Source organism: Protopterus annectens, chromosome 7.part0, assembly GCF_019279795.1.
Source record: "Protopterus annectens isolate FY-2018-M chromosome 7.part0, PAN1.0, whole genome shotgun sequence".
Classification (NCBI taxonomy): domain Eukaryota; kingdom Metazoa; phylum Chordata; order Ceratodontiformes; family Protopteridae; genus Protopterus; species Protopterus annectens.
The window spans coordinates 1,419,271,804-1,419,343,892 of NC_056739.1; positions in this window are offsets into that span (position 1 = coordinate 1,419,271,804).

Sequence of the window (72,089 nt, forward strand, 5' to 3'; positions counted from 1 at the left end):
TGCTTTGGCTGCATCTACCTGACTGTATTTCCTGTCATCTTCTTATTAAAGAAGGAAGAAATTCCTAGCTCAACATGGACCTGAATCTCTCCTTAACCTCAAGCTCTATTGTGACCTTGTGGCCCGACCAAACTGCTTTGGCTGCATCTACCTGACTGTATTTCCTGTCATCTTCTAATTAAAGAAGGAAGAAAGTAGGTTATTTGAATCATACCTATTGTGCTGTAGGCCTCTAATTTTCTGCCCTACCAGTGTCCAAAGGCTACCCGGGGACTGAGTTTCAGCAGCTTTCCCCCACCCTCCACCTCCTCCTCCTCCTCCTCCTTTTCTAGCTTCCACATAATACCTGCACCTCTTATTCTGTCTGACCTGACTCATTCCCACTGGATTTTCCAGAGCTCCTGACTAGCGGATTCTTTCCTACACCTTCCCCTATTTTCCCCTATACCACCATTGTCCAGTAGGTGGCGCTCCTATCCCTCTCCATTATTCTTTTCTCTACATTCACTCTATCTCTGTCTAACCTCTACATTTTATTATCTCTCTTTTTTCCCTTCAGTCTATCCCTCTCAGCACTTCACCACCCCCCTCCAGATTCTTCCCCTGATACTTTACAGCACTTTCCTATTTCTGGATATCCTCCATCCTACCAAACCCTCCCTCCTACTGCTCTTACATACTTACCTAAAACTACCTGCATCTCTGATTGTCTCCTCTCAACTCCTCATTCACTTGTGTCTGCCCGCTCCGCTTCCCTACCCTACCCCCAAATCCCACCCACCCCCAGTGGTCCTACCTTTATACACACTAAGCCACACCCCTTCCCCATCCCACCTACTTGGTAACCACTCCACATCCTCCACTTAACCACACCTTCCTCCCACACCTCTGTCACTACTACTCTCTACTACTGTTTACTTCACCCCCAACCAGCTTTGACTCCTTTCTTCCTATAGTTCTTCCTGCTTTTCCTAACTGACCCTCTTATTCCCTTTTCCAACCACACAACAGAAGTATCATACTGCCATTCTTCTAAGCATGCATACTATATCCAAAGTCCCCACTCTAAATTTCTCTCTTATATCTATCTTCTTACCCATCCTTACCTCTGCCTACCTCCTCACCCATTATGAGAAACCCAATCTATTCCTCACTAACCTCCCACCAAAACACATTACCACACCAAATATAGTTTACTCCCACAAACACATAAATATCATTTCCTCTCCTTGTTATTTGTCACCACAATACCATCGATGTATCCATATAAAGCTTCTGAACCTGAACACAAAGAAATGGAAACTTCTCACAAACATCTCACATAACCCTATATCCTCATCCATAAAGCATCTCTTAAAGGATGGGGACATACACCCTAATCCAGGCCCTACCATAGCAGCTTCACTAAATAACCACCACACATCTGACCAAAATCCCACTAGTCTAAATAAACTTACTAACTCCCTACTAATAGCACCTAAATACTCGCAGTATAAATAACAAAATTGCCCACATTCATGCTCTACTTGAAACTCACTCAATTGACATTTTCTGCCTTACAGAAACATGGTTAAAGCCAGGAATCAAGGATAATGAAATAATTCCTCCTGGCTACAACATTCTCTTGCAGGACCGCCTAAAGCGTAAGGGAGGAGGAGTTGCACTCCTTTACAAAAATGGACTCCAGATCTCCTCTATTAATGACATCCCACCCTTGCAAAATAAAGCTGAAATCCTCATCTCTAAACTGCAGATTAACCCTAAAATCCTCTATATAATTTGTCTCTACTTACCCCCTGGTAATAACAACATAATTATTGAAGAAATCCTTGGATGGCTGTCTACAAATTACCCACAGGAAACAATAGTACTAGGTGACTTTAATTATGACTGGAAAACCATTAATACCATTAACCCCTCCACTCACATTAATCTCCATGGTTTTACTCAAACAATCAACCTAACAACCAGAATTAACAAACCTACAAACAAAGAGAGTACCTTAGACTGGATACTCACAAATAAAGACCCAACTACTTACAAGGTAGGTACCTTACCAGACGATCTTAGTGATCACATGCTTACCTACATAATAAGACAAAAAAATGATATCTTCATCACCCCAACCTATAGAACAATTCAGTCTAAGAAACATTTCAACCCTGAACTCTTCCAAAACGAACTTAGAGCTTGTGATTGGAAACCTGTTAAAAACCTTCCACTCAATGAAGCTGTCACATATTTTAACTCTCAATTTCTTGCTATCCTAGATAGGCATGCACCCCAATGATCTATTAGAATGAAATTCAAACCAGCCCCATGGCTATCACTTGAAACTAAGAATAAAATACTACAAAGAAATAAAGCTCGGCATAATTGGAGAAATAACAGAACCTCCCCTGATAGACAAATCTTTAGACAATTTAGAAATATGACAAAAAAGGCCATACTATCTGACAAAAAGAACTACTATAGCAAGCTTCAACAAACTCACCAAAAGCAACCTCAGAAATTCTGGGCAAGCATCAATAGTCTCCTTAAACCTGGTCACTGTAGTACACCATCTCCTCATGATGCTGACCAAAACACCCCACTCCAAACTGCGAACAATTTCAACACCTACTTTACAGAGACCATCCAGTCCTTAGCAAACCAGCTTTCTTCTGAAAATATGAAGCAACTTTCCCATAGTTCTATACCTCTACCAACTTTCAGATTTCACCCCATCTCTACTAACTCTATCTACAAAATCCTCCTAAAGCTTAAGCATTCTTCCCCCTCAGCAAACCAATTACCTGCTGAGTATCTGCAAATAGCAGCAAAATCCATTACCTTTCCCATATCCATCCTACTAAATAGAACCATTAATGAAGGTATCATCCCTGAAATTTGGAAGGTCTCCCATATCATCCCACTTCATAAAGGTGGTAAATCCACTGACTATTCTAACTACAGACCAATACCTCTTCTTTCACCCTTAGCTAAAGTCATGGAAAAATGTATTCACCATCAGTTACTTAACCACTTAATGAAACACAATATTTTGGCTACTTGCCAACATGGCTTTAGGCCATTTCACAGCACCACCACCGCCCTTCTATCCTTCACTGATACCATCAATAAAAACCATAATAACAACACCCTCTCTTCTGCTCTTTTCATCGACCTGTCAAAGGCTTTTGATATGGTCAACCATCCCCCACTGATAAATACTCTTGAACTTCTAGCTCTCGACCCCCCCAGCTATTCAATGGTTCAAATCTTACCTTAACAATAGGCAACAAGCAGTTGTCTGGCAAAATAAACTATCATCCCTTCTACCAGTCTCCATAGGAGTCCCCCAGGGCTCAATTCTGGGACCCCTTCTTTTTTCACTATTTATCAATGATCTTCACATTGCAGTCCCTGAAGCCACCTGTATTCAATATGCCGATGATTCCACACTTATATGCTCTGCTAACTCCACCTCTGACCTCCACTACATAACCCAAAAAGTATTTAACATGGTTGAAGAATGGTTCCTAAAACGTTGCCTTCTTTTGAATGCCAAAAACCTAAACTGCTACTATTTCCACCTACCAATAGGTCCCCTCCTATTGATCTCTCTATTGTATCTAGCAAAGGCACCCTGATAACACCTGAACAATCTACCAAACTTCTAGGAGTGACAATCGACAACAACCTCACCTATGATATACACATTAACAACACCATACAAGCAGTGAACAGAAAAACTGGTTCCTTATACAGAATCAAACCTTTCCTTACTCCTCAGGCCACCATTGCCCACTCTCACGTATACTCTACACTTCTCTATGCTTCATCAATTTATACTAATCTAAAAAGAACTAACCTCCAAAAAATTTCTCATGCCTATAACAATATCGCCAGGTTTGCTACCAGCAATCCATACAAGATACACCATTGTCTTAATCTTAAGCAGCTCAACTGGCTTGAATTACCTAGCTTACTAACATTTTCCCAACTCATCATTGCTCACAAAATCTTTTATCAACCTAAAAATACACCTATTCTTACTAACCTTATCACCCCATATACGAATCTAACTTCACTACGCTCCTCTACTAGATTACTTGTTTGTACTACAAAGTCTAATAACTTGTCAGGTGATAGCATTTTCTCAAACACTGTTGGCAAATGCTGGAACCTTCTACCAACAGACCTAACTCTAATACCATCCCTTTCTCTCTTTAAACTAAGACTCAAACTTCACCTAAAATCACACTGGTTGTGCCCCTGCACAAACCCTGACCAATTGCTTCCTCTTTCACTTCTATCTTCCTACTCCCTAGGGTCCACTTTCACCCTTTTACCCCGCTTATGTATATTACTGATCTCCTTTTTTATTGCTCTCTGACTTTTCCTTTCTTCAACCTACTTCCTCTTCAACCTTCCTATAATTCTCCTGTATACAAAGGTTTGCATATAATTACAATGTTTACAAGTATATTATACCTTTTTTTACAAACTACCCTTAAACAATTTTCATTATGCCACACTTACTAAGAGTAGTTCATCCTCAAAAAAAAAAAAAAATTTGATCAATTTCTTTTTTTCCCTCTATTCTTATTTGGTTTCAACGTTTTTATGTTACAATTACTACTGTTTATAATTGTTAATGTAATTCCACTATTAATCTTTAATGTTTATAATGTTTATCTGGAGCTTTTCTCCCCGGGCCTCTACTGAAAATGGACATGTATCCAGTTAGACTAGCCCGGTCAACAAATGTAAAATAAATAAATAATAATAAATAAATCTATGTGTGTGTGGGAAATGCCCCTATTAGCAACTGTGACAGTACACTACAGGATGCAGATTCCCCTTTTGAAACACTGATGATGTCAGCACTCTATAACTATATTACCTGAATTAAAGCTCCCCAGTAATTTGTATAGCAGGCTCTGCTAATGCATCTTTCTGTAGTGCATAACATAGTTAGGTAGGGGTTTGAATCCTGCAAAGGGAATGTATGTGAGTTAGGGTGGGTAGGGTTTGTGTGTATGCATAATGCTGTAAGGGAAAAGTGCCTTTTACCAACTGGGAGAACACACTACAGGGTGCACATCCCTCTTCCTAAACACAGATGATGTCAGCACCCTCTAAGTACAGCATTAGAAAGGATTTCTCCCACTAATGCAAATAGCGCACTCTGCTAATGTGTCGGTTTCTAGTGTCATAACACAGGTAGGTAGGGGTTTGAATCTTGCAAATGGAAAGTACGTGTTTTAGTGTGAGTGGGGTTAGTGTGTGTGCACAATGCTGGGGGTGGGATGTGGCTTTTGCCAAATGGGGCTATGCACTGCAGGGTGCACATTTCCCTTAACAAACAGTGATGTTGACAGCACCCTATACAAACAACATGACAACAGACAACTGCCAGTACTCAGTATAGTGCTACATGCTACTGTAACACGCACATGTACCAGAACATACCTAGATAGTGTTTTGAAACCTGAATGTGGCAAGTGTGTGGATGTGGGATGTTTCTGTGTATGCATTTCCATATGGAAAACATGTTGGATGTGGCAATCAGGGAACCACAGTACCTGATGCACATTACACTTTTAAACTAAACAGCCACAGACTTCACCTGTCAGGTCATCCAGATCAGTGTCTGTGGGCACGGACACGGTACCTGTGCCTGGCAGCGGTGCTACGGACCGTATCCGGTACTAACCCAGACTGGGTACTGTCATCGGAAGCGGGTGTGTGTTGACTGGACACAGTTCCCTGCTGGGACTGTCCAGAGCCAAGTGCACGTGGTCTCCTGGGGCATCCTCATGACAGAACTAACCCAGCATTGCTGGGGCTGCTGCTGGCACTTGAAGTGCATGAGTGGGCCTGTTGTCGTCCGCAGCGACTGCCAGCTGGTGCTGTTGCCGGCATACAGCCACGTCAATGCCGCAAACGCACACCATCGCCCTGGCCCATGGACATCTGGTTGTGGAGCAGCTGTTGTATGTCCCCACAACGTCTGTCAACGACATCTGTGAAATTACAAATAGCATTCGCAATGTCACGCATGCCATCTGTCATGGCTGTGCGACATGCTGTCAGCTCCCTCAGACCCTGTCTGGTGTACCTTTCCATACGCGCCTGTGCCTGCATAACAGTCCAAAACATAGTGGAGGTTGACATACCTCCTTGGGCACGTCAGCCAGAGGCAGTACGCCACGGATGCCCCCACGAGAACCCATGGGCGACTGTCTGCGTGGTACCATTGGAGGACCCTGCTCATGGCTGCTTTGTGGGGATGCATGTACCACAGGTACCACATTACCCTGATCTATGCCCAATGCATACTGTCCATCACCTAGGGACAATGGTGACAAAGGATGTAATGGCAGGATGACTGTGCGCATTGAAGGGGTTGACAGCTGTGTACTGTCAATTGGCTGAACAATGGTGGACCCAGACACATCTTCCTGCACCATTATAAACATTTCTTCATCATCAGTACCTGGGGCACAAGATTCAGGTTCCCTGCTGCAGGTCACCAGAGCAGCACCAGAACCTATGGGAGGAAAACAGGGAATACAGATTACAGTCTCAAGACATATTTTATGGTGATGCACTTCAATACAAATGCACACATTCAGAAATAGACACATGCACTCATGGACACACACACACATGCACACATGGGCACAGGCACATTTGCACACATGCACACCCCACAGTACACACACACATCAGTACTGAGTTACACTACTCTTACTAGTAGTAACCTGAGCATTGCAGGTATTATTAAACACTCACCAGCATGTATACTACTGAGTTACACTACTCTTACTAGTATTATAAATAGTTTTTCAGGTAATGATAAACACACTCACCAGCATGTATGGCCTGCCTCATTGCTAGATGGGAGGGACCTGGAAATATGAGGAAAGTAATGTCAGTGGGCACAAGTGTGCCATTGTTTTTGCATATGATACAGTACAGTAGTACACCAGTTCCCTTATACACATCAGCTACTCATAATGCCAATATCACACATGCACAATTACATATCATGATGACAGATACATACCATGTGCACACCTTATGCATGCATGAAGTAACAGTGTACAGAACAGTCATATGTACATATGGCATCTTACCTGCACGCTCAGTGTCTTGCTGCTGTGTGGATCCAACCTCTATCAGGATGCAAGTCTGATGCTGTTGTTGTTCTGGGGCTGGATCCACGACACTTAGCAGTAGCCCCTCCTGTCTGGTGACGGGGGGATGTGTGGCCATCCCCCCACCTGTGGCAACCTGTTGCCTGCAGATATCTGCAGCACGCTGGCGGACATTTCTAATCAAATCACTGCAGTGATGTCTCACTTGCTCATATGTCCTATAATGCATGCCAACATCATTTATCCTGCTGACAAGGTTTTGCCACAGTGCAGACTTCTCCTGCTGATTCTGGGTGGTGCGTGAAAACAGGATGGCATAGTCATGCACCAGGCTCTGGTGGATCACTTTGTCCTCTGCAGCAGAGTATGCAGGGTTCCTTTTTGGAGCCATATCCCCCTGGAAAAGTACATGAAACAGGATATCAGCAGAGTATGTCAGCAATATATGGTACACAGTCTATACATGAAGTATTAAATTGTAGTTATTACTGCTTGGTTGTAACTTGATTAAAGTATAGCTATCATTCTAAGTCTTTTGGTTTAAGCACTTGGCCTTCAGACCAGTTGTTTTACATTAGGAAGGTTTGTGGCAAGCACTGTGGTGGCAGGACAGGTAGCTTTCATCCTTTTAAGTTGGGAACTGCTGATTGAGAGCCCAGTGCCCAAGTGTGTTAGTTCTGGTATAAGCAGTAGTTCTTCAGGCCAGTTATTTAACATTAACAAGGTTTGTGGTCTGCACTCTTGTGTGAGAATAGGCTGTACTCTGCCATTCATAGCTGGGAACTTCTGGTTTAAGGTCTATAGTGCCTGCATATTTGAACTGTATCTTACTGACATTGGTAGACCTTGTTTGTTGTAGCATACACTACATCCAAGCCTCCTGAATCTAGCTTTGTTTATGTGCTTGTTATTTGTTAGCTTGTTATTTCACTGGTACACTAATTCCACATAATACACAGCTTCTCAGTACTTCTGTGAATCACTACTGATATCTGCATTGCTTACTGTACTTATTTCCTTGTTACACTTGAAAGAAAGTGACTGCTTGTCATTTTTGCATTTAGTTAATTGTAACACATTGCACTTAAGTTACCTGGCACTTGCTCAATGAAGCTATTATATCAGTCAGCAGTAGAAATTAATATCAGTACACCCTCAATCCCCACTGGACCTTGTTTTCAATTATTACGGAATTCACAATAGTATTCTAGCATGTCCAAAGGTCAGTTGTCAATCTCCTCTCCAGTCCAGCTGGTGAGTGTGGTAATCCAGAGGCAATGTTATAACAGCCTCATGTACACAGACAACCCCCTCCTCCTAACAACAAATTCAAACACATGTGAGTGATGCAACCATATACCAAACTGGAGGCTAGGCTCTCTCTACTCAATACTGCCATAACCAGTCAGGAGGAGAAGGAAACCACACTCACTACAATTTCAGTCTCACATAGACCTACCACGACAGCAAAAAAAACACATAATCACACAAAAACATACTCGGAGGCTCAAAATAAAGATCTGCCTAAGCAGCAGAGACCTCCAAAGCAGACACCCAAGCAACCGCTACCCCAAAACAAAACACGTGCAACACATATCTCACAAAGCCAATGTGCTGAACACTCACAGCCCTTAACAGTGAACAACACACCTCATACACATGTAATAGGTGACTCTATCATCAGGCACACTGACGTCATATTCACCAGGCTGAATGAGGAGAGGGTCACAGTGAGCAGCCTGTCGGGCACTACGACCTGCCACATAACACAAGCACTCAAGTCACTCCAAGGCAAGTACAAATATGACTCACTCTTTGCCCATGCTGGTGTGAATGACCTGACACATACCTCCCTGGACTACATGAAAGGAGACAGAAAGGAGCTCTCTGAGCATGTAGCCCAAGACAGTATGACCCTGACCTTGAGTAGCATCTTACCCTCACCTAGAATGATGCCACAATATCAAGGCAAGATGATCACTTTCAACAATTGACTGAAGTACTGGTGTCATTCAAAGGTGATCCAATGCCTGTCAGCTTGGGATGATATGCTGTACAAGCCACGATGCTTTGCTAGGGACAGCTTGCACCTGTCACCCCTGGGCTTTTGGATTTTGGCAAAGGCTCTTGCTACACCCATAGTGCCTTTATTAGGCAAGGCTCATAAGGCAAACCCACATCCATAGGTATCACAAAGGATGAGGAACTAAGAGTAATGCTACTCAACGCCAGAAGTCTAAACCTCAAGATACACGCACTCAAAACTCTACTTAGCATTATGGACATCGATATCTGTGCAGTAACAGAAACCTGGTTCAGGTTTCCCAAGAGCACACCAGCACTACCAGGTTATACCTGTTACCATTCTTGTTGGCCCCAACACTTGGACCAAACAACAAAAGGAGGGGGAGTATCAATATTCATCAAAGATACCCACACCTCCTCATTGGTGGCAAAGTACCACATAGGTGTTAAGCCATTAAGTACAGAAGAAGTAATTGGGGACCTGGGGAACAAACTTGATAGCAATCTGTCATTTGACAACCACGTGGCCAAAGTGGATTGAAAAACATGTTATATAGCCCAGCTAATCATGAAGGGATTCACATGTACATCAGGGGAGGTCATGGTGCCTCTTTACTCATCCATCATTAGGCCAATAATTGAGTACAATGCCCCTTTTGGGATGTACCTAACCAGACACCTACAGCAACTGGAAAAACCCCAACAGTACCTCATCAAGAGGATCAAAGGGCTCAAACAGATGCCATATGCTGCCCGGTTAAAGAAAATCCAGCTGGACTCAGTGGCATACTGCCTGTTCAGAGGCAATCTGTGCCTGACGTATACAGCCATGTCCAACCCAGAAGTAATGGACATGCTGCACCTCAGGAAATCAAAATCCCATACAGCCACACACTCAAGAGACCTGAACCTTAGCACTGAAATAAATAGGACATACTGGAGGGACAGATTCATAACCCAGAGGCTCCCTTCACTCTGTAATGAACTCACAGTGCAGGTTAGGCAGAGTCCCTCATTGACTCTCTTCCATAGGAATCTGGATCAGTGGATGGGAGATCATAGTTGTACCCCGGGTATCACTTCTATGTCACTGTTAAACAGAGGCACAGTATACTAACCTCAGAAAAGAGCATAGCAAAATAAATTTTAATTGGGTGGCAAAAGACAAACACATTCTGGCTAGGCTTATCAATGCCCTAGGGCAGATAGCCTAGTATGAACCTATGAACCTATGTGTACTGCTATACTACTTCTGCCATATGTTGCATGTGTGTGTGTTGTGGGGGATGCGCAGGTAATGGCCAGATATTTCTGCACAGTCAACACTTCTGAAACACTCTGGGTGTTCATTCCAACATACTGTATGTGTGTTGCCATCCAACACTGTGATGTGGACACACATTACTCAGCCTGGATATACATATCCCAACAACACCACAAGTACAGTACACTACCTTGCTATGTATGTATGTAATTACACAGTTATTCACTAGTTAGGACTGTGATGCTATCCATGCAGCCCACTGGGACAGTAGAAGCCACAACACACACTGCTGGCCCCTTTGCAAAAGCTTACCACAGACATCCCACATAGTGCATGTAATGTGCACACACATATCTAACCCAGACCGTATGCACACCACTTATTTATCCTGTCCAGTGGACTACAGATATAGGCACATTGTATAACAATAGCAGGAGGCTACTGGAGCACAGAGCAGATTCACATGAAGGCAATGCATCTGTGGTCAGCAGTGGTAAGATGCTTCACATTCACCAAATGCACAGATATTGGCAACATTGTTGCAGACAGTTTAGGTGCAGGTATCCCCCCCCATTCTCCTACACATGTGGAATTAGTTATCACAGATGAATGTAACCTCCCTATCATCTCACATGTCCAGGTGAGGGCCACCCTCAACATTGCAGAACACACAGCATCACTGTTACAAAATGGTATCCCTGGATGTGTGATACATTTACCCCTAGAGGACATAGCACCACATTACAGACTGATATTAAACCCTGGCCATACTACAGGATATGTACCTGAACAGTGCCATACATACACAGTGGTCCCACACCAATGAGGAGGAACCTCTATTGACCCTGGGAACTACTGTATCATATGCATAACTGGCCTCATGTTATAAGCCATGGAAGTTTTAAGTATGGAAGACATGTACAGCAATATTACATATGTATATATATCAGGACTATGTACACACAACCTATCTCATGGACATACCTATAGATAGTGAACTATGATACATTTGGAGGTTTCACAGTAAACACAGTATTAACCTGCTACTTTGCATTACCTGTGTTTGTGTCAGCTGTTGCTGTGTCACTGCTGCTAATTGCTGCTGCTGGTTTTGTTGCTGTGATGATGCAGTTTTTTTTATCACTGCCTTTATTGCTTTCTTTCTTTCTTTCTTTCTTTCTTTCTTTCTTTCTTTCTTTCTTTCTTTCTCTCTCTCTCTCTTTCTCCGACAGTTTGGTGCAATGAATGTATTGCATGTGTGGAGTGTTAGTACTGGATGCTTTTGTAGGTATCTGCATAGGTCCATGTGATGGCCTCTGCACCAATTGTAAAGCAGCATTTGCTAATTGCATGCAGCCAGTTGTGTACTGATTGCATGTCTCACTGTGATTTCAGGACAGTGCTATAAAAGGGTATGTGAGATAGGCGTTGCCCTTTCAGATTGTAAGGGCGTGGACCATGCTGGTATGCTGTCGACAGTGTTCTGTGAGTGTGAAGGTTAGTAAGTCTCTCATGATTCATGCTGTGTTGTAAAGTCAGGTTGCTGCATTTCTCTCACCTGTTCCCTGTAGTGAGTGTGTATGCATAATATATATATATATATATATATATATATATATATATATATATATATATATATATATATTTATATGTGTGTGTACATATACATACTTTCATATATGTACATTAGCTTACATTATTAAGTACAAGCTAACAATTAGCAGGGCTGTTTCTGCTAACACTAAACTAGTATGGGAATCCAGTAATTAGGACAGTAAAAGTCTACCTGACATGCTTTGGGTAGTACACATCCTATATTGCCTTTATCTTCATTCCTACTATTACATGTTATACTTATTTTAGCACTATATTCCTGTATGAGAGTCATGGCTTAGTGGTAGGTCATACAGACTAGTGTTACAATGGTCTTGTGGTAGGGCCTAATAGTATGCTTTTATTTTGCTTTCAAATTGAGTACAGGGCCTGTCAATCAAAGTGCTGAAGGCACCTTTAAGCAGTTAAAAGGGTTAGTAAGTCTCACAGGAGTCAGGCTGTGTTGTAGATTCTGGTTGCTGCATTTATCTTCACTGTTTCCTGTAGTGAGTGTGTATGAATACTGACACCTACCACTATATTTCATATGTATTAATATATATATATATATATATATATATATATATATATATATATATATATATATATATATGTGTGTGTGTGTGTGTACATATACATACTTTCATATATGTACATTACCTTACATTATTATTTACAAGCTAACAATTAGCAGGGCTGTTTCTGTTAACACTAAACTAGTATGGCAATCCAGTAATTCGGGCATTAAAAATCTACCTGACATGCTTTGGGTAGTACACATCCTATATTGCCTTTATCTTCATTCCTACTATTACATGTTCTACTTATTTTAGCACTATATTCCTGTATGAGAGTCATGGCTTAGTGGTAGGTCATACAGACTAGTGTTACAATGGTCTTGTGATAGGGCCTAATAGTATGCTTTTATTTTGCTTTCAAATTGAGTACAGGGCCTGTCAATCAAAGTGCTGAAGGCACCTTTAAGCAGTTAAAAGGGTTAGTAAGTCTCACAGGAGTCAGGCTGTGTTGTAGATTTTGGTTGCTGCATTTATCTTCACTGTTTCCTGTAGTGAGTGTGTATGAATACTGACACCTACCACTATATTTCATATGTATTAATATATATATATATATATATATATATATATATATATATATATATATATATGTGTGTGTGTGTGTGTACATATACATACTTTCATATATGTACATTACCTTACATTATTATGTACAAGCTAACAATTAGCAGGGCTGTTTCTGTTAACACTAAACTAGTATGGGAATCCAGTAATTTGGGCATTAAAAATCTACCTGACATGCTTTGGGTAGTACACATCCTATATTGCCTTTATATTGATTCCTACTATTACATGTTATATTTATTTTAGCACTATGTTCTTGTATGAGAGTCATGGCTTAGTGGTAGGTCATACAGACTAGTGTTACCAAGGTCCTGGGTTTGAGACTGGCAGTGGGAATTTATTTTTATTTCGAAATGAGTACAGGACCTGTCAATCAAAAGTGCCAAAGGCACTTTTAAGCACTTAAAACCAGGTCTGCGCTCATTTGCGGAGCTCACGATGCACTGGCGGTTAGCTCCGTGCACACAAGCGCACACCCGCGCTATTTTCTTTGAAAGAAAAGAAAAAGGGGTGACAGGAAAGTGGTGAAAAAGGGGTCACAAAGAGGGTAAGACAGTAGGGAAACAAGCTTGGGATTTAGAGGAAGGATGTAGGTGAGGCCCATAGCTGCCCATGTCTTTCTCAGCAACAGCTGTGCATTTGTATGTAATTTGGTGTGACATTTGAAACCTTCCACCCCTGAGAGAGGTGTCAGGACAACATTAATACCTGTTGTACAGCCAATTGTAATTAACAGTTTCAATGTCCAGCGGACATGTGTGCAACATGGACAACTATGTATGGGGCATAATTTTTTTGTTGGTACAGAGTGCCCTTTTTTTTTTTTTTTATCAGGTGAGAGTGGTATGTCAGGTGAAGGTAGTTGGTATAGCTGGGGAGGCAGGTTGGGTAGGTTAACAGACAAGACCAACAAGATGCATACAGGGGCGGTGTATGACACATGTGGGGGAGTTACACAATTGACGGGGATGGAGGTTGGGATATCCATTGCACATGAGCCCACAGATGGCAACAGTGGAAATGATATCCCCACCCATAGGCAGTTGCCACTGTTCCTTCACAGCAAAGGATGGGGCTGTGCTGGGGGCTGTGCAGGCGGGACAATGGGCATGCCCGTAAGCTGTGCCACCCAGACCTCAAGCTGGTGTAGGGGCCCAAGAACAGAGTCTTGAATCTCCCTTCGCACCACAGACTGAAAACCTTGGAGGGTGAGTGGACGGGCTCCTCCGGCCATGCTTGCAGAGGGGGGACAGGCCCCATCCCCTGCAGCGCTTCCACCCGAAGGTGGCACAGGGCCACCAGAGGAGGGTCCAGCCTGGGCACTAGTGCCAGGTGCAATCGCCAGATGAGGTGGGAGAGGTGGGTCCGCTGGGACCCGCCTTCCCAAGCGTTCTATGTTTGTGGGTATGTTATGTTAGTTTGGGTTAGTAGCATATTATTCCATTCAAATTAGTTGTAACAGCATGCATTGGTATTCCCATTAAACAAACACCCAGATATTAACACCATTGAACAACAGGCATATCAATATCACATGCATTATTTGAACAGAAATACACAATCAAACAACATGCAGGGTGGATTAATGGCAACAGGCCATCAGGTTTGCAGGTATGAACAGGGCACATGCAACAACGGACATGCATATATTTTTGAAACGATAGGACAAATGTCCGTGGTTAATGAAATGTTCACATACCAATATTTAGTGAGTTTTTTAATTTGCAATTATAGGGTGGGGTGGAGAAAGAAAATGATGACACATTCATAAATTATACATTAATATACATTTGTAATAGAAACACAATTAACTTGTGGGTGATAGTTTCCAAATGATTTTTAATTGACTGTCATGCTAGACCTGTTACAGATACATCACTATCCTAGTTATTTTGAATTTGATCAGATACATCATCCTGCTACACTTTGATGACAGGGCAGGGGACAACTATGTATGTTTAGTATGTCAGACAATCATTCATTCTATCTGAAAATTGTTGACTGTCATCACCATATACAGATTTTGGCTTAAACATTCAAGATTCAGACACACTGAAATCAGTTTGGGATGTTAATTTTTAATTCCCACATGCATTTAGTTCTGTAGAACCACACTGAGGCTTATATATTCAGGAGTTATTACTACTTTATTTATTGATACATGAGCCTTTCTGTCACTCTCACACATCCTGCTATTTCACAGTTCAGATTGGTACTTCTAGGCTTTGTCACATATTAGACCTGTGGTGATTCAAACACTTTCCAGCAGCCTCACTTCTGTCATGATTCAGCATTTCAACAGGGGATATATCTCACATGTGATTAACTCAGCTTCTGAAGCTGTACTCTTGAGACTACTGCAGGTTATACTACATTTAATTAATGATGGGACATCTGTATTACAGAACTATTTATTTCTATCAATTATATTTCCAGTTTCACTTGCATACTGATGAACTTGTTGCAGCCATACCTGCAGACTTTCACTTGTTGCTTGCACATTCTATTACTTTTAATCAATACACTGCAGTGTTCTGCTATGTGCTACACTATAATATTTATTTACAAGTACTAGGTGGGGTTACTAACCTGCATGGTGGCGCAGCCGTACCAGCCTGTGGTCATGTGCCCTGCGATTCGCAGAGCAGACACCTGCAGCTGTAATACAAAACAAGTAATATTGGAATACACATCTCCATGGTATCAGCTAGTTGAATTCCTTACATACATAAGTAAAATGTAACTTACTCAGTAGTGGGGCATTGGGCATATCCCGGGCCTCCTGGATCCATTGGGTCAACTGGTCTTCTTTACGTCGCTTCAGGTCTGCATGGTGGTGACGGACCTGCTCACCAGTACGTGGAATCCCAGTAGCACTAGTGAGATCATGAGCCAACTGGTCCCATGCCTCCGCCCTGTATGCTCCCCATGAGACCTGGCCCTGCATGATTTGGGCCTCATGATGGTGAACTAGGAGCCAGACCATGTATCTGGACTCCTCAATGCCCCACCGCTGTGCTCGAAAGCAATGTCCCTCCCCTACTCCACTCATTCTGCCTGCAGGTCTATTCTACAATTGTTTCTGCTGTGTATTCCCACCTATGGGGCTTATATATGCCGATTTTCCCACACATTTCTATGATTGGCCATTTTTGAATTGTATCTACTTCACAGAAACTGCTTTATCATGCTCCATTTTGGATTACATCCTATATATATATATGATATTTCTGCATTTCTAAGTACTGCTGTCATGGCTTAGTGGTTTAGTACCTTGACTCTAGTGCATGGTATCCTGGGTTCGAATCTGACCACTGATTTTTAATTTTTATGACTGTCTAGAAAGGAGTACAGGACCTGTCAATCAAAAGTGCCAAAGGCACTTTTAAGCACTTAAAACCAGGTCTGCGCTTGCTGAGCTAACGACAAGACCGGCGGTTAGCTTGTGGGCGTGGCGCTCACCTCCAAGCAAACGGTGTGCGCTGGGTTAAACCTTAATTGGCTAGTAACACGCATGTTAAGCTGAGCACAGCTAGTTGCACACAGTTTGAGCCTGTTAAACCAGTGCTTGGCTACGGTCAAGCAATTTGCAGCCTTTGAAACACTACACAGCTACGGGCACTCTGTCTCACAGCAGCTTAGCTATCAGTACATTTCTAACTATTTTTCTTATTGTATTACTTGGAAATATATGCTCCATTTCATTCCATTTTACAAAAGGAAATACTTTTACATTTGTACAATACTGTCAGGGGCCTTTTTAGTGCTTATTTACAAAAAAAATAAAAGGTTGTTGTGTGGGCTCGAACCTTGCCTGCCTGCTCTTAAGCTGACACCTCTACTGCTATGCTATTACTTCTTAGCTTATTTTGCATATTTAGTTCTTCTATCCTTTTCCCCACTGATTGCTAACTGCAGTTGTGCTAGTAGCACACCCGCACACGAGCACACGCAGTAGCAAACATTTACGGGGTTTTAAAAAAAATAAAACAGTTTTCATTTTCATTTTATAACATCTGTTCACTTTTTACATTGCTGGTCTGTGGGGGCATGTGTTGTGTAGTGTGTTTATTCACATTTCCATGGCCTCTCATGGCTGTTTACTTTCTGCCATTCTAGACTTCCAGGGGCGTGTCCGCTTGCAGGGCTTAGCCTACGGACACGCCCCCTACTGTCTTACATGGACCGTGTAAGAGTTACAGTGTGATTCAGCATGCCTCATGCACCTCATGCATATGCATGACATGCTGACATCACACCGTTTAACTGCAGCCTCCGTGTAAGAGTTATAACTCTTACATGGAGGCTTCCTGAATTTGGCCCATAGTTTTAATGGACTTTCAGGGTAACATTTTGGAAGAACATTTGGATGCTTGTGAACTTAGATGGCAGCTCAGGTTAGATGCCATGAACAGGCCTGGTTTGAATGATGCCTGCTCAGTTAGTTTTGTTTTAAGGTAGAAGCATTATAATGGGTTTTAATTAGAGAACTTTAAAAGATAATTGAGTTTTTTTTATTGGTTAAAAATGATTAATAGGATGCTGCCTATGCTTACTTAAATGTGAAGTTTTTAAATGTTAGTTCTGATGAAGTTCTTGGATAAGAACAAAAGCACTTAACTAATAATGGTTTTGTTCCATCTGCAGTTGTACATTCTTTCCTTCATCTGGAACACTGCTTTTTTCTTGTCCTTCATCACTTTTGGTTCTTGACCAAATATACAGTCCTTTATGGCAGTAATCTATTTACTTTTCTAAAAGAGATTATATACTAAAACCTACACTGACATATGATATAATCAACATCATCAGCCCCTTTTTTCCCATTTGCTACATGGAGTCAGGGTGTCTTAACAACTGTCACCAACTCTCTCAGTCCATTGCCAGTCTTCTACCTTCTTCATTAGTCATGTGACTGTCACAGGTCTTTTCTCACACAATCCATCTATCTCTTTGTTGGACACCCTTGTTTCCTCTTGCCTTCTTCCTGTCTGTCCCAAATCTTCTTTACAAGATTGTCTTTTGCATTCCTGCATGTGCGCCCGAACCACCATAATCTGTTTTTTTGACTGACAATGTAATTGGAGCTATTTGGGCTTCCGCTCTTATGTTCTCATTTCTTTTGTTTGTACTACAGCATGCATCCTACCACCTATCTCAGGCACTTCATCTCCAACTCCTCTACCTTCCCCAACTGCTCTGTCTTTATTGCCCAGGTTTCTATACCATACAGTAGAGCTGCTCACACCATTGTTTTATACTCCTTACTTTTCAGGTCCTTTGGCATTCTTCTATCATACACTGCCCCTGACAATCTATGACAGTTGACTCTAGCCACTCTAGTCTAGCCTTGACCTTCTCATTCAGACTTCCCATCTCCTCAATCATCCCCTCCAGGTACTATAAGCTGTTAACTTCTTTCAACATTTTCCCTTCTTTCTCAATTCTCAGCTTCTTCTGATGTCACCCTTTGCTGTCTTTACAACTATATTGTCCATATTGCATTTCATCCCACATGCCTTCAGTTTGGAATATAATTTCCCTATCCTTTGTTGAAGTTCTTGTTTAGAGTCTGCCTGTAATCCCACATTGTTTGCATGCAGCAACTTTGTTGATCTGTCCTCTCCAACCTGTTTACTAATGTAGTCCATCATGTGTTTGAACAAGAGTGGCTCAGAGTTAAACCCTGATGCACACCCATTCTCACAGCAAACCCCTCTGTGAGGCTGAATACTATTCATACTTGTGCCATTATGTCCATATTCATAGCCTGCACTAATTCTGCCAGTGTTTCTGAGACTTCGAACCATTGCAGGACTGCACTGATTAGTATTCCTGAGACCATGTCATATGCTTTTTCCAAATCTAGGACTGCCCAATTAGCATCTTTGTTTATCTCAAGGTTCTTCTCAATTATATGTTTCACTGCAAACATCAGGTCAGTTGTGCTGAATATTGATCTGAATATAAGCTGCTTTTTTCCCATCTTACTTTCTACTACTCTGTGTATTTGTTTATCACTCACCTCTTCAGAACTTTCATGCAGTGTGACAGGAGTTTGATAGCTTTGTATTACCCTCACTTGTGAATGTTCCCTTTGTTCCTGTACACTGGCACTAGTGTGTTTATTCTCAAGTCACATAGAATACACGTTTCTCCCCATAGTACTATGAGTGCCCTCAGGAGACATTTTTCCCTTAACTCGCCTGAAATCTTGATCATATGTGCTGTGATCTTATCTGAGCCTGCTATTTTTCCTGGCTTCATTTTCCTTAGCCCTGGTTCTTACTTTTTCTGTGGTGGTCTCCTCTTCTTTCTTTGCAGGCTGTGTCTGGGCAGTATAGCATTTGCTGAGTTTTCTTCATTCAGAAGTTTTTGGAAGCACTCTTTCCATCTGCTTTTGACATCCTCTGGAGTTGTGAGCAGGTTGTAGCTGGCATCCCTTATGAAGGCTGTCTGATGACTATCCTCATTATCTTTATGTCTGCCTTGCAACCTTATAGAGTTTCTTTGTGACATTTACTGAATCACTTTCCAGAAACCTGTAGAGTCCCTCTGATGCCTTGCTCTTCACTATTGCAACTGCTCTCTTAGCCTCTTCGTTAGTCAACTAGTATTCCTTCTTAGCCTGGACTGTCATTTCCATTTCACACTTTTTCCTACACCCCTTTCTTTTGATGACTTCCTGGTCTTCTGCATTCTAACATGATCTTCCCTTATATACTTTATTTTTATACCTGGCCCGGCCACACTCCTGTTCTGTAGTCTTCACACATGCTACTTTGAAGCACTGCCATTCTTCCTCAACTCCACCTATTGCATCTTCTTCCTGACATGGGAGATCCTTCAGTGTTTCCTTGATCTGCTGTGTTTTCCCTCCAGTCAATTTATACGTCTATAGCCTAGTCCCTTTTGGCCAAAAAAAACACAAGTCAAATGGCTCAAAAACTAGTAAACAATAATAAAAATAAAAAAGTGAGCCACCTAGGCAGTATTTGCATGAAACACAAGTTTATTTAACATTAAATACTGTTAAAGTAAAATAACCAAAGCACTTTCACCAAGAACATGAATTGGCTTCATCAGAGGCATTCAGTTATGATGTAACGTCCTTTATATACTCTAATTACTTAAGCAATTATTCATGATTTTGCTTGCATCAATGAAGTTACCCTGACTACATTTAAAGCATGCAGTACTTCCCCTGAATATGTAGCATATAAAAGAACACGCTGTGAACCACAATAATCAGTACTTTAAAAATAAAAAATATTAGTATTGGTTCGGATCATGAACATAAAAATATAAAACATTGTTAAAAATTTAACTTTAAAATGAACAATGCTTTATATGTTCACACTTTAGAGTGTCCCAACTATAAGAGATTTCTATTTTTAGTCATTGATAGAGTACAAACTGACTCTAGGGATGGGGATGATGAATTAGAATTAGAAGCCAGAGAAACTAAATGGCAAAAAAGTCATGAATAATTGCTTAAGCAATTAGAGTTTATAAAGGAGGTTACATCATAAATGAATGACTCTGATGAAGCCAATTCATGTTCTTGGCGAAAGCGCTTAGTTGATTTTACTTTAACAGTATTTAATGTTAAATAAACTTGTGTTTCATGCAAATACTGCTAGGTGGCTTGCATTTTTTTTTTTTTTTTATTTATTGTATACTAGTCTCTTTTGGCCTTGGAGCCTTCTCTGACCACTGGTTACATCAAATTGTGGAAAACAGTAGTTTATACTGCAGACCAAATATTTCAATGGGGATGACTTTGCAATCATTGATTCTACCCCAGTGCTCTTCCCTTACTAGGAGGAAGTCCACTTGAGTTGCATGTTGGTCACTCCTGAATGCAATCTTGTAACTGTCTGTCTTGCTCTATAATGTTTTAGCCACCATCAAGCCATTTGCCAGATTTAATTCTAGAATGGCCTCCCTTTCTTTATTCTCCTTGCCTCATCCATGTGTCCTGATGTGTGCATTCAGTTTCCCCATTAAAAACACCAATTCATATTGTCCTGCTTTATCTAATAGTCTCTGGATATTCTGCCTGAATGTATATTTTTCCTCACTGTCACAGCTGTGCTGCTGGGCATAGGCCTAGATTATGAAAACTGCCATATCCTTACATCAGAGGCTGATTCCCATATGTCTGTCAATAATTCTGATGACATCTCTCACTGTCTTCCACAGCCTGTCTCTCACCACAATCCCCCTACCATTTCTAGTGTGTCCTCCTCCTGAGTGGTAGATTCTCAAACACAAGCCAAGTGGCTTTACTGCACTGCCCTTCCCTCTCGTCTCAAGAATACGCAGGATGTCCAGCCTCCTTCTTAACATTATTTCATCCACTTCCAAGCTCTGTTCTGTCAAATAATCTATAGTGAGTGTCTTAATCCTTAGTTCATGTTTGCCAGATGACTAGTTTTACCTTCAGCTTTCATTCAATAGAGGTATCCTAGGTACCCAAGCTGGGCAACCAGACACCACCTAATGAGTAGCTTATTGTCCTAGGGCTGCTGAGCTTTATGGTGAGTACACACTGGCCAATACAGACAAACAGACCTCTCCAACCATTAGAATGACTACCTGGTGTAAATTAGAGCAGGCTGGGTCCTCAACTCACTTATCACCAACAAATCTCCATGTCAGTTTTATTGGTGATGATAATGATAGTCAATGTCACCAAATCACCTAACGACAATTCTTACATCATCAAGTGGCTCACCCTAACATGTGCAGTCTGTGATACATGCTCTCCTATCTTGTAGATACTGCATACCACAGTAAATTCCCAAAGTAGTTGATATGTACAACTCCTCCCCTGATAAGTACCATCTTGGGACTGCATACAAATTTTAGATAAACAGGGACCTGAGATAATTGCTGAACATTAGACCCTGGAGTTGTGAATTGGAAATTTTGCTACTGAGTCACCATGATGTCACTTCAAGCCAAATTCTTACCCAAGTTCCTCAGATACTTCCAAAACATAATTAGATCAGTTGACTATGTCCCTGTGCAATTATGCAGATTCAGTGTAGGATCATACAGTCCTGCATCACAAACTACACATTCTCTGTCCTCTGTGATCTGAACCAGATGTATGCCAACCATTGGCACTCTGTGATCTACCAATCCAGTTGTCCCCTGTAGAGTGAGACCTGCTATCAGTCCATTCACATAATTTTTGATAAAAGCCAGTCACAGGGCCATCATCCAGGCATGTATCAGAGCTTTGATTTTTTTTTTTTTGCTAAGTCCATAAGCAGTCTGGACACGTCTTATGCCAAACCTAGTGATCAGCGTATATTGTGCATGTCACTCAGTTCTGTAGGTGACATAACACCTAAAGTCTGCCCTGTCTCTCTTGAAGCCAGCATCTTCCATGATCCCTGTTCTCCGCTGTGAATTCTACCATGGGAGCAAGTGCCCAGACATGCACAGTGCCTATTCCCCAGACAGAGAAAGAGAGCACGAGAGAGGAAAGATGCTTAAGTTGCATCATTGCTCTCTTCTTCCAGGCTGGCTGCAAAAGACAGTCAAGCCACCATGCAAACCAAGGGTCGGCTGGATAATAATCAGGGATTGTTTACTCTATACCAGTGGTGCGGGACAAAAATTCTACTCCTGAAAATCAGTACAGAATTGAAACTTATACAACCAAACTCCATCAGCCAAGATTGATTTCCATTTTAAAATTATATTGCCAGTATTGATTTAGATTTTGTTTTTGCTTTAATGATGTCATAATACAGGCAGGTATCTGCTTTGTATATAACTTAACAAAAAATTGGATTTAATTTCAGCAAAAATACTTAAACCTCCTCATTGATTCTTCTTCCTTAAATGCAAAACAAATTTCAAAACTTCAGATACACCACGGTGTCACAGACAGTCCATATCCTGCTATCTATGCTGTGTAACTGAAGTTTAAATCTCAGCTTTACTTATCTCAGTGTGGAACACTTAGAATATCTTTAAAACAGGGTAATGTATCTGCATTCTAACTCTATTACAGCCACCTAGGCCATGCATACCACATGCTTTGAAACAGACTAGCTCTATCGCTTTAATGTACACCTGATCTCTTAAACTTCTTAGTTTCTAAATGGATTGATTTTAAAGCTTAATGCAAAAGAAATCATTTCACTAGCAGCCTAACATACTAGATGTCTCATGGACAACAACTTTACTTGACTAGCAACTATAATTACAGACATGATCACGTTCAAGAACATTAGTGAACCATTATAATTAATTTTAAATTGTATTACATTTTGTATGGCTAAATTCATTTGTTCTCTACAGAAGTAGCAACAGTTGGTTTGTATCTGTATTTATTCATGTTAGTTTCAAGATTTGGAGTAGTTTGTTCTATATATATATATATATATATATATATATATATATATATATATATATATATATTTTATATTTTGTCATTCCCACTGTAAAACTTCTACTTGAGTGAGGTCTCAACAATTTACTGTATAGTTTAAGTTATCATTCTTGGGAAATGTAGTACAATAAAGTATTCATTTCAAAATTACCTAAATAATTGTTATAGATCTTGTCTTAACAAAATTGGAAATGCAGCTTATTAAAGTTTGCATTCACATGGAGAGGTTTGTTTATAGATGTTTGCAGAAGTACTCATTATGTAGCTTAGAAAGTAAATTCTTTATTAGCATAGAGATATTACTAATATTACTAGGTTACTACAACACTGATTTTTTTCTTTCCAGCACTGCTTAATGCACACTGTTTTGGAACAACCAACAAATGAAGGAATGTGTGGAGCAGAAAGCTGCTGTCTCCACACCTGAATACTCATAAGTCAGTTGGACTCATATAATACATGTAGTGTGAAGTTGTGTTAAGTCATTGGGGAGGAATTTAATAAAGCCTACACATTTTTTTTTCTGTGTAGGCATCGCACCGTGCTGCTAACATGGGAGTGATCATTTTTAGATTCAGTAAGTACTGCTGAGCAGCACATACAAGTGCACCAACACAGAAACTTCCATGGCATGCAAATCACCACATAAGCAGGTGAATCTCATGCAAATGAGGCAGGTAGAGTGAGACACCAAGTAGACAGGCAGCTCCACCATGTCAGTGTCTGTAGTGTCATGGAAAAATTCTGTGTACAGAAATGTAGACAGACAAAAGGGGCTATAAAAATGTAGATAGATGGACAGAAATGCATATCACTTACAGATATTAGTGAAACTATCCTCTGTGTGTCAGAAAAATTAAAGGAAATAAGTTAAATTAAATGTATTTATTTTTAATAATTTGAGCATGTTTGTGTGGTGCGCCAAAGTGCACAAACAAGATTTATAAAAAAAATAATAAAAAACTTGGAAAAAAGAAAATCAATATTATGTGACAGAAATGTATTACAGGACCCTGCATAGAGTATCCGCAATGGTACATTGGTGCTGTTGCTAATGTGATAGGGCTTTGAAGTGGGTAGTTTCCAGGCTGTGAGCATGGATCCCTATGCAAATGAGATGGAGTTACTGAATAGCATAAAGGGGTAATTGTGTCCACATATCCCCTCTGTGTAGAAAGAGAACTATGTTGATGTGTACAGAGGAGGTAGTTGACATCAGAGAAGGGTGTGTCCAATAACTTCTAAGCTTACTTCAGCTTAGCTGCACCTGTTTGTGTGTCATGCCACTGTGCTGAGCATTTGCTTTCAAGGGGGTGCATGCACTAACTTCTAAGTTTATTTACTTATGGGGTGTATGTTTCACTGTGTTTGCACAGCATGCCACTATGCTAAGCATGGAAATCTGGGGGGTGTGAGTACTAAGTGCTAAGCTTTGTTTACCTACTGGGCACGTGTTTGAGTGGCGCGCCACATTTCTGAGTGTATCTAAAAAACAAATGACATATTAATTAGTGTTGACCCCTGTTTAGGTTAAACTAGGGCCACTGAATGATGTTAATGATAACTAGACAGGTGCAATGCATCATAGGTAGCCAATCACAGGGCCAGCACCTACAGCAGAGCGCAATAAAGTATGCAACCACCCTATAATCTGATTCTTCCCCCATACTCTGCACCATTGGAGTACAGACTTGGGAATTTTAACTGAAAGAATGCTAGGGGCTGCTGCAGGTCTGCTACACCTGTATGTGCTAGATGTTGAAGTCAGGTGCTGCTGCTGCTGCTGACAATAGGCTTAGACAGAGAACGAGAAGAGTGTTCAGGCCCAGGGTAACCTTCCAGGAGCTACATGAGCTGGAGATTGTAAAGTGCTACAGGGTAGACAGGGACTTACTACAAGAACTCACTGAGCTCTGCCACCCTCAACTCAGACCAAGAGCCATCAAAAATGAACCCATCTCAGTGGAAACAAAGGTATGTGTAGCCTGTAGCTAGGGTCTATGTTAAATAAATTAATGCTTAAAATGTCAAGTACAACATACTCAAACACATTTAAGCGAACGTTTATTTAATTGATAGCCCAGAATGTCAGAAAATGGAGTTCCGAAATGTTTCTGTTGGCCAGCACTGACATATGTGATGTATTACATCATGTCAACTACTGCTAATGGTGCCGTACGGTGCAGAAAGCGAGGATTTCCCTTTTCTGCACTGAAGTGCGGTCTCTGAGTTGGTATATATAAGTAGGGGGGATGGGGGGCTTGCAACATTATGGTATATTGTTCTAAGCTTTTTTTACGATCTATTGGAAGTTGCTGTTAGTTGGTGTAGTGTTGTGCAGAACTTGGGAAAGGTGGGTGGCCAATCAAAACATTTTGGGATTGTGTTTTGCAAAATTCTGGGCTCTTGGTTAAATAAACATTCGCTTAAAAGTGTTCGAGTACATTGTACTCGACATTTTAAGCATTCGTTTATTTAACATAGACCCCGTAGCTACAGGTACCTTCCAAGGACCAACTGGGAACATGATGGGGGTTTCACAGACATCAGCATCCAGGGTAATCCACCAGTTCCTGGATGCCATGATATCACATGCCAGTGAGCACATTTCTTTTCCCCTCACCACTGAGGTGAGGGCCAGCAATATGCAACACTTCTACCACCACCCTGAAGTAATGGGTGCCATAGATTGCACTCATGTACACATCAAGTCACCACCTGGTGAGGAGGGTAAAATCTATATCAACCACAAGGGGTACCACTCCATCAACTACCAGGTCATGTGCAATGTCATCATGAATGTGTGTGTTGGCAGCCCTGGCAGTTATCATGACACTGATATCTGGCATCCATCACAGCTGTACCATATGTTTGCAAGGGAGGAGATCTCACACGGCCACTTACTTGAGGATGCGTGCTATGCACTGGAACTACGGATGATGACACCCAACAGAAATGCACACCCCCCCACAGAAGAACGGCATAATGAGGCACATGCCAAACTAAAAACATCACAGAGCATGTGTTTGGGCTTCTGAAGTCATGGTTCCAGTGCCTTGATACATCTGGTGGAGACCTGCAGTACACGCCAGCCACATGTGCGCAGATAGTCAAGGTATGTGCCATGCTACACAATATGATTCTGTGGAAATAGCTGCGGCAAAATCAGGGAAGGGATACACAGCCTCCCACTACTGCCTAGGTCACCACAGCCACACACACAGGAGGACTCAGAGGAGGAATACCCTGATGATGTCCCTTTATGCAGACATAAGTGTGCCCAGTACACCCTGGCTTTGGCTAAGAAACAACACATAGCAGATTCACTGACAACCTAGGGCCCTAGGGACTGACACCTTACTCCTACTCACATACATATAGTAAAATTGCTGATGCCAGTCACCCTGCACAACTTGTACCTATCCATGTATTGGTTTTGTGCTGCTTGCATCAGACAGAGTCATCTCTGAATTACACTTCTGTCAACTGCTGCATTGGCAAGGTAAGTCTCTAACCTACACACTACTTATAAGGATTACTATAATACGGTACTGTATGTATGGATCAGCTGCATTTATGCAAGGAAATATAGTGGGCTAGCTGGACAGTTGTAACATCCACATGAGACTAGAAATACCCAGCACAAAAGTATGTGTCCTGTAATAATCACTAGGCATCATAGTTGGAATATTCACTACATCAGTCAAGGGAGATGTTAAACTGTGGGGGGGGGGGCATCGCATGATATTTGGACTGCTGTCTATCCCAGAAGATTATGTGCTGCTGTTCCCCCACCCTCAACACAGCAATGTTCCCATATAACTGCTTTAACAGTTAGTTAGCAATGGTATATCAGCAGACCAAGCAATCTCAGGGCTGTAACATAGTAACACACATGATGAATGACTCTTCTCTATCTGGCAGCCTGTGTGGCTCAGTGGATCAGGGAATTTAGTATGTGTGATAGTGCTGATGGTTGTAATCTGGAAGAATTCACAACTTTTGCACATGAGATATCATTAGGTTGGTGTTTTCACATACTGTCCCTCTGTGTGTGGTGCAACATTATGAACCTCAACTACATATTAAGTACAGCAGACAGCTGGAGAATGCCATGGACATTCTGAGTGAAGTGTAGCACTGCAGAAACAGGGACAGATGTCAATGTCTGTAGCATGCCTCTCAACCTCTTAGTGCAAGAAATCTGGACAAAGATTGACAAAATGGGGACAAAGGTCCACAAATAGAGGAATATTTTAAATAATGCTCTCATAAACTTTGAAAATTGCTAGAATAGCACAGTTTGTTTCAACAGACATTTTACTGAAGGATTTGAAGTTAGAAACTCAAATGTATATCATTATTTAGTGAATTCAGTCCTCAGTTCATCCAAGTGAATTGCCAGAAAACCACACATTTTATAAGGAACAGACTGAAATTATGAGCCAAAACATTCTGCAAAATGCTGGACAGTTGAGAGGTATGGTCTGTAACACACAACGTCCTGGACTGGAGTACAGGTAGGTGTGGCCTGGAGTCACTGTATAAGTACTGACTGTCCCACTGAGCATGCCCAAACACTTAGTTAAAATGAATGCAATTCTGTTGTCCTGTCATCAGAATAACCTGTTATATATACATATGTCTATAGATACAGACATATACATATCCGTCTGTCACTATCTTTCTCTCATATACATAGCATATCTATTGCTATGTAGTGTCAAACAGATACATACCGATATATATAGCTATATATATATCACAGTGATACATAGACTCCACCCATATATCTACATGACAGATATACATATCATACACACACACACACAGCTATGTTTATATATACATCCCTGTTAATTATATAAGTATGTGTGTGGATGTCAGTATTTTGTTACGTGCCCCAATAATGGTGACGAAATCTGCACTATCACACATCCATACTGTTGCTCAAAGGATCCAAACTATGGGTGCAACAGTACATAATCCACTTACTTGCAGATCTCTGTGCCTGCTGGATGTCACCATGTACAGAGACGCAGGTAAACAGGAGGAGTAATGTATAATGTTGCCAATGCACACATGGACAGGGCACATTTTTCTGCCCACAGGTTTGCCTATCTAACTACAAGCAGCCACATTTGACTATACTGGTAACTGTACACACATAGCTAGGATAATAACAGTTATCCCACTGCTAGGATACTAGATGCAGATAACAGTATGAAGCAATATCACACTGCAGGCCACAAATGCTGTTCAACACAAGTCTTGTATGTGTAATGCATGAGTACTGTGCCTGCAATCATGCATACAACAGACTCAACATGTGGTGAGTGTGATAAGTATTGCGCTCTATAATGAATAAGACTAGAGAGGTAGGAGTTCTAATCTCACTGCAGGCTACTTGGTGCATGCCTGTGTGTGTGTATATCCCCCTGTAGAACAACTGACATGCCCTCATGGGCTATCCACCTGCAATGGTTATAAACTTTTTTGCCCTGTAACTTACTGCTGACCTCCAAACTGCCGTCTTCTACAAGGTCTGACGATGTCATCCACCTTAAGACTACCACCTGACAATACAGCATCAGACTTAAGCTCTGGTGCATGTGATAAATACTGTGATCTGTAGTGTCTAAGACTAAATAAGTAGGGGTTCTAATCTCCCTGCAGGCTACTTGGTGTGTGTATGTCCAGATGGCATAAATAAAAACGGGTAGGGTTTTGTAGTATTTTATTTGTAACATGTGATATGGGCCCCCAAAGGACTGACCACAACAAGGCCTGCTAATGTCATCAAGTATATGTCCTCAAATGATAGTACTAGCACACATGATGTGTGTTGCAGGCATCATGTACTGTGATCTGTAGTGTATATCATTACATAGATAAGTGTTTTGATCTACATATAGCAAATTGCACTGTGTGTGTGCCTTGGCATGTCCTGTAAGCAGTGATTGGAAGTAATGCTAGCCGCAATGTAGCTATGTTTGTGTGTGAGCCTGTTAGAGTATTTTACATCATGTTATGGAACCATAGGATGTTTGAACTTCACTAGCATAATGGCCATACAGCCCTCACAATCACAGGCATTTTTATAATCATAGTTACATGATCAGCACATATTGCCCCAGTGCAAGAGGGACACAGGCAGAAGCCCTGTGTTGAGACAATTATCACCCAGCCAATCAGACAGATGGCATGTGCTGAGGTGCACTGAGGTGCTTGGTGTGCCATTAGGCAGGGTTCTATTTCAAGGCTGTGTTTATATCTGTCAGACAAATCTCTCCCACAAGCATTTAGTACTAATGTCACATAGAGGGTTAATGTCCTTACAGTGAGTTATCCATCTACTATACCTCCTACAGATTAGCAGCATATGTAATCAAGCAGGGTTACACATTGACCCATATGCAAGGCACAGATCACCTCTGAGTACTCTATATGCCATAGGTGACAATGACATTCATTGCAGATGATCCCCATTGAACACATACTGAAGATGTAAAGTGTCCTTGTGAGGGACTATACTATTGTGTGCAACTGCCAATACTGCTTGTAAAGGTACATCACTTAAATGCCATTGCACTCAAATATTGGAATGTTGAGGGAAGAGTACTTGGAGGTTATGAGTATATAACCTACAGGTGACTGTGGCCTCAGCTATACCAAATGATTCCTGTTATGCCACTGTAGAGACATGGTGATCTGAGGCACATTAGGTGTAAACATGTGTGATCAGATCTGTGTGCCCAGTTTGTTCACCCCTGAGTATGTACATCCCATGTTGCGGCTGATGTGCTACTTATCAGGTACATAGGTCTAACTGATGGAAATGATGCTACATATATACTTGCTTGGAGTTTATGGCCATTAGTATGTCAACGGGCATGTGTTCACAATACCCTCTTGTAGGATATCAACATACTACAGAAACTCTATGACTACTCACAATTTGCAGGCATCAGTCAACATTGCTAGCCACACTCAGTCAGTAGTCGCATGTATTGTGGTTGAATGGGTTTCAAGCAGTAGAGGACCCAGGACTGCACCCTGGTGAGTACTGCTGCTTATAGGTCAGCTATTGGAGGAGGATGTCTTTATGTTGCATATGCATTCCAGCAATGGGTCACTCAGTGACCCCTACAATGACAGTATCATGGATGCCTAATTGGGTGCTTTGTAATCGTTGCCTGATGGAGGGATATAGTCATACAGCTTGGCTCAGTCTAGGGGGTTGTATGCCCTGATGTGCCTTTACCCAGGTCCATGGTGACTATAACAGTCATGCTCCCCCCATCACATATCCAAACTGTGTACAGTCAACTGTGTGTAGAACACATATATGTGTGCTGATCAACTCCGTGACGATTGCTCCTCTAGGCATACAGATATGGATACTCAGACAAATAGGTGTATAGTTATGTTGATCAGTGGATGTGCCATCTCTGTGCAAGGGTAGAACAGTTGCCATTGTCCACTCAGTGGGTGTGCAGACAGTAGTGTCAGTATGATTGCAAGGGTTTCCCAATGGTGTTAGTCATCCTTGTCAGATCACATGTGGGATGCAGCCTGGAATGTTATCATGTGCAATAGATTCTGTATAACTTCCAATGAGACCCCAGTTATGAAATGCTCTGTATATATGGACGCTATGCGACAGGTTGTAGGAATGGCATGTGTCACATGTGGTGGGGACAAGGGAGTGTAGTTGATGCAGTGTGGGGCTACAGGTTAAGTATGAGTTCTCTACTAATGATATGTGGCATCATGACGTATGAGGTCACCGACAATCTGGGCCTGTCCTTTGAGGTCACACATTTAACTACACTGTGTGTTGTGGTTCTCCTTTGTGTGGGTGACTACTTTTGTCAATTACTGTGTCTACACAACATCAGAACAACACTATTTGCTTCTATTAGCTGAGGATGTAGTGCCTCCATGTTAGGGGGAAGCACGCTCACCCCAACTGTCACACAGCACTGTCCAGCTGTTAGCGTACAGCCTGCTAATGGTAGTTGTCCACCAGTCAGGTCTGCTGAGCCTGGGTGCAGAGCTCTGCATACCTGCCTGCCCCATCTGAAGGGGGAGGTGCAGTAATGCTATGTCAACCATCCCGCAGAAGGTAATAAATGGCTGTCTTGACATATATATCTGTATTATCTGCAAGGAGGGCATGTGCTGGTAGGTCTAAGGAGACTGATCTGTGGCCAGATCACACCAGGGAAGACCTCAAATTGAGGGGGCTGTACTGGTAACCCATATTGGTAAACACATGATGCACTATGTTGATTCCCTGTGTGGGAATGTCACAGCAGTGCTGCAGGGCATTGTAGTAAGGCCCTGGACCATCCTTTGGGCAGCCACAGCATGACTAAGTGACACAGTGTGTACATATTACACTTCCCTAATGTGTTTGTCTGTGCTCTGTACAGACACCTTGCATGACTGTCTTCATGCAACATGCTGGAAGTAACTGCAATACTTGCACAGAGGACAACTAGCATGTAGTGCCATGCGGTGTCCCCAGATCTCTGAGCCATGTCACCTGAAATGCCAGGATAGGAGTTAATAAATAGGATCATAGGACGTTACTAGGTTATTGGCCCTGAGGCCCTTACAAGCCTAGCCATGGGCACTTATTTTGTCATGCACCTACTGACACTGGACCAAAGACTGTTAGTTTTGCACCAGGCCAGATCATGCCTACCGACTGTAACTGGAGGAGCCCATTGACTGTTACACTATGCAATGGATGTCCGACATATGTCTCACGCCACCAACGGTGGCCTGACAAGGTGTATGACAATATTAAGCCATCAGGCCTTGTGGAAAACTGTGTATGTCATGTACAGAGTATTATGTCAGCTGGTGGATAGGCAAGTGTCTGACAGTAATACTCTGGGAAGATAGCATTTGGAGACCTATGCTGCAATGATACCAGTCACCAATGTAGTTCACCATCCTCCATTATTGGTGTGCCCTGTCTACCTACTCCCTATCTGCAGTGACAGCCACTGTCAGTGACCTCTGACTAAATACATTAGCATGTGAGTGCATATTGGGAGCTGTCACAGAATCCCACACAGAAACAACAGTTATCTAGGATGGCATAAGACACAGTCAGTTGTCCTCTGAGCCATTGACAAAACTAACTGCCAACAACTGCACAACACTATCCTGTGGGAAATCATCCACCACTGCAAATTACTATAGTATCTGCACACTGCACATAGTTGAGCCATTACACATGGGGTTATGGACACAGAACAATAATGTAACCTTTGATCCTCACTGGTCAGTAAGATGTGGGGATGCATACACAGTTGTACAACCTATACTGACAGGTTTGGGATGTACATCCCAGACTGTCACTGCTATACTGACTGGTGCAGTCATCACATCTATCATTGTGTGCAATGGAACCCTTGCTATGTCACTACACAGGCATATTGTACACCTGTAGCAACCACACAGGTCCCATGGTACTCTGATACACAGTGTAGATAGCATGTCCTATGGAGTCCATGTCATGACCATACATGTGCATTCTGTCACTAAGTGTTTTGGAGGGGATGTGTATGGCTCCATACAGGAAGGCATTGGATCTCACTGTGTACCTCCTGTGTATCCATGACAGGACTAATACATGTCTCACATTTTCTACATGCCTATAACATCTCTGGGGTATACATAGCACATGCTGGTGAGACAGGTATGCAACATAGGCAGTATGCCCTACATGAAACAGGGCCCCCATGCATGTAAAGCACACATCTGCTGTGACACAGCATGTGCAGGTTACAAAATGGGATTTAGAACACGCCAATCATAACTGGTGTTGGGCAACTGTCTGTACTGGACACAGGATATTTGTAGATAGGCCATCTTCATCAGGACAGCTTGTAGATGTGTGTGTTCCCAAAACCCTGGTGACATTTATTAAGGGTAGCAGACCTGTTCACAGATTTGGGATGCACAAGTATGGTGAATGTCACCATTGTCCTTTTTGGCCTGTTATACACATATGAACCTATGGAGCCAGGCACTTATAGTGCTGTACCTTGCTGAAGACATATTTGTGCTGTGCTGACATGCCATCCTGATATTGCTGCTGTGCATCCATGGGTAATCCCAACGGACTCCTATAACAGAAACAGAAACAGGTCCATCACAGTCCTGTCACTGTGTAACTATACAACTATACAGCCATTGCAACATCATACAGCACAAGGTACAAAAAAGTATGTGGCCTACTCATGACAAATGTCACCATACAGTATCTGCCATTAACCACTACATGTAGCATGACAAAGCAACACTGCATTACATAAGTATCTGTTCATTAATATAGTCACCCTGTGCATCAGACTCAGCTTCATTTCCCTGAATCAATGGTGAGGATGACAGGGATGTGGTACAGTTATCATCACTTGGACAGGGTGCTGTGTGGGGGAGCATGAGGCTTAGGCTGACCCAAAAGGTTGACAGCATGTGTGTGAGTCAGGAAGGAAAACAGGTTAGATGGACCATGGAAATGTTCTGTGTCCTGCATTTGACAGTGGTGTGTGTGTGTGTGAGTGTGTGCTTGTACATAGTCAAGCTCAATGCTAGCCCTGTATGCGTGTGTGTTGGACAGCTTTGGACTGTACATGGTAGAGTTGACAGTTGACTGTCTCTGGCCCCGAGCATGGGAACTGGCCCTGCCAGGAGTAGCGCTGGCACCTTCGTGCCCAAGGATAGAAGCTGTGCTAGTACCTGACTGTAACTGCTGTCTGCTGGGACCGTGTCCCCCACAGGAACCCCCAGGACTATGATCCCATGGCCTGCCATGTCATGGTGTGGATAGCACACTCTCCTCTGTAGCACTGGATGTACTGCCATTACGATAGCGTGAGTGTGTACCGCCACATGGACTCTCAGCAGATGGGGTTGCTGACCAACATCCACAACTCCAACCACACATTCCAGCACAGACAATGTGCAGTCCAAGACAGACACTGTCTCAGCCCACCTTCTCTCCACTGCATCACTCAACTGATCCAGGGTGTTGCCAGTGCAGTGGAAGCAGTCATGAATGTCAGACCGTGCTGCATCCATATCCTTAAGCATATGTCTGGTGTTCTATTCAGAATGTACATGTGCCTCCATGATGACCCGAATCATGTGTCGAGTGACCTGTGATGTAGCAACTGCAACAGCTGGTGGACGGACAGCAGGCCTCCTACAAACATCCCTGTCAATCCACCTGTGTGGGATCTCACCAGCTCTCGAGCTATGGCCATTGTCTACACTCACTGGAGTCATAGTTCCCACACTTTCCTGTTCAATGTACCCACCCTCTGACTGTATAACATCTGTGGCCTCCAGGGACTGGGTAAGTATTGGCATACTGACTTAGTGCAGTGACAATGGAGGCAGAAGAGGAATGTCTACCTCTGGGACAGATTCAGCCCCCAACATCCACATCTGTGCCTCATTGTGGCCACCATCCTCATTAGATTCTGAAGAGACACTGACATCAGGTTGTGTAGGGGACAGACACCAACCTCCCCCCCCAGCCACGTGTGAGAATAAAGGAAAAAGTAGTACATGAATACCTGCACTATTGTGTATAAAAAATCCACCAATACTCATACTAACAAAGACCCACAACTGGATTAGCAGTCAAATATTGTTCTTCTCCATTTTTGTCCAAAAAAGACTTCCTCAGAAAAAAATACACACTCAGCTTGAGACCTTTATAAAAATCACTTCAAGTAAATCAAGTAAAACTTGACCAGTATAATTTATTTTTTAATTAATCAATGTGAAACTATACTTGAAAAAACAACAAATAAAAAACAAGTATACCTATCTTAACACATATATTGAAATATGTGTTTCACTGCCTAATTTATTTTTCTTTAAACCTTGTGTGTTTTAAAAGGCATTTTAGACTAATTACCTCATTTAAACCAGGAGGCTTATCTGCTCTTAACTGTCGCTGCCAAAGTGTTTCATTTTGTTCAACTACACTCTTGTGATTACCCCATCTAAGATCCTTAGGTTCCTGTTCCAGTCTAGAAAATAAACGCATTCTACTCTGTTTACACATGAAAGTATGTTTAAATAGAACATTATTCTGTCCCTTAACTTTAATAGAATATAAATGTTCCTTAAGAAAACAGTGTCATGCTTACCAGGAGCAGGACCACAGCCTTGGCAAATACCTGATGGACCTGTGAAAAGTTGAGGGTGAGGTAATGTCAGTACCAATGCATGCTTCAGCACAACAAGGAAATATGTCCATATATCTCACATTTACAGTAGCTACTGTGTTACTTGTTGTATTGGTCACATTTTGAGTATGAGAGTACAAATGAGGTTAAACCCTCCCCTCAAAGAACAAAGACCAGACACCCACATAAAAGTATGTACAGCCTGACACGCTGACTGCTAGCTACAGTATTACAATGCTGATAAAAGTAAGCTTACCTGCATGCTCCTCTGCTTTGGAAACTGTGGCACCCACTTCCATGATGTATGGTGTGATAGATACCTGGGAGCTGTCATATGTTCCTAGGTTTACCATGAATTCCTCAGTGGCCAAAAGTGGTTGTTCACTACAGGCCATCCACCAGTGATGGCACGATCCCTGGCTACATCTGCTGCCTTTCTTCATGCAGCATTGACCATGTCCGTTCATAGGTTGGTACTAGACTATCGGCCCTAGGGCCTATACAAGCCTAACCATAACAATTCCCTGGATATTTCTTCCCACAATATTTACTTCCCTGGACCCCTGTCTAGCAGGGCAACTGACGTGATCCCCAGGGTGAATTTCCTATCTCCCATCCAATCGTCAAGGTTCTTTTTGAAGAGGGCCAAAGAGGTGCTCTGCTTGACATGTATGGGCAGTCTATTTCAGAGTCTGGGGAGTCTCTGGGTCAGGAACCTATCCCTCCAGCATGTTTTGTTCATTGTGATGACAAGGTTTAGATCCCTGGAGCAGGTGGCTCTGAGGGATTGGGATTTCTTTAAGTGTAGCATGTCCAACAGCTCTGTGTTTGACATGGCCTTGTATGTTAAGCAGAGATCGCCTCTGAGTAGACGATATGCATCAAGAGTATAGCTGCAGTTTTTTAGACAGGTCAGCATAGGGTATCTGCTTTAGACTTATGATTCTTTTATTGAGTTATTTCTACAGCCTTTCCAGTTGTCGCACATGTCTTGAGAGGTACATACCAAATGGGGCATTGTATTCTATAATGGGTCTAATGAGGGATGAGTACAGTGGGAAAATGACCTCCTTTTCCTGATGAAAAAGCCCTTAGTGATGAGGTGTGCCACATAGAAGGATTTCCTGACTATTGTGGAAATGTGGTTATTGAAGGTGAGACCACTATCCACCTCTGTCCATTTCAGTGTTTAGTATACTGCCACCTATGTGGTAATTCATATGTACATGTTTTTTCCCAAAGGGGATAACTATACATTTCTTGGCATTGAGCTTGAGCCCATGGCTCTGGCACCAAGCATCTGTTTCTGTAAGGCCCTTTTGTAGAATATCCACATCATTTGGGGATTCAATAATGGCTCCCAGTCTGCACTTATATGTGAACTTTGTTAGCCAGAGTCCCTTAGTGTTGGCCTGTACTTCAGAGAAGTAGATGCCAAGCAAGAGCGGTCCCAGGACTGAACCCTGAGGTACTCCACTTATCACTTGTCTGGAGCTGGATTTGGAGTCAGCTACTTTTACAGTGTAGATTCTGTCAGTAAGCCAGTTGGCAACCCATCGAGTGATGTAGGGATTAATGTCCAGCTTAGTAAGTTTATCTATGATTCTAGAGTGAGAGATGGTGTTGAAGGCCTTGGCGAGGTCCAGATAAGTTGTGTGGACCGCCTTACCCTTATTGACAGCTCTGGAGACTGATTTGAAGAAGTCAATCAGGTTCAGCAGACAAGATTGGCCCTTCACGAATCCAAACTGGGTGGGGTCCAGTGTTTGAAAGTTGCCAATGTCTTTGTTTATAAGTTCCATGATAATATGTTCCATTGCCTTGCAGATCAGGCTCATCAGACTAATGGGGTGGTAGTTCCCAGGATCCAAGGTGGATCCCCCCTTGTGGAGTGGGATAACTGCTGCTGTGCACCACACAAAGCCTGAGGTGAGGCTATGATTAAACATGACACTTAGGTGAGGTGCCAGTTCATTTTGTAGTTCATGTAGCACACAGCCCAGGATGTTGTCTGGTCCCATGGGTGCTGTTTTCTTAGCTTTGGAGAGTGTGTTTTTTACCTGTGTGGCCATTATTACTGGAATTTGGCAATCTTTCGGTATTGAGATGGGCCCTTTAGGGGGGGGGGAGGTTGGCACCGAATCGGTCTGCCAGGATACTGGCAATATCTTTGGGATCAGTATATTTAATGCCATTCTGTTGTAGCTCAGAGCAGATCTGATCATTCCCATTTAGATTCTTGACATAGCTATAGAATGCCTTGTGGTTGTCTTTGGAATCTTTGGCAATTTTATTTTTGTAACTAGCTATAAAGGATTTTATGGGGGATTTCAGCTTCTTACTGAGGCTGGTAAGGGAGTTTTTTGCATCCTGGGATTTTCCTCTTTTCTACAACAGTTTCTTCCCTTTGTTGTAAAATTTGTTTATGGCAGGAGACCATCAATTTGGGTTTCTTTTTTTGTAGGAGAGCATCTTGATTCTATGTGGGAAGGCACGATTCATGCACGAGTGGATGTGCTCATATAGTGCCTTAGTGTAGGCTTCAGTGGTCAAACTTTCAGTTCCCATCTGTATGGGTGTCATGAAGTTTGTCACTTCTGACTTGAGTTGCATGAAGTTGGCTTTGGAAAAGTTTTTTATGGAGGTTTCCTTACTGGGGGGGTGGGTGAGGGATTTGGATGTCAAGGGTGATTAGCTTATGGTCAGACTTGACCAACGAGGGGGTGACCATAGGTGTGGAGCATCAGTTTCCCATGTTGGTAATGACCAGGTCTAGGATATGGAGCCCCTGGTGAGACTATGGATTAGTTGATCAAGGGCTTTGGAATTTATGAATTCCAAGAACCGTTGCGGAAAGGTGTTGGTACATGAGTAGTTTTCCCAGTTAATGGCAGGGTATTTGAAATCACCCAGTATTAGGGTGTTTGGTTGTATCTTAATATTTTCCAGTATGTTTAGAAAGGTGTAGTGAGAATCTTGGGGCATGGTGGGGGATCTGTAGCAAGCTACAATTTGGATTGCAGTCTTAACTAGTGTTGGTTGCACCTGTAGAATTTCAGATGCATTGTGTTGGGCAACTAGTCTGGTGGTGTGAATATCCTTGGTGAATATGGACACTCCTCCACCTTTAGTGTTTTAGTCCTGGTTTGGTGGCCAAAACGTGTGGTAAGAGTTGTACCCTGGTATTCCAGGGGTACTCTCTAGAGCCTTGAACTAGGTCTCAGTTACTGCACAGATATCGATGTTCTCCATTTTTAGGAGTGCCTCGAGAGAGTGCATTTTGAGGTTTAGACTTCTAGCATTGAGTAGCATTACCTTCAAATTTTGCATGCTTGTACCTGTTATGGTGGTGGTTTTGTCCTTTGAACTTTGCCTAAAAAAGACACTATATGGGTCGCAAGAGTCTTAGCCAGCATCCTGAATCCCAGGGGTGACAGGTGCAGACCATCTCTGTCAAAGCATCGCTGTCTGTTGATCATGTCATCCCAGGCAGACAGATACTGAATCCCCTTTGAATGATACCAGAAGCTTAGCCAATTGTTGAACCTGCTCATATGTCCTACCTTGATGGCCCATGCCAATCACATCACAGGCAAGGTCTGCCCACAATGCACCCTGCTATTCCCTGTTTTGCCTACCCCTGGACAGTAGGATGTGATGATGTTGTCTTTGTCCATCCAGTATAATTTCATTTTCCACATCAGTGAAGGGTACATGCCATCCGGAGTACATGATTTCTGAAAGACAACAAAAGGGGAACACCTTATATTATCACATACTTTGAAGTACACTATGTAGAGGTACAGCAAGGACAAAATGTCTGGCACTATACACTGCTTGCTCACACATGTCATACTCCACAGTGTGCAAACATACTTACTGTGTGGACACAACTGGGATAGTAGCAATAGTCAGTATTCCCATATGTGGCATGAGAGACACTGCTGTATGATCATACATCCAACACTCAAGTCTACTGTGGCATGTCCACTTTGGGCAACCCCCTAATAATATGTCATATGAACAGTGCCACACAAACAGAAGTGTGCTATTACAACCACTATAAAGGAACAGAGCAACAAGACCAATGTTCCACAATGACAAATGACAATGCACCCTTTAAGTATTTTATGCCCTGTGTAGGTGTAAGATAGCAGGAGATCGAAGACATGTCATTATCATAAGTCTAAGACAGGCTTAATGCTGTAATCCTTATTCCTTGTAGGTCTGTTCACCCATCTGCATTCTGTTGTACACAAAATCAGTTACATATCTGATGGAGTGCAGTACTCCTCTGTTGATATGTGGGACAATAAAGTCTTCACAAAGGCATGCTCTGTGTGAAGAAAGTCTCAGACAGAATGGTTCCCCATAGCCATCTGCTTGCCTTTTAAACATACTTTTCATCAGCAGGTGACTGCCTCTAAACCAGTCTGTGGTTCTGAAATGCTAATTGCAGCCAACCTGATTTGCACTATCATAAACCAATGACTTTCAAACACTGCACAATATATAAGGCCTTCATGTAGATTAGGGCCCCTTTCTGATATGTTGTGCTGGACATTGCTGGGGTGAGGAGACTACGTCATCACAAAGGATAGGTCTGTAGCAGAAACCTTTGCATAGAGATGTGCGTGCTACAGGCTGCAGCAGCTGCTGCAGGTAATAGACATAGGCAGAATGTGAACACTTTGGAGGATAACAAGCTGTAGATGTAACTGTGGGAGCTGCGTCACCCTTGTTGTAGAGGCAGAGCCAAAGTGAGGCTACCCTTTCCACTCCAATTAAGGCATGTGTTTAAGCTAAGTATGTTAGTTACTGGTATCAGTAACAGAGTACTTGGCAACATGTTTGGTGTGTCTTTGCGTAAGATGGGGTTTAAATATAAGAATATGTGCATCATTTGGGCAACTGCCAGGCCATCTGTTACAGTCTGGTAGTAATTTGCAACATGTATGAGGACAGGCCTTGTAACAGTAAGGACTTCCAATGTGTATGTTAGCTGTGCAGCTGTGATAATCTGCACAGTAACATTGGAAGGATTGTGTGGTGCACTGTGATATTAATGGCCCTCATTTGCAATTCCTGTGTTGACATTCTCTGTGAATGCATATTAATGCATAACGTGACATTTTGTGCACATATAGGTTTTGCTATAGGGATATGTGAAATGTGTTCTCACCTGCAGGCCTGTGAGTTTCATCAGTGAAAAGCAGACATGTCATTTGAATGAATATGTGTGTATAAAAACTGCATGACTCAGTCATTAATTGCTGCCTTCAAAATACTGTACATTTACTTATACACACCAGTGGATTTGAACCCAGACTATGTGTGGCAAAATGTACTGTTTGCAAGGCGATTAAGAGACTGAGATACTGAGCCAATGCTAAAGTAAGACTATTTGCAAGATATATGTGCACATGGATTCCCTTCAGAATGTCAAATTTCTGAAATCTCGAACCTCATATGGTCAAGACCATATGATCGAGGTTTCAGAAGCTCAAAATTCTGTACGGACATCTGCATACAACATGGAACGGGAGATTTCCCTTTTCCTCGCTGTAGTGTGATCTCAGAGTTGGTATATTTAAGTAGTGGGGGTATGGGAGGAAGCATCCCCCCATGTGGGGATTGCAGGGGGTTCGCCCCCCTGCAGAAACATTTTATTTGTTGGTTTTTTTTTTTTTTTTTTTTTGGATTTGTTTCAGAATTTCAAGCTTCTGAAACCTCGATCATATGGTCTCAACCATATGAAGTTCGAGATTTTAGAAGTTCGAGATTCTGAAGTGAATCCATGCACACATGCAGGCAGTGAGATACAGTTTCTACATCCATCAGTACGTGCATGGCTTTATATGGATCTGTGTGCGCTCCAAAGTCCCAGTTGAACATGTATTTTGCCATTAATGCCTTAGCAGGTGTCTTCCAGCATGTTGCTGCTGAAGGGCACATTTACCTGCAATCAGAGGCCTCACTTACATCCATTATTATGTCTTTGGCTTTCTAGTGGTGTACTATTGCATCAGAGTCTAAGGTGCATTCACATTTTTTCCATTACTATTTAATCAAGTTTGTGTGGTGCGGCACGACACACTCTGCTGAAACACATTTAATGACTGTAACTGGCAATTATTATGTTTTTTTTAAACCACCTGTTTTAATTAAGAGTTGCGTGGTGTGGCAGGTTAATGCAGTGGCCTGCAGGTGTGATGGTCTTTGGTTTGATATATAGGGCAGGTGTTTATTTTATAAGTGTGTACTACAAGTTTAAAAACACATATATTCAATATAGCTCTATTTAGCTGAGCTTAGCAAAGCTGTGTGACAGAGCATCTCACTGAAAAATATAAAGAAAAGAAAAATGGGAAGAGAGGAAAGTGATGAAATGGGGTGCAAGCAGGGGAAAAACATAGTAAACGGAAGGTATGGATGTGCAGGAAGGATGTAGGAAAGAACCATACCTATCCAGTTCTTGTACAGCAACAACTGTGCACTTTGACAGAATTTGTACATGACTTTGAACTCTCAACCTCAGAGAGAGAGGGGTCAGGACAACATAACTGCTTTGTCAAGCCCATTGAACCAAATTATATGTGTCCAGTGGATACATGTGTGAAATGGAGTGCTATATATGGGACAATATTTTTTTTCGGACTGGTGCCCCCCTTTTTTTTTTAAGGTGAGAGTAGAATGTTGGGGAAGGATCAGACATAGGTACATTTGAGAGAGATAAGCTGGGGAGGTGAGGAGGCATTTGCAGACAGATAAGACAGACAAGACAGCATACAGGGGTGGTGTGTGACACATGAGGGGAATAAACACCTTGGATATAGAGGGTATTGCGGATTCCAAGTCCCATATGTCTCCAGACGGTAGCAGCATGACTCGCATCTCCACCCATGGGATTGTTGGCACTGCTCCTTCACTGCCCTGGGGGTGGCATTGCTGGAGGCTGAGCACTAGGGCAAGGCTGCCCCACTAAGTCGGCCAGCATGCCCTCAATCTGGTGCAGCCAGAGGTCAAACCCACTGTAGACTATCCTCTGCACCAAGACCAGCAGCTCTTCCTGGGTGACAACACCCCCTCCACCACCGCTCCCAGAGCGGGGCCAGGCCCCATCATGTAGGACGATACTACTCAACACCACAGGTAGTGCAGGAGCAGTAGAGGAGACACCACTGGTATGCGTTCCACATGTGCTGGGATCTGGTGCGACAGCCGGTTGAACAAAGTAGGCAGATCAGCCAGAACCAGCTCACCTTGACATGCTTTGGTAAATGAGGTATTGCAATAAGTTACTGTTAGTAATAACCAAACCATTGTTAGTATTAACAGAATGGAAGATCATTTTAATTAATTCAAATACATATTAATGTATATTATGTGTAATACAATAGTAAATAACATAACATAACAGTCAGTATATACTACTGGGCTACCTGTTAGCATTGCACTTAAATAGGCCCAGACATAAATAGCTAATTACATCGAGTTTCTATTTTTAGATGTCTAGCAACTGTTGGCTATGTATGTATGAGCACCACTCAGCTCTGCTGCGCTCTGCACCCTGCAAACAGCAATTAAAAAAAAAAAAACTTAAAATAAGAAAAATATGTAATTATGATAATTAATGACATCCGATTTTGATTTATAGATGGCTGGCAGGTGTCAGCTGTCTATATGTGAGCATAGCTTTGGCATTGCTGCACTCCATGCTGCCCCACGCAAACATACAAAAAGTGAAAAAAAAAAATAAAATAAAATATTACACAATTGACAGCATTTCAACAGCAGTGGGGAGCAGTACAGGGATCATTACCATGTATGTATCCACAATCAAGGGTAGCCTCTACACTTCTCCCTACATGGATTCAATGTCCCTGTTCCTGTTCTCTCCCTCGGCAGCACGCTGTCATTAATATGCATGGTGTGCTGCTGAGTGGGATCCATGGCAGTTTACACAGATACATTCCATGTAGGCTCTAAATGGTGTCTACACAGATTTTATTAAATGCTAGGGATTGTTTGTGTAGGAGGCGATGACAATATAAATTGTCCTTCATCATTAATGGATATGGAAAAACACATAGGCTTATCAATTTGTATCTCTACTATTGCCTACACAGACACAGTTAAACAACAGAAAAACATATATTATGTACAGATATATATATATATATATATATATATATATATATATATAAATATATATATATATATATATATATATATATATATATATATATATATATATATATATATATATCTTCAATTATCATGCTCAAAAGAGCAAACACAAAAAGAGCATTTGTTTTAGAGAGAATCTAAAATGTTTAAAAACGGAATAAATAAATAAACACAATTTTTTTGAGGAGCAAGCACTTTATAAAATAATTATATATAGAAACTCTGAGATTGCACACCAGCTGGGAATGGGCAAAATTTCAAAGCAGTGTCAGGCTGAAAAACAAGGGGAAAAAAAAGAATTCACCCTTCTGAGTGTTCACACGTAAGACTGCTACTCTCTCTCTCTCTCTCTTTCTATATATATATATATATATATATATATATTTATCATAATTTTACTTCCAGAGGTTTTTGATCTTTTGGATGATTTCAAAATGCATAGAGAACAAAGTAGAAATCCTGTCTGAATTTGCTGCTTATTTTCCAACTAACAGCATTTCACGATCTAAAATGAACAAATACCTGTGGGAGGTACCACACTACATCTAAGTGAAAGCAGACAACCTTTTCCCAACTTCACTCAAGCTTGTGATATGTCTATAAATGTTTCATATAAACATTTTATTAATTCATAAATATTTTACATGTACTTTCCAAATCAGTGAAATACAACAAACTTTATATCATTGTCTTAAAAAGAGGTTGCAATTTATACAAGTATCACTCTTCTGTCCTCTTTTAAAATGCACACCACAAAGACTAAGGAACATCTTTCCTATTATGGCCTGTTTGTGATCAACAGCATGGTTTTGAAATGGGCATCACACCAGTAATTCCATTTTCTCTTTGACTAACTGTGCATTGAGATCCAGTAACAAAGAAGACCTAAATTAAGTCATTCTTTAGAGCTATCTGATGTATGTTTTTCCAGGTATCTTAGCCCGTTTCTAAAATATGTAGAAATGTAGGGTTTCAATATGGTAAACTATGTTAGTGTCCATACTAAAGTGAAACTGTGTTTTCAGGATTGGAATTACCCATCACATATCATCGGTACAAAAATCTGTTCAGGGTATACCTTTCTAGATGCCTTAAGCAAATGAGAAGGCCCAGAAGTTCCTTATTTATTCTATTTCCAAACTTCTCTGCATCATATTAACGTATAAGAAGCTGTATATGGACAACCTCCCAGATTCATGAAGCTCAGCGCAAGTATGGCGGTAGGCTTGCACCGACAGTGTGGCGTGAAGATGGCGTAGAGGCACCAAATGCATATTAATGAAGGTGTGCTGCTGACACAGCCACGTGCACAGGAAAGGAGTGCGAGTGCATAGGGCGTGTCGAAGTGCCGCATGGAGGCGTGGAAATGGCAGCTGTCGACGTGCAACCTAAAATGCTTGCATATAACAAGTTACAAGATAGTAATCACATCTGTCAGTGTCCGTGGATACTGAAAAGTATGCAAAGCATGCAAGAAAGTGCCTGCGAACACAAAGTGAAGAAGCAAACACAAATGCACAGTAGGGAATAACGGGTCTCTATCCCGTGAACAAATGACATGGAAGACAGTGTGGCCATAGTCCAACGCAGTGTAGATAGCCATACCAAGTGGAAGTGAAATGCATCATATGTTAGCGAGCCACCAGTAGGTACGTCCAGCCCAATGGTGAGGGTCACCAGCTGACCCATAATGTGAGAGAGGGTACACAGCTGGGCAGATGTGTCCATAACAAAATACACGAGAAATGTAGATATCTAGCGACCGTATGTCTGAAACATATCCCACAAGGCATGTAATAGTCACATACAAAAGGTATGTCCGTATTTCACATACCAAATGTGATAGGAAATAGAATAAGCATATAAACGAAACAGAAGGCGCATATAAACAGGTACAACAATAAGGACACATGTAGGCCGAAAGAAACAGTATTATCTGTACCATCGACTAGGATTACCACCTGTCCCACTTTGTAAGCGACAGTCCCTCTTTGGGCAGTTGTGTCCTGACAAAAACTTGTAAAAATGGCAAATGTCCTGAGATTATAGGACAAAATTATTCCCTAAATGTTATGTAATAGTTGCATTAAACAGGTTTTCTGTATCTAAATTACATAAATGTTATAAGAAACAGAATAAGCAACTAAAATGCTACAATAATAAGCATTTATATAGGCAAGAATCTTAAGTTCTATCCTGTGTACTGACCGTGGGTATGTGTCGGCCTGTAAAATGTGACGTTTGTACCAAAAATGTCCCACTTTGGCCAATTGAAAAGGTGGGAACCCTACCGTCGACTGTGGGGAGGTGCTGTCCACTACAGTCAGATATGTGTATGGAATATATCCCATTCTGGACATAGGAAAAGGTGGCATCCAACCAATGAGTACAACAGGCTGCCAAAATCCGGAAGTCAGCGGTACAAGCCAAACTTGTCAGGATGTGTCACAGTCGAACGGGTAGTACCCGGGTATACCAACCATGTAATGAAAGTTAAGTATGGGTGTGTACCTATGTGCGTGAGGTATAGCATGTGGAAAGCAAACATGGCAGGGTAGTCCACACAACCATACAGGTACCTGACATATGTAGGGTATTCAGTGTGTTACTCTGGCCATGTCATGGGCCAACAACCAAAGCAGTGATGTATGGGGTGTGAGGAATCTGTGTGTGTGGGGTGGATGGGTAATGGTACAATTCTCTAAGGCGATACTGTGTCATATGCAGAATAGGTGAACCGGAGGTGTATGAGGTAGCAGCGGGTGAAGCTGAAAGAAACACAAACACATGTATAAACAGCTTCAATACAAGCAGACAGGCCATACTGTAGAACACAATCCCACAAATATATGAATATTGAAATGTGCGATACAAATGTATAGATATGTCACCGGCACATACCCACAGATTGGTCCTGATGGAACTGGTCATAACAAATGCAACACACCCGGATGGAACTGGCCATAACAAATGCAATACACCTGGATGCATAATGGACTACCCAGCATCCCCTCCACATCACACAACCTGGTCCCGTACCTGAACGTCCACCAAATCCAGCTGTACTTGGCCTACTGGTTTGGTGCAGCCACAGCTACACATAGTGACCACTACACATATGTAGTAGGTAGTGTCACCCTAAGCGGTTGCAGGATTGCACACTATGTATCCCTTGCATGTAAAGACCTCAGCACATTTTCGTAACTCCAAAAAGATGTTCGGTATTCCTCTTGTTGTGGATCGGTCCAATTTTTGGATATCCCTCATGGGATACATAACCTGTGTAAACATTAGAACAGAAGACAAAAAGTCCAGTCCTGTAGATATCTGGACAGAAGTTGGAATGTGTATTAGAGGTGAACAACAGTGTCCAGCCCTAAGTCGTCATGCATAACCTACTACCCAGGATCAAACACCTACCCGTGACACACGTGTCCCGACACAAATAAGCGGGAGAATATATTGCACACATTCGCATAGTGGCTAATGGTATAAGGGTGATGAAGGCACTGATGTAAACAGGATAACCCTGTTCTACTGTGTGAGGGACAATTAATGTGTGTGTAGGTGTGACCGACCATACCTGTCAACCTCTGAGAGCAAGATATCTGGACAAAGCTGTGAATAAAAGTGGGACAAAGGCCCAAAAGTAGGGACAATTTGTAAAGATTGCTCTTAGAAAGTTGATAGAATAACAGTTTGTACATTGGCATTAATTTCCTGAAGAGTATGAAGTCTGAAACTCAACTGTCTGTCATTATGTTCTGACTTCAGTCTTTAATGATTAGCTACTGATTTGCCAGAAAACAACAATGTATTACAGAGGTCCGTACATATTTACAGTAACAAACCTTCACATTTGTTTACTGTAGTATTGCATACCTGTAGTTAATTCATGTCCAAAATAATAATCCTCGTATGAATGCATACAGGAAATAGTCAAATGTGAATGGGAACACCCCTTACCGTGGATTATGTATTGTAACCACCCCCACCCATATTATGTATTGCCAACATAAAAAGCTGCTGACAGGTGCTGAAACACCTGTGTCTGTAAACACAGGTAAAAATCTATAAAATGGACAAATTCTTTCTATGTACTTTGTCTGACATTTGAACTCGGTCAGGGCAGTTCTGTTCACCAGGCGGACAAACCTAAATCCAGATCATCACATGAACACCCTGACAATCAAAGACTTGTATGTGCCAGGACTATAAGCCTTGGAGTTCTGCATATCCTTGGAGTGATTAAATATGCAGCTTGGGTCCAGAGCAGTAGGGAATAGGGAATGTGTAATATGCAGTACCGCGTTTTTTCCCAGCAGGAGAATGGATGCCTGTGTTGTAAGTGAAGTGGTGAGGCGTATGTTAATGTAGCTATGTACTATGGGTATGAATATAAATGAGTCAGAACACCAATAGTATAGTGGTTACAGCATCCTGCCAACGTGAATGCAGTCCCGGGTCAACCACGACTACAGCACATATAAGTTTAAAGTGTAATGAATGCATCTGTGCTGTAAAGACATTTAAATATGTAAAGGTGAACGTGTGTTTTGCATATGTCCGTTAACCAGATTACAGATATTTTACTGGTACCGCCACAATTAATAAAGCCCATTTAAGCACAAAGACTTAGTAAACATATGTAACCCACAATAAGGATATGCAAGTGCGCCTGCGCGTGTGTAATCCGTTCACAGCATAGCAAATGAATGCTGTTTTCTACACGTTTATTTGTATATCTATATATGGATATATATATATATATATATATATTTGTGTATAGATATATATCCACAGACTTAAACTAAATAAATATATGAAATAAAGAATGTACAGACATATATATATATATATATATATATATATATATATATATATATATGTGTGTGTATATATATATATATATATATATATATATATATATATATATACATATATATATATATATATATATATGTATATATATATATATATATATGCACACAATACATTAATTGATATATACATAACAAATATATAAACATATGTCCTTGTAGATATAACACATGTACATAAATAGGTTACATCATAGCTATTACGGATAGACATAGAGACATGCAAAAAAGGTAAATACACTGCTGCTTTCCAAACCATTGCCCGGAAAGTACCAGTGTGCCAAATCTGCAAGTTCTACTCTTTAAACATGGATATAGGTGTCCTTTGCAGGAACCCAAAAATTGGTCCACTCCAGGCACCGTCCTGTAATGATCGAAGCAAAGAAAGTCACATCTGCAGCTACAATATAGCTGTATATGCAACAGTAGCTTGTGCAAAGGTAATAACACATGGGTTGACAGAATGTATGACATATGTCCCGATACGCGGAGAGTGGATAGTGCTTAGAAGTGTCTACATACTTTATTATCGTTCACATTAAATATGTCTTATGACCACTGTGGAGGGGTGTCAGGTATGGGAATCATGGGTATGCAATAATGGGCCTAGGTGCCTAGGTGTTGGTTGGCATAGATTTATTAGGTCTGCCCCATGGGAGTGATTAATATTCCTATGTGGGTATAGCACACGCCTATATCTTCCAAAAATGAAGAACCCATCTACTGGATATTGTGTAAACCATTGGGGGAAGACGTAGGGACTTATATCAGTGTCATGTAAGTGATTATCATGGACGTACATGCGTACAAATAAGATGGTAACCATACCTCTCAACCTTTCAGAATAAGACATCTGGACAAAGGCATATTAAAATAAGTACAAATAGGGACTATTTTAAATATTCCTCTGACAAAGTTAGAACGTTGATAATGGATAATTCATTAGTATGAATGCTTTGAGGGTTATTAATTATAAAATACTAATGTCTGTCATTATTATCTAACCTCACAGTCCTTAATGACTTGCCACTAATTTACTAAAAAGGCACAATATTACGAAAAAAGGAACAAAATTATAGGTCTAAGTTCGGGACATTTATCCAAAATGTGTACAGTTGAGAGGTAGGAAGGTAACCCTGTCCTAAATAAATGTACAGAACTAGTGATATCAGGTGGACAGGTGTGAAGAAAGACGTGATGACAAATGACAAAACATGTATAAGTCAAAAGCATGTACCTTGATAAATGTGAATGGATACTTATGCCCTGTGATAGTCAATGTGGAAGGTTAATAGAAACAAAATAAATGTGTCCCTCAGGGTGTTATGCAGTGTCCCCGATACAGTGATCAGTCTCCCACACTTGCATGTGAGTTTTGCCACTGACGGAAAGCGCAAATACCGGCGAACACATAAGGTAGATGATAGCATAATATGTTTTGATTAGCACCTGTTGGCTTTTGTGAGGAACACAACACTCTGGGTGGGTGTGTCCTGCAAAAGGAATGTAATGGCATCTGTCCTGTGATATCTTCTTGTGTGTGGTGGTGTAATAAAATGATATATCTTGTATCAGAAACAGATGCATGTTATAGGAAACAGTATTATCGACTATACTACTACAAGAAAAATCTGAAGGTATGAAAAGCGCTGAAGTAGTCAGTTTAGTATTGACTGCAGGTATGTGTTGACTTGTCAAATGTCACAGCTGTATATATAGTACCTATAGGGCTGTCACCTTTACAAATGATGAAAGTGGGAGCTGCTTTGTAGAAATGTCAGACGTAGCAGGTCAAAACATACCTACAGCCATGCATACTCCACAAATAGACATATTAGCACACAGCAAAGCTTAGGCCAGGAGTCATGGAGCCTTGGCCGGCGTGTATGAGTAGAGTAAGGCTAGAGCAAGGCAAGATGTCTGCCGAGCTATTCAGCAATATCCTGTAGGGGCATGTAAGACAGCCCCAAAAACAAACGTTGCACGGACAATGTTAGGATATGCAAATGACCCCATTTGTAGGTGAAAGCTATGCAAATGATGTAAATCTGCGATACATGAAACAGTAAGCTGTCCGTGCAAGAGTAGAGTTATGTGCAGAAATGTACTTGGATGTTAACCGAGTTACGTTGTGCAAGTAGCTAAATGGAGCAATGTCAGCTGCAAATAAGGGATGAATTTAGTTGAAGAAGCATGCCAATGGCTCAAGTACAAGGCCAGTGGCATTTTTTCCATTGGAAATTAATAAAACTCTATTTGTCCTCCCCCGATCTCCCGTGTTTAAGCATAGCGCAGCGGCGTGAAAACGCGCTGCGCTTTTAAAACAAGAAAAATATTTTAAATATACTTAGAAATTCTAAGTTTAGTTAAAAGTTAGTTTGCCATGCAGGTGAATGGCAAGCTGAAGACAGCATGGCTACTGAGTACTGGTTGCTATGTGTGGAAGCGCTCTGTCAGAGATGTAACCAAGCATTAGTCGGCAATCCGATGCAACTGAGGCTGAGGATAGTGAATCACAATTTGTCATGCCATATGGGCCAAGCCACTACAGTGTAAGAGTAGGTTAAGGGGACTATCAGAGTAGAAGATAGGTGACATCATGAGTGTGTATGTATAAAACACTGTAATCTTATCGGAGCAGTGTGTCACATGTTTGCTGTCAGTTACTCATCAGTGGAAAAGGTGTATTATGATTTATCTTAGGTAAAGTCAGGAAACTGACGGTGTACGCTATGGATATCACTGAAGTTTCTTGCACACCTGCTTACAGTGTGTTCGTGCCTGTGCGCGCCTGTAAGCCCAAGTAAGCATGTGTGCACGCGTGTCAGCCCGTGTGCGCGCGTTGAAGAACGAGTAAGCTAGTGTAAGAATGTTGAAGCCCGTGTAATGTCGTGTAAGCCAATGTACACATTTCTAAGCATGTATAAATCTGTACTACACACCACACACGTACTGCACACTCTGAAACACATGCTGCCAATACTACACACGTCAGTCAAATGGCACATGGATGGATAATAAATCTTCAGAATTAATAGGGCTGTAAACTATACTACATTGATGCTCATAGCTGCAATGCATCATGCCTGCTTACATACACCTAGAAGGATATCACACTTTGTGTTAACAAGATTGTAACATTAATACAGTGCTATAAAGCCACCCTGTGCATCAGCACTATGTTAGTCTGTTCTTGCATCAGTTACACATTACAGGTGGTGGCACAGGTGTCATCATAGGCACATGGTATGGTGTTTCTTTTTCAGAGCCTGTCATTGAGCCAGCCAATCAACATGTAAGTGTGTGTGTGTGTGTGTGTGTGTGTGTGTGTGTGAGGGACAACAGTGTTAGCATGGCCCAATGTTGATGCAATGTGTGTGTGTATGTGTTAGCCCTAGCTGTTTGTTTTATGTGTGTTTGTCTGCATGTACACAGTTTCAGCATGTGTCAGCCATATACAGGAGGTTGTGGGACAGTCACAGACTGTACCTGCCAGTCTGTACAGATCGCCATTACTGGCCATGGACAACCCTCCATGCATTCAACAATATTCCAGTCCTGCACCTGTCAATGTATACACATACATTTTTGGGATCTGTATCACAACCTGTGGATAAACGGGAGTCAGTAATGTTAACCTGATTTGCATAGTATTGTCAGTTAATACATAGTTATATGAGACATACTCATCCTCCAAAGTAATAACTACTGCTGACTGTTGCTGAGATGTTCATACGACCGTTTAAAGGTACTGTACTATCATTGTTTTCAATGTCCCTTGTAATACCCAGCAACAAAATAACTGGTCACTACACAACTATAACCCAGGATCACTACAGCACACAGTATGTGCACTGTCACAGAGCCATAGCAGATTTACATACATCAAAGGTGATCACGTACAGATAATGCAGCACATTCAATAGTGCTAATATCCATATACATATCTATATCTATCTACATTATATATATATATATATATATATATATATATATATATATATATATATACACACACACACACACACACACACACACACACACACATACACACACACACACACACACACACACACACACACACACACACACACACACACACACACACACACTTGGCAGGGTTGGGATCAGAACACAGACCTAACTACCTTATCACACTACAGCATTATGCATGTACAGAATGCGCTACCATGATTACTAGATCACAGCATTCACACAGGCATACGTCTAGCTTGCTGGCATCAGCATCAAAGGCAAAGACGCCGTACAGATTCCATGGAGAGTGAATAGTGTAAAAGCAATGTACTGTTGTCATGCAGTGGGAAACACACACACACGTGGCATGATTGGGATTAGAACACAGACCTAACTACCTTATCACACTACAGCATTACGCATTTACAGAACGCGCTACCGAGATTACTGAACACAGTGCTCCCAGAGGCATACTTCTAGGTGGGTGACATCATCCGCAAAGGCGCCAATAGGGAATGTATGTGGTGTGAGGTGTCTAAATGCATTACTGTGTCCCCAGGCAGCTGGAATCACACACACACACACACACACACACACACACACACACACACACACACACACAGAGTCACACACTTGACAGGGCTGGGAGTCGAACATACACCTAACTACCTTATCACACTACAGCATTACGTATTTACAGAATGAGCTACTGAGATTACTAAACACAGCACTCCCAGAGGCATACTTCTAGGTGTCACCCACATCTGCAAAGGCAAAGACGGGTGTGAGGCATCTAAAAGCATTACCATGTCCCCAGGCAGCTGGAAACACACACACACACACACACACACGCACAGAGGCACACATTTGGCAGGGCTGGGAGTCGAACATACACCTAACTACCTTATCACACTACAGCATTATGCATTTACCGAACGCGCTACCGAGATTACTGAACAAAGCACTCCCAGAGGCATACTTCTAGGTGGATGACATCATCCGCAAAGGCAAGGACGCTGATAGGGAATGTATAGAGAGTGAGCAGCCTGAAAGCATATTACTGTCCCAAGGTAGACGTAGACAAACACATGGCAGTGGTGTGATAGGGGCAACTAAATATCTACGGAGCACTACAACAACACTACATAGATACGGTACGCACCACAGACAGTACACCCTGCAAGACAGTCAATCAGTGTGTTCAATGTAGGCATCCATCGTGACGTTGAAAATGGACATCTGTTGTCTGGATGTCCACCATCACTACACAGGATGTCAATAGCCATGCCCATACACAGAGGCACATCACCGACACAAGGTGTCAATGGCCATGCCCACACGCTTAGTATCACACGTCCATTTGGAATGTACTGTATATCCATCTACACAATGGCGTACTGGGCATGCTCACACACTTAGCAGTTGCAAAGGGCCGTCTTGCACGCACACAGATTCTAAACATGTAAGTGCACAGTTTGGAATGGACTGTGTGTCCAACTACACAACAGCGTACTGGGCATGCTCACACACTTAGCAGTTGCAAAGGGCCGTCTTGCATGCACATGGATTCTAAACTTGTAAGGGTGCAGTTTGGAATGTACTGTGTGTCCAACTACACAACGACGTACTGGGCATGCTCACACACTTAGCAGTTGCAAAGGGCCATCTTGCATGCACATGGATTCTAAACACATAAGGGCACAGTATGGTATTACTGTCCCCACGTACATGAAGGCCACTCACATGTATTGACCAGTACACACTCAGGAGCCATCACAGATGTCTCAGGTGCAGATCACAGAGGTAAACACTGCAGTCTACGATGTAGCCCTCAGACATCACCATGTCATTGGACCAACAATACACAGCCATACATCAACACAACACTGTGTGACTCATGACCAGTGGACTGTACATAGGTGTACAGCAACTGTGCAGACTACACATGTACCAACAGGGTTCCATCATGTGTTATGCATTGCAATGATACCACTGTACATAACCAGGTTGGCTCTACACATGCCAGGGGTCCTGGGTCTTACACAGCTGTGACAGATGACTATCACTGTACACCAATGAACACACATGTTTGGATATGTCATACATGTAATTGCAGTGGATATGTGCATGGACCACACACACAACACATATGTACATAGCATAGCTTTTGCTGTCCTCCATGCAGACAAGTGGCTACAACAATCATATGCATGCAAATGGAAGATGGGTGCATGGCTGTTGAATGCTAACAGTACATGAGGTAGCAATGTTGACTGAGGATACATTCCCTCTGTACTAGTTACCTATGACACCCATCATATCATACAACAGTCCATGTGTTATGTATATCAACACACATGTCCACCAATTGCAATGCATACAAACATGGCTACATGACAGGCATGTAGGACCAACACACATGTACAAACTGTAGTGTGCATGCAGCTACCATGCATGTGCAGTAGCTAATGTAATTGACTCATCTGTGCCTAACTACAACATGCAGTTGCAATGCAGCCCCATCACTGACACCTGTAAATGGTGACATACTGACAGCACAGTAGGATGTACATCAGGTATGGATGGATGTGTATACATAAAGTGGTGATCAACCTGTGTAGATGGATGTTCGCCGGGGACGGCTCACAGGTGTGTCAAACGCCATCCTATTATTACATGTGCAAACAGTACGCTATGTTACTGTTACTTGACGGTGAAGACATAAAACCTACACAGCGGTCGGGTGTTACTGACTGTACGTCACTTGACACCTGTAACACTTACATCCTCTCGTGTGCATATAGCAGCACAATTGCCGAACATAGCGTTGGTACACATAATGCGGCCAATACTGCTGCATGTCTGTCAGAGGTATCATCATATAGCAGGTGTATCATTCACAGTACTGCCATGTGTGTTTGCATGTCTGACCACACATGCCACATATGGTGGGGAATACATCCCAATTGTTACACACCCCTGTACACTGTTGTAGACATCTGTACATACTGCAGTGTGGAAAGTATGACGTAGGCAGGTGTGGTGTGTGTATCACACATGTCAGCTATCCGTATGTGTATGAAATTTGTGGTCTCCACAATGTGTGTGTGTGTGTGTGTGTGTGTGTGTGTGTGTGTGTGTGTGTGTGTGTGTATGTATGTATGGCTGTCAGGTGCATGGAGTGAGGGTGTATGCTACCATACAAAACACACAGGACCCCTAACCCCTCATGGTGATGCAGTCTACTACCCTGTTGATGCCATCGGTCTCAGCCGTACTGGCTACCTGTACATGTCCTTTCTCTGTGTCACGTCATGTGGGTGCACAGTACTGTGAGGGTGCTGACCACATAGGCAAGTGTCCTCACCTCAACACTATGGGGTGTGCGTTATAGTGTTCTTGACCCCGTGAGTGTGGGCATGTCCCTGTAATGTGACAGGGTATTACTGCTACACAGCGAAGCCTTATGCTATCAAGTGGCCTCTAATGTTATTATTGGCCAGACCGCTGTGTACAACCCCTGCACCATGTCAACATACCTGTGATGTGACCTGGTATGGATGTCACGTCTCTAGCCACTGTAGCCTATTAAACTGCACACATGCTGCTGGATCAGTATATGCGTGGACATCTGTGGTGTGTTAGACTTTCCAGCAGTCCGGTTGAGGCTACGTATAGCATGCTGAGATTGTCATACGTGTCTGTGAGTACTCCACAGTTACACATGGGAGACTGCAAACACTGCTACCTGTAGGCACATGCAAGTAGACCATAAAGAGGGAACCAGGGCATCATTACCAACATGCTGTTACTGTTGTTACCGAGACACATACTGTGAACATGTAACAATGCATGCTACACCTGTACTACATGGTATGTCTGGTGCGTGTCAACAGTACACAACTAATGTAATATATACGTCTCTCACTATTCTTGCACAACTAATGTAATATACACTTCCCTCACTAGTCGTACACAACTAATGTAATATACACTTCTCACTATTCTGTTCACCCTGTGCATCAGACCATTTTAGCATGCCCCTGCACCGATGGTGTGGATGACAGGGATGCGGCACAGGCTTCTTCATATGCATAGGGTAATAATGTTTGCCAGGGGCATAGGCTGCACCAATGGGTGACATCATGTGTGTGGGTAAGGGCCGGTGATATGATTGGACATGTCCGTTCAGTATGCATATGGGTGTTGTGGTGCCCTACAGATGTGTTTGCTGCATGCATGTATGTGTGCACACAGTTCTGCCTTTTGTGAGGCCTACACAGGAGTATTATTGACAGCTCCAGATTGTACAGACCAGGTTGTAGAGCTCACTGTGTCCAGCCACAGCCACGTGGCCTGTGCCTACCAGGGGTTGCACGGGCACTATCAGACAGAGGTACAGATTGGCTACTGTCTGATGACACATGTCCACTGGAACCGTGTCCCTGCTTGGAACATCCAGGGCCACGTCCATGTGGCCTGCTGTGTCCTGGTGTGGACAGCGCAGCACCAGCTGCACTGCTACTGCTACCGGCACTATGGGAGTGGGCATGTGAGGTGGCACGCTCACGTTGACCTGCACTAGGTGGTGTAGCTGGCCTACGTCCACATGGCCTATGCCTCACTCCTACCAGATGTTCCAGCACAGACAGCTCACGCTCGCAGATTGCCATGCCATGGTCAAGGATTCCGACCATGTCACCCAGTCGCCTGTCCAGAACATCAGAGATCTGCTGTTGAGCATTTGCCAATGCCTGGATGTTGTCATTTAGGGTATGGATAGCAGCCCTCTGCAGCCTCTGCCCTTCTCTTTCTGCCATTCAGCACGTGCCTGTGTCGCCATTACAGTCTGGAACATGCGTCTGGTGATACCAGCTGCTGCACTCTGTCCTGCAGGTGCATGTCTGACAGAGGTTCTCCTATGAGCAGCACCAGCCACATGCCTGTGTGGCACACATCTGCAGACATTACACTGACACCATGGTGTGGAGACACACCTTTTGTAGCCACCACACATTCCTGTTCCATGCTAACAGATGCTGACTGTCCTTCCTCTATGGCCACTGGTGATGCGGTATGTGTTGGCAGCAGAACTGTGTGCGGGGAAGAGGGGGACATAGCTGGGATGGCAACCATTGGCACAGATTCAGCCCCTGACAACCCTGCCTGTACCTCATGCATATGTTCATCACTGCTAGTATCTGTGGGGACACTAACATCTGATGGACTGCAGGAGTGTAACGCACCTACATCACCTGTGAATGCAAAGAAAGACTTTAAATTACAACAGACACAGAGAGACACACAGACAGACAGACACAGACTCACACACAGACACAGACACACACACACAGACACATATAGATACACACACACAGACACACACAGACACACAGACACACACACAGACACACACACACAGACACACACACACACACACACACACACACACACACACACACACACACACACACACACACACACACACACACAATGCATGTGATTTGACAAACGGCATGCAGCATGCCTGTGATGCAGCAGACGGCATGCAGCTCAGACATTAATAGTGTTAGTAAGCATACCCCCTGGGGTGCACACTACAGCAGGCAGGTGTCATATCAGTAGCCATGCAGTTCACACAATCATGGCAGTATGCATGCATCCCCATGATACACCATGTGGACCAGAACAGGATAACAGTACACATGGCTGACGTGACCTTGACATGTAATCTACTGATGTGTGCATTAACATGCATACATGTCTGACACAATGGTGTCCTGACACATGTACAGCATGGTAATGGGCATCACATTGCGGTGTTGTCTGTATGCCCTACATATAGAATGCATGTTTAGCAAATGTGCATGTGCATGGAAGGGTAGTGTGAGCCGTCTACATTGCTCTACAGTGTAAAGTACAGAGACTGTGCCATTGCATGGCATCATGAGGCATCTATATTGCTATAAAGTGCATAATATGTACACATTGCATAGCCATAACTGCATGCATACCCATGACATAACTGTGGATTTTGACCCACCATGCTGAGGTGTATACACACCAAACCATGCTGTGCCATGTAACAGGATACTAGAGGACCTACAGATGACACTCATGCACAACAACTACAGAGTCTTAGCTGCCTGGCAACCATGTCCACACATGGTGGACTTTTCAATTCACCATGTCGAACATGACATTGATGTACCACACACACGAGGTGCACAGTAATGGTGATGTCCTACAGCAGCAAGAGAAATGTTCAGTATCTCTGGCCTGATGTGGTGTCAATGTCTGTGGAAGCTGTAGAGGTGACTACTGTCATGCTATGACACAGGCGTGATGCTCAACACATCTTATATGGTAGACATCAGTGACACCTCCACTGGCTGTGCACAGGCTTTTAGGATGTCCAGTGTACCACATCAACTGTATAATCAGTCAACTAAGGCTATAATTGGACCATGTGTGGACAATGTGAAACAGGGTGTATACACATCACATCTACTGTGTGGCTACATATCTCTGGCCACCCCCCCCCGACCATGTGTGCACATGTGTTGGACAAATGTGTGTGATGACCATCTATCACATGTCTGTGTTGTCCCATATGACATACACCCATAGATGTCAGATATGTCACCATCCACAGGACTATGCAGACAACACGTTGTATGTGTGATATGTGGGATATGGGTTATGAGATAGTGTGACATTATTGCAGGCAATACACTACATGTCTGGGACATTTCAGATGGCACATCACAATGTGTGCACCCATTGCATGGGCATATAACACAATGGTGACTCCTGTGGGCTGCCCATATCACAGCTCACTGTGTGGTACTGTTTGCATACCACACATGTTGTTCCAATGTATAGTACATATGCCTTCGTTGTAGAACACCTCCACAGTTGTATGCACAGCTGACCACACATGTAGCAATGACAAATACTATGGTTTCATGTCGGTGTATCATTTCGTTTGTATATATTGCACATGGGTGGCCTGTGTGAATGATGGGTGATGCGATCTGTATATTGTGAATGGAACGAACATCAAGTGTACAAGTGTTAACTGGCCACATGGCGAATAGATCTATGCTTTAACATGCCTGATACTGATGACAGTCTCACCTGCAACAGACTCATGTCTGTGTGGCATGCCAGAAGTACCTGTATAGGGGTGACACAGCAGTATGAACATTATCCATGACTGTATGATAGCCACAGGGAGCACTGTGCATGTTAACACATTCATCTGTACAATAACATATAGTATGCACATGTGTGCATACACAGGGTAGCATACTATAGTATGCAGGTGTGTCCACATACCATGCATATGTTGTTACATTACATAATGTACAGTGACACATGCATGTAAATGGGATATAGTAGCCATATGTGCAGTACTGACTTACCAGGAAACTCCAGGCTCATTGGTTGGGAGACACCCACCTCCACGATGGCAGCTAGTGTTTGTGGATGTTGTTCTGAGGGTGTCCCCAGACTGGCCAGTAGTTCCTCAGTGTGTGTGAGTGGGGGCTGGGTTGGTGGCCCACCACCTGTTCCACCTTGTTCCCTGGCGATTGCAGTGGCACGCTGTTTTGGATGTCGTATCAAGTCCGGGCAGTATCTGCGCACCTGCTGGTAGGTGCGGTTATGGCCACCCACATCGTTCACCCTCCTGCAAAGATCCTGCCACAGGTCTTCCCACTGCTGGGCATGCTGTGGCACATGGCTGAACAACACCTCGTAGTTCTCATGGAGGTACGGGATGAGGACATCACCCTCCTGGCGGCTGTACGCTGGAAGACGTGTACAAGGCATTATCTGTAAGACATAATGATGGTGACAGGTCACAGTTTCAGAGATGTACAGAGATACTGCTGCACATACATTCCTAGTAAATCTAGTACATCAGCACAGTTATCTTTGCAAATCATCATGACACTGACATGACTGACATGTTTGTGTCACACACATGTAACGCCCGTTATGCATTGAATATCATCACCATATATGTGTGTCACCTCATTACGGTGTTCATACTCCATGTGAATGCTGTCTTGATCTGGGCATGTCTGTTTGCCTGCACTGGTGTTCTTACCTATCTGCACATGCCTGGATGTGTCCACGTTAATGCTGTTGACCTAGATGCTGTGTATATGTCACATATCAACACAGACACAGCCTTAATAGACTTGAGCAGTGACAATGCACACATACGCATGGAAACCTGTACATGCATGTGTTTTGCCATATACATCTACACAGCACTGTACAGCTGTTCAACATCCTGCCACGGATCGCTTGTGTTGCACATGTGATAGACATGGGACAATGGCTAATCGGACTTCATTCGCAGGGATGATTATCAACTATAGCGTGTATGGGCAAGGTTTCCTAGCTTTATCTGACAGCCATTATGCCACTGCGAGGTGCATCAGTGCCACATTACTGATCCAGACAGTTGATACTACATCTACCATGTGGCCATCACACCATATATGACAGGGATGACATGTACAGCTTTGATGGACAGGGTTGCATGGTATGGTGGGAGTATGTCACATGTAAGGCACAGGGATCTGTCCAGCATGTCACGATCCTAGTATTAGGATGGTGGCTGTCCATGACATATGTCTTTCAGATCAGGATATGGACATGTAGCATGTCCATCATCATAGTGTAGCAAATGTCTTTATGCAAGGTAGACAGCATGCTGCATAGTAGAGGTGAGGATTGTGAAGGCTGGTATCGCCCATCCATGCATGGCCATTACCCCTTAAAGGTGATATGTGATCCAGTATTGGTCACCCAAGTGCTGTGTATTCCTGTCCAATGATCTCCGTGCTCATGGACGGCACCCTGTCATGACATGGGTACCTCATATGACTACCTGAGGGGCCTGGAGATGTCACCAAGTCAAGGAGGTGTACTGCACAGCACCATCCCTTACACAGTATCCATAATGTTGACCACAGCCTAGGTGGTAGTTAATGGGTACATGGATGTTCACCTAGCGGTGACAATGCTGATATCATCCATAAGAATGTGCACATATGTCACACACCTCACCCACACAACCCATTCTGTATGTTGTTCACAACACTGACACAGCTATTGCTCATAGGTCATGACCATTCACATCCTTACATACACAGATGCCTGACATTTGTCTGTGTGGTATGGGCTACAATGAGGGTGGAGTACAACAAATTAACCTTGTTTTACTGTAGCTGGCACTGGTGTGATATGCACATGTCACTCTGGCACCTTTTGTAGTTGTGAGTCTGTCAACAGGCCACTGGTAGAACACTCCTGTGACATACAAAGCTATTTGTAATCAAACATCCGTACTGTCTGTACATCTGTACTGCTAACATCTACATTGATAATGGTTCATGGACATGCAGACCATACTCAGCAGTGTTATAGTGCGGTGCCACCAATTATGACTGTTGTCACCACTTGGGGGTTGATATTATCCAACACCCTATCTGTATTGTATGTTCATGCTCAGCACTTGTTCAGAACTTGTGAGCATGTCATGAGCTACTGATTAATATAGCACCCATTCCACACCATTTCTCACAGGTACGCTGTCTGTCCTCAGATTTCAAGCTTGCTTACAGTACAACAGCTGTTGTACACATGTAACTCACATATCCTGTGAGACATAGTTGTATATACAGGCATGTCCAACTGTCACGTACCAGTGCTATTGCCTGTCAATATGATGGATATGTCGTACATGTGGCAATAGAGCAATTGTCTCATGTACACAGTCAATGCTCACCTCCCAACATACAACACTACAGCCTGTGGGGGAAGCACATATGCAGCCCTGCTGGGGGTAATGCTGTCACCAATCCTAACTGCAGGCCACACATACAAGGACAACTTGTGCAGTACCTCTCCATACTCTGTGTAGACACCAAAGGCAGCCCCCATCACCGAACACAACATCACTAACTTATAGCTCACAGACTCATGTGTGACCATCACATACAGCCAATAGGGTGTTATAACATACACAACACACCAGTCATAGGTGACTCTGTAGTGTGGTCACAATGCTGTTCCACTCAGCAGGCTACACAAGGCGATAGTCGCTTACATCCTGCTGTCAGGTTACTGGTTCTGCAACATAACCTATGCACCCATGCCACACCTCACCAGGTACGATGTGACTGTCATTCTCCATGTTAGTGTGACTGCCCTGAGATGCAACTTCACAGACTATGTGTGCAGGGACATGCAATAGCTCACCACTCTTGTAGCCCTGAAGGTGTGGGCCAAGCCCTGGGGAGAATTATGCATTCATCCGGACCTGATACCACTGTACAACAACTGACTGTGTCACTTAAACAGTTGCCTATGCTTCTGCTGTCATTTCACAGGCATCTGGTATCTGTCCGCTTTGACTGACCTGGTCAAACAACACGATGCTTTGGCACAGATGACCTGCACCTATCAGCCCTGGGAGTACAGATCACATGTAAGGCTCTTGCTGCTTCTATACTGCCTGTCTTGCACAGTTTCCAATAACAGTCACCAGCAGAATGGGAACTGGCAAGCAAAACATGGAATCGTGTGACACAATGCTTGACATCTTCCTCTGTGACACACGCAGGCAAGGCACACCTTATAATGCACCACTTCAATATCTCTGCAGTGACTGGGACCTGCCTCTAGGCTCTGCAGAGCACACCTGCAATGACAGGTTATAGACAGACCATACCTTTCAGGCATGTACATGGACCGGCACACCCACGGCTGAGGTGTTCCCATATTCCACTATGTTGTACACACATCCTAGCTAGTTACTTAGCACAATGCATCAGAGGTGCTCCACATGCAATTAACTGTGTCCAGAACTGCTATACACATTGTAACAAGCTAAGGATTCAACAACATACCCCACAGTTACCAGACCTTATTTGTTGGTGTACTGGACAGTAGGGCTTAGACAGCTACTACTGATGTGAGACTGACACTACCCCACACTTAACTGGGATAACCACTCATGTACCGACACATTAGGCCAATGCTGTCCGTGAGTCATGACCTCCACTCGGCTGGATCAACCCATACACACCACCTCCAAGACCAACATTATCCTTGACATGAACACTACCAACATGTGACTGGTGTTCCATACCTGGGGTTATCCCCTCATTGGTGGATTCCGAACATATGCTAATCACCCTTGTTAGCCACATCCCGGCACCACACCCTTCACGGCTACACAGTACATGAGTACTGCAACACCTACTACAGAAATCTTATGACAGCGGTAGTTAATGTCATGACACCCGTGCAGATGGACAACGCACATACAAACACTGAAACATACCCCAGTGCACTTCATTAGCATGTACACAACTGCATGGATCATGCTATTCCACATAGAGCCATGATGGTACCCACCAGATAACAGATGCCACTCTGGGGGGGTCATGTTCCATGGACATAATTTATAACAACAGGTGGAGGCTGTTGCACAATGGTGTACAATCCCATGGGTGGGGTAGCTCAATGGTCAGCCTCGGTAGAACCATGGGATCCCTCATCACATACGCCAAAACTAGCTACATAAACATTACTGCGACACATTCCAGGGTGTACCACAAGGCATTATGGTGGTATGTCAGTAGTCAATGGCAATACCCACATCTACTCTCACATACAACAGTCACTCAGGAACATTACAGACCCAGGTGATGTTGGCAACATGCTAGCGAATGGATTCAATGCTAACATTATACCCTCTCACTCACTACAGGGCCACAATCCATGCAGGAACATTGCCAGTGTCCCCATGTAACCTTACAAAATCCCAGGCTGTGATGTCCACAAACCTCTGAATGACATGTCTCCCCACTAGGCCACCATATTCAGTAATAGCCTTGTATCAGACATTGTGGCCCCTGAATGGCACACAGCAACAGTTATCGCACTCCACACAGGTGGCGCCACAATGCACGAGTGGGACTATTGTCCTACACACCTGACTGGACTGTTCTGCACGGCTATGGGGCACATCATCATGGACATCATTCACAGAGACATTGTTGGGATCCGGTCCTTTGATGCCTCCCGGGTTGGACTTGTTAGGGCCAGAGCATGGCTCCTACACCTGGTGGACTCCTTTCATACAGTTACCAGGGTAGTTGATGATGGTACACAGGTCCACACAGCCTACATTGTCCTCTCATTGCCTTTCAGCACCATTCTCCATTCTGGTATTGACAACATACACATCCACCTGCACATCGTACCCTATGTCTCAGAATGTTATGCAACGTGTCTCATGGACAGGACACACACAATGAAGGTAGCATACCATAGTACCTACTGCATTTCAGTTACACTTGGCATACCACAATCCTCAGTCATAGGGCCCCTCATGTTCAGTATATGCTTCCCTGTGGTACAGGCTAGCACAGAGGGACTTTCCCTGCCTAGCTTTACAAACCCCTGCATACAAAGCGCCATGATTGATCCACCAGCTGATACTGACTCCATCCATACGGGTGTTACTGTGACTGATACCAGATATGAATATCATGGCCTCAAGCTGCATGACACAAAGTGCATGAACATCACCTTTGCATTACACCATTCACCCACTGACTATCACATAGGTGGTAGTCCCCTACATACATGTCACATTGTACATGTTCGTATTACACACGTATGTTGCACCCACTCCTGTGATTACCATATTGCCACTGTGGGTGGATATCCTTCTACGTGGCCACACTTATCTGTACTGGGTGTGTAGCTGGTACATAGGCACCCATTGTACCTCTGAACTCCAGACTTCTACACACATTCAAGGGTACAACACTCCATTTAAGGTGTACCTTACACAACAGCTACAGCTTTACATACCACAACATTAACACGCCATGATGTTTATTGAGCTCCGACAGTTAAAGTATGCGGCTGAACTACAGACACCACGTCTGTACACATTTGCATACTACATACTCAGGGGTGACCTCTGCTGAATAGACAGGGCCCATGTCCACAACAATATTAATGGATATACTCCACATACGCGACATAAGCAAAAGCCACTGTGAGCAACATGCTCATGGATATGTGCACACATGCAACAATGAGTGGGATGTGCTTGAGGGTTACATTCCCAACCCAGACACTCACCATGCTTTGGAACATGATTCCTATGTACATCATGCAGGGACACTCAGTAGCACTGTTCATGTGATACTTCACTTGGTGGATGGGAGACACATGTATGCCAGGGATCACTGCAGTGGCTGTACTGTGCAGAGGTGCAGGTAACACATGGCTCTGCTGTGCACAGGACACTACCCTAGAGAGGTGCCACTGGTGTGAACACTGTAGTTGTGCTTACACATAGACCTGACAGACTGCATAGTACCCCACTATGAACCTGTGAAGCTATTACATGTCCTTTTTGCATGGTTACTTGGTAGCCCTTCCATTTAGATTAGCTATCATGCTATTACAATGTCCCATGACTACAAGCCATATGTATCCTGTTATTGCACATGTCAATAGACAATACATTTGGTATGCATGATATGCCTGTTATGTTGTGTAGCATATCTGACATATCTACCTACAATACTATACATTACACATATTTTACATAGTATCCCATAATGCAAACATACTTGCACAGCGGGACCACCTTAGACATGTCATTGTCATTATATGCCCATACAAATGCCTTCTGTGACAGTATATCAACATATACTATCCCCTGCTATGGAACGTACCTGTTGGACATACCCTACCACTGACGGCAGGTTGTATGGAATTGTTCTGTTTAAAGCCCTCATGTAGCATCCCTTGTGGTGTCTGTGATGTTTACCTTGTGGCCCACTGCTGGACGCACAATTTCTACAAGCGTTAGTATGCTCAGCAAGATATCACTACATAAATACCTTTTCCCACTTTATGCATTGCGGACACTTTTTATTAATGCGAACCAGGCTATACATACTCTAAATAATTAATACAAAACATGCTATACATACACTTACATACCGAGTGTTCTACATACCTTGTTATCGTTCTGGACTTTCGTCTCTATCTCTGTTACACTGTTTAAACAGTTATATAGTATGAGCATATGGTTTGAATGTCTGGCAAGTCATCCTTATATACGTCGATACCTGTACATGTGGTTTCCTGCCGCCAATTGGTGTTCCTGAGTGATTAATTTCTTGCACATCAGCTGTGCAGCTTCTCCATTCACCAATTTCACGGCAACAGTGGGGTATAATTGAATTCTCCACTTGGGCATTGCCCATTTGCCCTACCTTTGGGGAGACAGCCTGTATTGTGTTTTGTTGTGTGTAATTGCAACTGCTATGTGTAGAGACAAGTATACTTTGGATTCATGTCCCCCGTGGATTGTGTGTGATGGCTAGAGTATGTGGTTCAACATGTGGGTGTACCTGTCATCCCAACCATCTGATAACAGACTATTGCAAACAAAACCTGTAACATCGCCGTTTGTTCCATTATACAACCTCTACAATTTTGCATGGTGCCTTTAATTGTCTCTCACAAGGTATGTTAATGGTTCTGCAGATGTAATTGACTGACTGGATGTTTTTGCTGTAATTACAGTCTGTATTGCTATAGTTTCTAGTGTGGGGGGATGTCGATGGGTGTACGTAGCATATACAGGTTTGTGGGGCTTGCATTTCTACATATTCCATATATATGTGTGTGTGTGGGCTCCTTCCCTAATTAAAGAGCTCCTTCCCTAATTAAAGAGCTAACAGTTAGTAGACATGTTACGGGATTTTACATTGGGCCATTGTTAATTGGTTTCTATATAGTATGCAGGTGAGGTTGATACTTCCATACCTCCAGAATTGCAGCGATATGTAAAGGGATATTTCTAAATGACAGCTATCCCAGGTATTTCTGTCCCAGATATTTGCAGTCATCGCAGTTGTGTTGGTGACAGAACCTCTTTGCCATGGGTTGGCACCTTTTCATATGGCCATTGTTGGACACTTGCGGGACACACAGCGGTGTTCACAGGCCAACACATGTTCGGCACTCTTGTTTCTTTCTTCAATGAAGCAGGTATGTCATTTTTGAAACTTTTAATTGACAATAACTCTGCTAAGATGGTTGCTTTGAAAGACGAAATTTGCCAATTAGAAAAAGAAATTAAGAGAGTTGGCAATGAGCGTGTTCAATTTGAATTTTTTAGTAAATTATTTGACGAAGTTGACAAGCATTCTATTGAAATAACTAATAGGAAGCACACGAAACTTGAACGGGACATTGCTTCTTATAAATCTAATTCTGCTTACAATTTTTTTGTTCCTGGTAACAAGGAGCCTCATTCCAGGATGGTGGCTCCGTATTCTGGCAACAAACATTTTTACAGTTCTGTTGTTGACAACAACAGCAAAGTTTTGTCAGTTGAACCTGTTGCAACTTACCGGAACAAACTTTTATTGCCGGGTTTTGACAGTGTTTTAAATACCGAACCCATTAATGATAGGGACAAGCAGATTAATGGGGCTTTAAACAATATTACTGGTAATCCATCTGACGAAGAGGCAGGTACGGTCACTGTGACCGATTCTAATGTTAACACTGCCAAGAGTTTGGTTAATAACACCACCTTGGATTCACTAAATTCTGTTACTTCAGATTTTTTAGGGAAAAGGATTCCACAAGCCAAAAAGACAATGCTCACCAGGAGCCGGACCTTTCTGGGCTCCAACTCGTCCGAGGAAGAGAATTGAGTTATGATAAAGAAAACTTTGATATCATTAACTTAACTGGTTTTTCTTTTAGTGATGCTGAATATGATGTACTTAGACGCGGTTTTAATTTTGTTCCTACTGTGAGGGCGGATTATGGAAAAACTGTATTGGACATCAAAAAATTTGTGAGGAAATTAAACCTTACATATATTTTGAATGACATTCCTGAAGCTAGGAATGCTTTAAAGAAATCTTCTGCATATAACCCCCCTTTGGTACACACTATTAAAGTCTTTGAGGACTCATGTCTTAAAGAACTTGATAATGTTTTTACAAGTAATTTTAGACACCAATATAATTTGAATTTAAATGAGAGAAAAGCCTTTAATGAATTACGGCATAAGAATAGTTTTTTGTGTTTTATGAAAAGTGACAAGGGAGGGAATATGGTTATAATGACACAAGAACAATACACCAGGGAGATGTTAGTTTTATTAAATAATCAGGACGAATACGAAATTATTACCCTTCATGAAATAAAGAAAAAAGAGGGGTTTATACATTCTCTTTTGTACGATGCTCTTATGAATAATGAAATAGATCTGGATGTTTATGAATTTTGCGTGATTAACAAACCTAGGGTAGGGGTTCTCTTTGGCATTCCCAAAACACATAAGAGTATTACTAATCCCCCATTTAGGCCCATTGTGTCTTCCCCCCACTCAGTCACCGAGGGTATTTCATTAATCTTGGATGCTACTTTGGGACCTTTGGTTTCCAAGCAAGAATCTTATATCAAAGACTCGTGGCATTTTTTAAAAAGGTTTAATGATTTTGCTAGCAAATGCACTTTTGATTTTAAGAAACACATCATGTTTACCATTGATGTGGTTTCTTTGTTCACATGTATACCCCATGATGAAGGTGTTGATGCCATACGTACCCTATTGAGTACATATGGTGAATTTAGTAGTGGTCAAGTCTCTACAATTTGCAGGTTTCTTGATATTTTGTTACATCATAATTATTTTTTGTTTGGGAATTCCTATTACAGACAAAAGAGAGGCGTTGCGATGGGGTCTTCTGCTGCTCCCTCCTACGCCAATCTGGTTATGTCATGGTGGGAAGATTCCTTTTTGAACTTGCTGAAGACTAATTTTCATTTGCTATTGTATTTTAGATTTGTTGACGATTTGTTTTTTATTATTGAAGGTGATCAAGGTACCATCGATGATTTCCTTATTAAGATTAATCATCAGGTTGCTTTTTTGAAATTTACTTTAGGGAGTTCAGGATTATGTGTCAATTTTTTAGATGTTGCTTTAAGGTGGGACATTACGGAACAAAGATTTAATAGTAAGATATATCGTAAAGAAACCTTTACAAATAGTTATCTTCATTTCGACAGTGCCCACCAAAGACACACTATCAGGAACATCCCTAAGGGACAAATTATAAGGGCCTGTCGAATGACTTCATCTGAAATTGACTTGATGGATGAAATTGTTTTCATTAAAAAATTATTTCTCAACAGAGGGTACCCTTGTTCCATGTTGGACGACACCATTGCATTTGTAGTGGGTAAAAGAAATACTAATTACCCGGCATTACTGGATTATAATGGGGTTAATAGTACTAATGTATTAATTCCCAAAACAACTACTAACAATTGGTTAGATGGACCTGTTTGTTCTTTGGGAATGAGCATTGATGGGCAGGCCATTAAGAATTTGATCGAAAGAAATTGGAAAATTATTCAAGGGAATGCTGATGTTTTCAGAGTACTTGGTGAGAAACCGAGTTTTGTTTTTAGAAACACTTATAACATTAAAAAGGCATTAGAGGCCCACCATGCATCAACAGTCAACACTCGTACCAGTACCAAGGGTGTTTTTCCTTGTTACAATTGTAACATGTGTAGGTTCTTGTCCGTAGGACCCTTGATAGTTATTGAATCTATTGATAGGACATTCCACTTACCAGAATATGTTGACTGTTGTACCAAGGGGGTCATTTATATTGGATTATGTTGTTCATGTCCAGCATTTTATGTTGGAATGACGACAAGGAGTTTAAAAACACGTATCCGCGAACATGTATACAGTATTAAGACCCATGATGTATCAAATGCCTTATTTAAACATTCAGTTGTGTGTGGGAATTTTAAAAAAATTTTATTTACTGTTGTTGTGGTTTGCAAATCTGATCTGAGGGGGGGGTGATTTTAGGAATTTTGTTGAACAAAGGGAAGCATTGTGGCAGATCAGATTAAAATCTGATCAATTTCCTGGCTTAAACGAGACAGTTAACATCAAATGTTTTTTAAGGAACAGCAAATTAAGCATTGATAAAAACATTACTGCATCTCTGTTTATTTGATATACACTAGCACTTCAAAGTTGTATTATTTTAATTAATTAATTTTTACTATTGGTTGATTGAATTATTGATGTGTTATTTAAGCATGGGGTTTTTTCTTGTTTTGTATTCTGAAGAAGTCTTTTCGACGAAAGCGGTTATTAAATTGATACTACGCTATTTCTCTTGTGGTCAATGCCTTATTGAACTCATCCACTTACTTGTCTCCTTGCCTTGGGTTTTAGTATTGTGATTAACACTGTAGTTGTGCTTACACATAGACCTGACAGACTGCATAGTACCCCACTATGAACCTGTGAAGCTATTACATGTCCTTTTTGCATGGTTACTTGGTAGCCCTTCCATTTAGATTAGCTATCATGCTATTACAATGTCCCATGACTACAAGCCATATGTATCCTGTTATTGTACATGTCAATAGATGATACCTTTGGTATGCATGATATGCCTGTTATGTTGTGTAGCATATCTGACATTACTATACATTACACATATTTTACATAGTATCCCATAATGCAAACATACTTGCACAGCGGGACCACCTTAGACATGTCATTGTCATTATATGCCCATACACATGCCTTCTGTGACAGTATATCAACATATACTATCCCCTGCTATGGAACGTACCTGTTGGACATACCCTACCACTGACGGCAGGTTGTATGGAATTGTTCTGTTTAAAGCCCTCATGTAGCATCCCTTGTGGTGTCTGTGATGTTTACCTTGTGGCCCACTGCTGGACGCACAATTTCTACAAGCGTTAATATGCTCAGCAAGACATCATTACATAAATACCTTTTCCCACTTTATGCATTGCGGACACTTTTTATTAATGCGAACCAGGCTATACATACACTAAATAATTAATACAAAACATGCTATACATACACTTACATACCGAGTGTTCTACATACCTTGTTATCGTTCTGGACTTTCGTCTCTATCTCTGTTACACTGTTTAAACAGTTATATAGTATGAGCATATGGTTTGAATGTCTGGCAAGTCATCCTTATATACGTCGATACCTGTACATGTGGTTTCCTGCTGCCAATTGGTGTTCCTGAGTGATTAATTTCTTGCACATCAGCTGTGCAGCTTCTCC